Raw genomic sequence first — 64,227 nt, forward strand, 5'->3', positions numbered from 1 at the left:
ACAAGGGATGTTTACATTCCTTGTGACAGCAATATAAGTCATCAAAATTTTTTTTTTTTTTTAACATAATTTATAAATATAAACATTAATAAAATAAATAAGAATTTTTTTTTTTTAAAGCGCCCCCGTCCCCGCGACCTTGCACAGCAAAGAAAACGCATACGGAAGTCGCGCCCGCATATGTAAACGGTGTTCAAATCACACATGTGAGGTATCGCCGCGATCGTCAGAGCGAGAGCAATAATTCTAGCACTAGACCTCCTCTGTAACTCTAACCTGGTAACCGTAAAAAAAATTTAAAGCATCGCCTATGGAAATTCTTAGGTACCGTAGTTTGTCTCCATTCCACAAATGCGTGCAATTATAAAGTGTGACATGTTTGGTATCTATTTACTCGGGGTAACATCATCTTTCACATTATAGAAAAAAATTGGGGTAACTTTACTGTTTGTTTTTTTTTTAAATTCATGAAAGTGTCCCTTTTCCCAAAAATTTGCGTTTAAAACACCGCAGCACAAATACCGTGTGATATAAAATATTGCAACAATCTCCATTTTATAGTCTAGATTCTTTGCTAAAAAAATATACATAATGTTTGGGGGTTCTAAGTAATTTTCTAGCAAAATTTCAAAAATAGGCTTAGTCATGAAAGGGTTAATAATGTAAATGGGTTATTGCGGTGAAATGCAATAAGTACGCCTCGCTGTTTAGTTGAAGCTGAGGCTGTGTAGACCTGTGAGTACATTTTGCTGAAAAATTTAGGAGTGGACCGTGGTGTGAAGTGGGTTTCTTGAAGGCACAAGATATGTGCTTTTCTAGTGGCAAAGGAGTGAAAGGCTTTGGTGCGTTTTTGTGGGATGTTCAGGCCCTGAACATTCAGGGATAGTATATTTAATGGAGCCATAGGGTTATGAATGCATGAGGAAAGATATTATGTTTTCCAAAACATTGTGTAGATAGACCTGCCTCTGGAAGGAGGGGGGGGGGGTAGGGAAGGATAGAAAAGGAAAGGGTAGAGGATTTAATAATAAAACATAAATATTCTTCATTTTGAATAGTAAATAAAACATATAATCTCATAACACTTCCGTTGGGGGGGTAAAAAACTCCCCCCAAGGGTACATTGGCCACTGTCGATTGTTCACTATATTAATGAACTAACCAAGAGTAACAAAAAGGGGGAGCAAGAAACATTCCTGAAAGAACAACAAAGCCTACTAGTAGCAAGTTTCCATAAGTATATAAGTAACGAGAATATTTTAGCACTAGCGGGAACTGGGGGACAAATAATGGAAAAGAAACATGGATATTGAAAATTTATCCATTTTGACCATTAAGCCATTTATCTTGCGCAGCCCTCACTGGCATACCTAAACCTGGCTCACAGGGGTACCATCCGACTCTTTTCAGTCTTCTGGTCAGAGAAAAAAAACAAACGTTTCGCTGTTGGAGAAACACAATCAGTACTGAGGGACAAGGTGTAAGGTGGGGCCTTTAAAACAGCTGTGAACTGATTGTGTTTCCTGTAGCATGGAGCTTTTCATCTCTCATGTGTTGCTGTCCTGGAAGGTGAGGTGAGAAATATCTGTATATAGGTGGTTAGGTCATGGACCACAAACCTGCATATAGAATACTGCTCAGGACCCCTCCCTTTCTCTACTTAGGGGAAAGTGACACATATAGATAGAAATCTAAGAACTCCATATCCTGTCCTGTTTATGTCTCATTTATGTAAGGTTGCAAAATCCACACTTAATAATATCTCAGCACACAGTATCTATGGTGTCTGTTTTTGTCTAATTTTGTGTGGCTAAGTCAAAGCAAGGTAAATACACTCTATGGTCAAAAGTTTGCAGACACTTGGCCACCACATCTTGATAGGCTTGTTGAAAACCACAAGTATTTATATGGAGTTGGACCTCTTTGTGGTTATAATTGCCTCAGCTCTCCTGGGAAGGCTTTCAACAAGATTTTGGAGTGTGTGTGTGTGTGTATGTGCGCATGCTCAAGTACAAATTTGTGCCCATTCAACCAAAGGAGCATTTGTAAGGTCAGGTACTGATTTTGGATGAAAAGACCTGTCTCACAATCAGCATTCCAATTGATCCCAAAGGTTTTCAATAGGGTTGAGTTTAGGGCTCTTTGCAGGCCACTTCCTCCACACCAAACTGGTCTTTAAGGAACTTGCTTGATGCACCCAACTTCAGGAATTTGACCCTTTAATGCCAGTAGGAGCCAGCTCTTTTAATGGACAGAGAGTCACGGAGCTAAGTGAGACACTAGGCGCAGGGACGGCATGACAGTGCTGGACAGCACAGTTGCCGACTTAAGAGGAGAAGATTTCCCTTTTTAGAGAAGGGGAGGGGCTGGCAGAGAAGAGTAAGGAGATGTGTGAGAAGGGGAAGTGACGTCAGTCGAAGGAAGAGATTAGCTGCACACCTCACCGCTCTTCGTTCCCCTTGCTTTTCACACATAATGGCAGCGATGGAGGGCTTTCTGGACCAGCTGAGAGCGGCGGTTGCCGCTAACGGCGCGAACTGGCTCCAACAACAGCTGAGGGCGATGGCGGTCGGCAGAACACCGGTGAGCGCGGGGGCCGGCAACACCTCGTGCGCGGTGGTCACGGCCGCCAGAGAGATACAGCCCTGAGTCAGGGCTGGGAACGTCCCGCTCAGAACAGCGTTTGACGCCTGTGGGAGATGCACAGACACCCAGCACGCAGGGAAGGAAGAGGAGATGTCCGGCGCAAGGTCGGTGTGACTGGGGGAAGGGTGCCCAGCAATACACGCGGCTCTTCCCCCACGGTGTACATGCATGGACGGCCAGAGGGGTCTGCAAGAGAGGGGCGGAGGGGTCGGGACGCACAGGAAAGCACCGCAGCTAGTGATGCAGTGGCACAGGCGACTGAGATGGCCAGTAGTCCACCGCGAGGCGGGAGAGGGTCAGCCAGAGTCACTAGAGCCAGTGGGAGTGGAGGTCCTGGACGGTCAACACGCACCCCGCGAAATAGTAGGGCCAGGAGTCCATCACCAGGGGCATCCAACGGGTCTGGCGGTAATCAAGGGAGAGGTGGTCGTGCACAGCACCGCAGGCCCTCGGCAACCACTGCGACCGCAGCTGGGGTGCAACAGGAGGTCAGCAGGACGGAACACAACGACGATCGGTCAGAAGGAGAGCTGTCTGGGTCTGACAGAGGCGACGACCAAGGACATCAGGCAACGGTGGTTCCAGGAGTGGCGGCTGTTGGGCCCAGTCCTGGGCAGCCTGCTGAGTGCAATATCCTGTTACTATTTTACTGCATAACTTGTTGGGGCGGAACGAGCAGAGGGGACGTTCAGGGTTGGGGGGTGCAGCCAGGTCGGGGGGGCTGAGAACGGGTCGGCTCCACCGCCAGCAGTGGTGCCACAGATTAGGAATGAGGGTTTACAGGAGTTGTTAACAGGTCTTAAGGAGCTAGTAGCACGAGTGGAACCAGGGTCAGGTTGCGGTCCGGCTATGGCATGGACAACAGAGAGGACTCCCCCGCAGACGGGGGCCGCCCCACCAATTGCGGGCGACTTACCAGTTCCGCCTTTGGCGGCTGTTGCAGCGGTTGGGGTGTCCCCCAGTACGTCAGCAGTGGCTACGACTTCGGGGGATCAGGTGAAGACAACGGAAAAAAAGGCAGATTCAGTTAGATTGGCAGACGCGGCGAGGAGGGAGGTATATGTCTGCTTTGAAGGCCCATTGGGGGCTCATTTAAAAGCGGAGATAAAGGAAAAAATATGGAAGGGCGAATACGTGGAAATTTTCACGTTGCTGCCTTTAGAAAAATTTAATCTAGATAGGTTAAAACCGGTCGAAGGAAAAAAGGAGGATGAGGAGAAGCGGAGGTATCGCTTAATTCCGCGCACATTTTCCAATTGGCTGCAAGCGTTTGCCATTTTGGCGAGTGTGGTAGGCGAGAAGGCACCGGAGAATTGTTCAGCGCTGTTCGTGTACCTGGAGGCCATTAGTGAGGCCCATAGGACGTATGGGGGCATGGCGTGGCTGCGCTATGATGAACAATTTTGTCAGAGGATGGCTGTGAGACCGAATCTGCACTGGGATCACAAGGACATCAGCTTATGGATGAGGTTGATAAAGGCAGCGAGGGCCCCTAGTCAGTTTTTTCAGGCAGGGGTCGGAGGTTCAGCAGCTCCAGGACAACCGACCGAGAAGATATGGGGTTAATGCTGGCAATTCAATAAAGGAACCTGCAGATTTGGATCCAACTGTCGCTTCAAGCACTTGTGCTCCGGCTGCGCGGGATCCCATGCATTGGCAAAATGTTTTAAGAAAGGAAAAGGACGTGCCGGAGATACTTCGGGTAAGAGGGAGGACTCCGGTGCGGGTGGAAAGGATGCTGCCTTTCCTCAATAGATACCCCGACCGGGCAGCGGCCACCACGTTGGAAGTAGGCTTTAGGAACGGTTTTCATATCCCTTGTTCGTGCCGCCCCGAGGCCAAGAATCTGCGGTCGGCCTTGCTGCATTCAACGGTTGTTACGGAAAAATTGGGGAAGGAGGTTTCACTGGGACGCATGGCGGGCCCTTTTCAGGAAGTACCACTACAGGGGTTGGTGGTCTCCCCTTTGGGTGTGGTACCCAAAAGAGAGCCAAACAAGTTTAGACTCATACACCACCTCTCTTTTCCAAAGGCAGGGTCGGTGAATGACGCAATTGCACCTGAAGATTGTGCGGTTACGTACACATCTTTTGACGCAGCGGTGGCATGGGTTAGAAAATATGGGCAGGGGTCCTTAATGGCTAAGTCCGATATCGAATCAGCTTTCCGGCTCTTGCCAGTACATCCCGACAGTTTTAGATGGCTAGGCTGTAAATGGGAAGGGGCCTACTACGTAGACCGGTGTCTCCCAATGGGATGCTCTATATCCTGTGCTCTTTTTGAGACGTTCAGCTCCTTCTTGGAATGGGCTGTTCGGGATGTGGCAGGTATCAATTCGGTCATCCATTATTTGGATGACTTCTTATGTGTTGGCCCGGCGGGTTCCAACATATGTGCAGTGCTTTTGGGGACAATATCTATTTGCAATATCTAGCGGAAAGATTTGGGGTGCCGCTAGCCCCGGAAAAAACGGAGGGTCCAGCAGTGACTATCACATTTCTCGGAATTGAGATAGATTAGATGATGCTGGAATGCAGGATTCCGCAGGACAAATTGGTGAAGTTGAAAGAGGAAGTTTGCGGGACTATTGGAGTTAGGAAATTGCAGCTTCGCCAACTCCAATCTCTGCTGGGTAAGTTAAATTTCGCTTGCCAAATTATCCCTATGGGCTGGATTTTTTGCAGGCGGCTTTCGGCCGCTACTGCAGGTGTCCGGGCACCAACACATTTCGTGAGTCTTACTAGAGAGCATAGGGAGGACTTACGGGTGTGGCAGGTATTCTTGGAGTCGTTTAATGGAAGGGCTCTTTGGATGTCTGGGCCCATCAGCAACTGTGATTTGGAATTATTCACGGATGCGGCTGGTTCAACTGGGTTTGGCGCCTTCTTTAAGGGTCAATGGTGCGCTGCCAGGTGGCCTATGGCATGGCAGGAGGCGGGGTTCTTGAAGAACCTGGTACTATTGGAGCTGTTCCCAAATGTCGTGCTCATGGAACTGTGGGGTGAGTCATTCAAGAACCTGAAGGTCCGATTCAATTGTGACAATCTGGGGGTGGTGCATGTGGTTAATCGGCTGACCGCGGCATCCGTGGCGGTGGTCAGGCTTTTGCGTCATCTAGTACTTCGCTGTTTACAAGTGAATGCATTCGTATATGCTGTGCATCTACCAGGGACTGAGAACACCTTGGCTGACGCTTTGTCTCGTTTTCAGTGGGACAGGTTTCGGAAGTTGGCACCAGATGAGGATCAACAAGGGGTCGCCTGTCCCAGCTGGATATGGAACATTGCCTTGGAACCGCAGCAAAATGGATTCAGCAATCCGTGAGTATGGCTACATGGAATGCTTACTCTAAGGTATGGAAGGATTGGTTCGCCCTTTTGAATGACTTGGGCATGGGATCGGATGACCTGGAAGTGGACAAGGCGGTACTGTATTTTATCATTAGGGATTTTGAAAAAGGTATCTCGGCAGCTGCCATCAATCGCGAATTGGCAGGTTTGGCCTTCCTCTTTAAATGGCAGGGGTGTCGGGACCACACAAAGGATTTCTGGTTACGACAGGCAGTCAAGGGGTATAGGAAGACGTACAAACAGAGGGATGGGAGGCGCCCTGTCTCATTTGAAATGCTAAAACAATTGATGCTGAGTTTGCAAAAGGTCTGTAGATCCACTTACGAATGTGTACTATTCAAAGCAGCGTTCGCGCTGGCCTTCTTTTGGGGCGCTGAGGGTAAGTGAGCTGGTCAGCCCTTCTAAAGCAGCTCCGGAAGGGCTTATGCACGGTGAGGTAGAATTATGGGTGGATAGGGTTAGGATATGGATCAGTAGGTCCAAGACTGATCAAGCAGGGAGAGGTAGGTATTTGGACTTTGGTAAGATTGCGGAGTGTAGTATATGCCCGGTTAGGATTGTAGGATCCTTCAAGGAGGTTAGACCGGCATTAACAGGCCCCTTTTTGATACATGAGGATGGTGCGTGTCTTTCCAAATACCAGTTTGTAACGTTTTTTTAAAAATGTGTGGTTATGGTGGGATGTGACCCTTTACAGTTCTCTTCGCATTCTTTCAGGATTGGGGCGGCCACAGAGGCTGCCAGGGCTGGTCTGAGTCAGGAGGTATTAGACGTATTGGTAGATGGGACTCGGATAGATTTAAACTGTATGTCCGCCCGCACATGGTTCAATTGTACTGTCAGGTTTGGTGATGTTTAAGATTATGATTTGGGTATTAAGCAGGGCTGTGTTTTGGCCTAGGCCGACTAGGCCTAGGCCTAGGGCGGCACTTTGCGGGGGGCGGCAAAAAGGGCCGCCCCCCGCGCATGAGAGAAAGTCCCCCCACCCGTCTTGCTGATTCCCGGCTCCCGCTGCCACCTCCCGCACACATGCAGCGCACGGCGGCCGGCTTTCTGTAGCGGCGCCGTGGTGTATGGGCGTGCTTGTCAGAGTAGGGGGGCGTGAGATACACGCCTCCACCCTCTGACAAGCACGCCCATACACCACGGCGCCGCTACAGAAAGTCGGCCGCCGTGCGCTGCATGTGTGCGGGAGGTGGCAGCGGGAGCCGGGAATCAGCAAGACGGGTGGGGGGGGCTTCCTCTCATGCGGGGGGGCGCCGTGTGTCAATCGCGCCCCCATAACCAACAGGTGACAGGTGGAGCCTTAAGCTCCGCCTACCCTCCCCTGCACTGCTTTGCTGCAGTGAATCTTCTCCTCGGCCCTGGGGCTGTGAGGTCAGGAGAGAGAGGAGCATGAGGGAAACCCCCAGGACAGCAGGTACAATGATTTTAAAAAGTATATCAGTGTTATGGGCACTGGCAGCATTTGATGGGCACAGTGGCAGAATTTGATGGGCACAGTGGCAGAATTTGATGGGCACAGTGGCAGAATTTGATGGGCACAGTGGCTGCATTTGATGGCGCGGTGGCTGCGTTTGATGGCGCGGTGGCTGCATTTGATGGCGCGGTGGCTGCGTTTGATGGGCACAGTGGCTGCGTTTGAGGGCACAGTGGCTGCGTTTGAGGGCACAGTGGCTGTGTTTGATGGGCACAGTGGCTGCGTTTGATGGGCACAGTGGCTGCGTTTGAGGGCACAGTGGCTGCGTTTGAGGGCACAGTGGCTGCGTTTGAGGGCACAGTGGCTGCAATTGATGGGGCACAGTGGCTGCAATTGATGGGGCACAGTGGCTGCAATTGATGGGCACAGTGGCTACGTTTGATGGGCACAGTGGCTGCAATTGATGGGCACAGTGGCTACGTTTGATGGGCACAGTGGCTACGTTTGATGGGGCACAGTGGCTGCGTTTGATGGGCACAGTGGCTGCAATTGATGGGCACAGTGGCTGCAATTGATGGGCACAGTGGCTGCGATTGATGGGCACAGTGGCAGCATTTGATGGCGCGGTGGCTGCATTTGATGGGCGCGGTGGCTGCATTTGATGGGCACGGTGGCTGCATTTGATGGGCACAGTGGCTACGTTTGATGGCACAATGGCTACGTTTGATGGGGCACAGTGGCTGCGTTTGATGGGGCACAGTGGCTGCGTTTGATGGGGCACAGTGGCTGCGTTTGATGGGGCACAGTGGCTGCGTTTGATGGGGCACAGTGGCTGCAATTGATGGGCACAGTGGCTGCGTTTGATGGCACAGTGGCTACGTTTGATAGCACAGTGGCAGCATTTGATGGGCACAGTGGCTGCGTTTGATGGGTACAGTGGCTGCGTTTGATGGGCACAGTAGCTGCATTTGATAGCACAGTGGCAGCATTTGATGGGCACAGTGGCTGCGTTTGATAGCACAGTGGCAGCGTTTGATGGGTACAGTGGCTGCATTTGATGGGCACAGTGGCTGCATTTGATGGGCACAGTGACTGCGTTTGATGGGCACAGTGAGACCCCCCCCCCCCCCGTGATAGCATTAAAACTCAGCAGCTAAAAATACTGTAGCTACTGACTTTTAATATTAGGACACTTACCTGTCCAGGGATTCAGCGATGTCGACACCTCAGCCGATTTTCGGATTGGCTCTCGTTTTTTGCCACTATCATTCATGGTAAGGGAAACCGACCGGTTCCCTACTGCACATGTGCGAAGCGCGTTGCACTTTCTGAATGGCCCAGTGGAGGAAGGAGGAGGGGGGGCAAACTTCAGAGGGGACAGCGCAGTTTTCCAGAAGTGGGGAAGGGTACCTGTCAGAAACAGGTACCCGTTCCCCCCTGAAAGGTGTGAAATGAGCCTAAAGAGGAAGGGGTGTTGTTTACAGATGATAAGGTGGGTCTTAAACAGGAAGGGGTGTGGCCTCGGCAGGATGGGGTGGGTCGTATTTAAATTAGGGGGGTGCATGCGTTTAGTCAGGCCTAGGGCAGCACAAAACCTAAATACACCACTGGTATTAAGTGTTTATGTGGTTTTTTGTATTGTTTCTTTCGACAACAGGTCAAGAAGTGGGTCTTGTATGGATACTCGGGCACTTCTATGTGTTTTGGGGGGCCAAGAGAGCTGACGTTCGGCCGAATGGCAGGCAGCTAAGGATTCCCAGACAAGAGGCGCTCATCAGGTGGATTGGGGTCCGGGGCATGCAGTGGAATAGGGTGCTGGGGGGAATTCATAGATTCTCTCGCCTTGACAGGTCCCCTGATGTCTTGTTATTACATTGTTATGGAAATGATTAAGAGCTCCAATCGAGCCCAAGGTTATCTGCTGCTGTCTCTAATTTGAAAGTGTTGATATGCATGCATATAAAAGTAAACACTCTGAGACACGCTCAGCTCCGTTACTTCTTACACTTCTAATTTATTCAAGGCGGTGCTAATGTTTTATACACACAAATACGTCATTGCTATGTTAGTCTAATAGGTACATCTCATTGGTTAAGATAGAAAAAGAAAATGGAGAATCTTCATAACGAGGTCTGGCTGATCTTGGTTTTATCTTCAGTTCCGCGTTCTTCTGATGTGTGGGATGTAGGGGGTACCCGCCATCTTGAGAAAATATAGGAACAGGGCAAACCTGTATACTTATATAATGAGTAAGGAGAAAAATATGTATGCACATAAGAAAATAGACATTTTCAGATTACTATTATTATTATTTACATCACATTCCTTCACAATCCCCCCTAAAATGACTATTTTCTCTTTTCTGTCCCTAATACTAAAGGTCCCACTTTGGCCTGGCCCTTCTCCTCAGCAACTCTTTTAGGCTGTATATAGAATTTGGCAGCAACTGTTCACTTCCCTCCTCGATACAGCTGGAGAGGTGCAGTCAGGCGCTATCTATCCCTATAACCCTATAGGATTGTGAGGTTATGGACAGGGAGTGACTCTAGAGGAGTGAAGGGTTTGTCATCTTCCATCATAAGGGGGTCCTCTTCTTCTTGGTGGAGAAATGTAGGTGTGCTATTGTCTACAGCCTTGTTCATTAACTTTTTTACAAAAGGTAGAATACAGCATACAATCAGGGCTAAAAGAACCAGGATTATTAATACCGTTACCCGTATCTGGGCGAGCACCTTCTGCCACCCACTCATCCAGCTAAAGTATTGGTCCCATGGGTCTGTGATACCTGAGTCCTTCTTCAACTCCAGTGACAGATCTTCTAATTTCTTTATAGCTAAAGTAACCTTACCATTTGGGCCAGTATTATCAGGAATGTATGTACAACAGGTTCCCGTTTTTTCCTATGATTTTACAAAACACCTCCTTTCCCAGCTAGTACCATGTCTAAGGCCATCAGGTCCTGGAATGTCATGTAGGAAGTGGGGGCTAACTGGTCAGCAATTCGCTGGAGGGCATCTTTAGAGTAATTTACAAATCTCTGTTGGTTATAATATGTGTAGTGTCAGGTCACCTAGAGGCTGGGTGACAGATGCACACCGTTGGGATCAGGAGTGCACCGCAAGGTAGTGGACCCTACGGCTGACTGCTGCTGATTGAACCCTGGGAGGTTCAGGAAGCAGGTCTACTGGATCACTGACACAGATCCCACTGGGAGCTAGAGCATAGATTCCCCAGGGCGCGGAGTCTAAGAGCCAGCAGGTGTTCACCAGAGCCTTTAATGGTAAGGATGGACTGCGCTGCAGTCTGGCTCCAGGTCGCGGCCCCCAGGGTCTCACAGCTCACGCTCACGGTAGACTACAGGAGAAGAGGAAGGAGGCAGCAGGCTGGAACAACAAGGAAAGTAAGGTACAAGCCAAGGTCGGTAACAGGAATCAGATGTAGGAAACACAGCAAGTACACACAGAGGCTAACACACAGTGGTTGATCAGCACTGCTGGCTTGCAGTGCACAGGTTAATATAGGGTTCCCTGATAGGGCCTGGGGTGGGGCCATGCTTAGAGGAGAGGTTACAAAAGCAGTCAGGTGAGGGTCAGCTGGTCTCTAGAGATGAACACATGGAGACAGGTATGTTGATCGACAAACTCTATTGCATAACCATGACATGTAGTTAATCCAATCTACATTCTTGCTGACAATTGTTATGGGGATCAAAGACTCAAAACCAGCTTTTACCTGGTCCCTGGCTTTAAATTCATCAGGTACCCCCCTTGGGACCCCTATGGCATCTATGTATACATGAGGGTCAAAGCTTCCGGAGAGAGCTGCTCGCTTCCTCCTCTGACTGTGTGCTGGGTCAGTGTATGTATCAGGGGTATCTTTGGTTAGGATATGGGGGCTTTCTATTTTCATCTTTTTTGTCTAATGCACTCTGTGGTCGCCCAGTCTGGCCCTGTGTTCCAACCCACTGGCCCCCACAGAAACCACAACTCTGTCCCCAGTAACTGTCTGTGTGGCATACATATATGTCCTTACCGTCAGGGATATCACTGTACCAATGGCATCACCATGAAGGGTCAAACGGACAAGGTACTATGTCACAGTAATCTAAGGTAAAGGTGGTCACATGTGTACCTGAAGAGTTACACTAAAACGTAATTATGTTATCATTTTTGTGATGGCCACCTCCTGGGCCCCTCCCCCCTAGATCAAACAGATCCTGCAGTGATAAGCGTGCATTCAGGTGTTCTTCCTGGTCAACTTGACTGAGGTGGCTGTGGTCAGCAAAACTTGGAATGGACCATCATATCTTGGCTCAAGGATCTCCAGACAGTAGTTGGTGTGTTCCTGTATCTAATTCAGGATCTGGAATAGAAGAAAACACCTGGACATGCATTCAGGTTAATTCTCGTGATAATGTGGTTACATAATTAGTCAACACATCAGACTGCAACTGTAATGCCGCGTACACACGGTCGGACTTTTCATCTACAAAAGTCCAACGGACGCCGACGGACTAAAGCTGGCTGGTAATCCGATCGTGTGTGGGCTTCTCCGGACTTTCAGCAGACTTTTTCAGCCTCAAATCCGACGGACTTTAGATTTGAAACATGCTTCAAATCTTTACGTCGTAACTACGACGGACCCCGAAATCCGCTCGTCTGTGTGCTAGTCCGACGGACAAAAACCCATGCTAGGGCAGCTATTGGCTACTGGCTATGAACTTCCTTATTTTAGTCCGGTGTACGTCATCACGTACGAATCCGTCGGACTTTTGTGTGGTCGTGTGTAGGCAAGTCCGTTCGTTAGAAAGTCTGCTGCAAGTCCGCCGAAAGTCCGCCGGAAGTCCGCCGGAAGTCTGTCGGACAGGCTGTCGGACTTTTGTAGACGAAAAGTCCGACCGTGTGTACGCGGCATAACTGTTGTGGAAAGTAACAACCAAGTCTGGGAGCTGAACCAAACAAAATTTCATAAGGGGATAGGGCATGTTTCCCCTGGGGGTGTGTCTGACACTGAACAGGGCAATGGGCTAACTGTCTGGCCAACTCATGTTAGTCTCTTGGGCCATCTTTAACATCCTGTTTTTAGTGTCCCATTCATCCTTTCTACCTTCCCGCTACTTTGAGGGTGGTATGGGGTGTGTAGTGCCAACTGAACCCCCAGTGCTGCCCAAATCTCTTTTGTAAGGGTTGCTGTTAGGGCTGGTCCCTGATCTCTCAATATCACCTAGGGGACCCCAAATCTACATACTATCTCACTTAGTAGTTTCTTAGCTGTGGTCCTGGTAGTCGTGACCACTTCCACTAGGGCGTTTTCGAATCTGCCACTTCTTGGCACTTGAGAATGATCAATTTGCATCCTCTGGAATGGGGTATAGGGCTTTTGCCAGGTGCTTCTTCTGTGTTTTTTCTGTGCGTCCTGGGTTACATTTGGTGCAGATAATGCATTATCTGCAGAAGTTGTCGGTCAGTGGAGTAACTCTTGGTGCAACACTTGTTCATAAGAGAGTTCATAAAAGTCTTTGTCAAGTGGGCAGTTCCATGTGCCCATTGCACCACGGCTGGGAACATACTCCTGGGTAGACAAGGCTTCCTGTTGCACTCGAATAGTCCATTTCTGAGAGTTGCTCCTCTCCGTTTCCAGCTTTCCTTCTTATCCGGACTTGTTGTTTCCTGTAGTTCTTTTAGATAAACTCTGTCCACTGGGAAAGTCTGTAAGGTAAGCACAGGGTGGTCTTCTTCTACCACCCTGCTGTCCACTTCCCGTGGACCACCAGCTGTCTGTTTGGCAGCTGAATTGGCTAGATGATTGCCTCAAGCTTTCTTTGAGTTCATTTTGTCGTGTGCTTTACTCAGAATAGTCACTTGGGTTGGGAGAAGCAAGGCATCAATTTTTCACAGGTGTTCCTGCAGCCGTCAGGAATCCTCTGTCCTAGATAACACCATTATCATGGGCAATGCTGAAAGCATATCTTGAGTCCATATGAATGTTAGCTCTTTTTCCCTCTGCCCATTTACATGCTGTAGTAAGTGCTTACAGCTCTGCCTCCTGTGCAGACATCACCGGTGGTAAGGCTTCAGCTTGTAGAACAGTGTTTTCAGTGGTGACCGCGTGTCCTGTGTGGTCATGGGGTGACAAGTCAAGACTCTACTCCTCCTCCTCCTTCCCCCCCCTCGAGAAGTGGAAGAAGGGTGGTAGGGTTCAGTGTTTGACAACTTAATAGAGTAAAGCTGTCCAGTAGGAGGGAACACAGGAGTCTCAAGTGTCTGGTAGTGGACAAGTGTTTCGGCTGGATCTTGGTTGAATATGGCAACAACGTCATGGGGGGCAAGCACAACGAGGCAGTGTCCGAGGACCAAGTTCAAAGTTTTGTCAAGCAAGGCTTGTGTAGCAAATCCAGCTCGCAGACACAATAGGCCTCCTCTTGCTACCGCATCCAGCCGACAGGAATAATATCCTATGGGGCGTAGGCTGATGCCGTGTGATTGGGGGAGTACACCTGCAGCATGTCCCAGACGTTCGGATACAAAGAACTTGAGCGTTTTGTCGTAGGCTGGGAGCCCTAGCGCCGGGGGTAGCACACTTAAAGGCTTCAAACTTTAGATATTTCTTCAGGAGACATCTGGAAGGGGTCTGATTGCAGAGCATCAGTAGGAAGGCTTCTGGAATCCATGCTCTGCACTAGGAAATTAGTCCAAAGAAAATGACAGGTGTTGAGCACCACTGCAATTTGGGCTTTGAGGCTCTGCAGCCCTGCTTGGCAAGATAGCACAACAGGCTTTCTGAGGTGACTTCAACAGGGGGTAAGCCAGCTGCACAAAGGAGAAGGTCATCAACATGTTGGAAGAGAATCACTTCCGGGTGTTCCTCCTGTCATGTGTCAAGGATGATAGCCATAGCTTTTGCAAACTGGCTTGGAAAGTTCTGTGCCCCTTGTGGCACAACTATTTAGGTATGTTGCCGTTTCTTTCTGTGGATGAATGCAAAAAGGTACCAGCAGGAGGGGTGAGGGTGGACACTGAAGAAAACGTTTGTAAGGTCCACCTCTGTGAGGTACTTTGCAGTCAAAGGCATCCACAGCAGGTACCTGGTTCTCCTTTAGGATTCTCTTCTTGGGGTTATTGTGGTTTCCGGGGCAATGAAGCGCCCTCTTTTAGCTTGACTGAAACTGGTGGCACCTTTAAGTGACCGTTGTTTTCCGGTCCTGTGGACCATAGGCACGCAAGGATTCTGTCAAGTACTTCCTGCAGTATTGACCTTGAAGTTTTTGCTTCATTAAGTGTCATCAGGAGAGGCAGAGAACACAAAGCAGATGAGTCTTCTAAAGATAGGGGAGTATGTAACTTCATCCCCCCTTCAGGCGTGTCCTGATTGAGGCCTGTAGTCTGGACAACACATCAGCTCCTAGTAGATTCAAGGGACATGTAGAGGACACCACATATCTGGCAAGCAAATCAGGAAATGTCCCCACTTGGAGTGGCTCTACAAATGGACTGGAGCGGAGCACCCCATCCACTCCCACGCAGGAAACGTGTGTCTCTTTTCATAGAGGGAGAAACTCAGATCATCAAAGGCCTGTACGAGTTTAGTATGATACTTCTTCAGACTCCCCTTTATCTTGGGTAATATCTTGGATTGTGGTCTTCTGATCCGTTAACTTCTCCTTTTGCCCAGTCGTGGAGTTGTGCACAGAACTCCACGCCTGAGGTGTAGGAAGTGGCACTTGTCAGGCTGGCATCATTGAAGGCCGTCTGCATGACCAGCCGAAAGACATGTCCTGCTTTGATTCGGCATAGGCTGATCAAGTCTCTCCAGGCAGCTGAGTAAGTTTCTTGTATCTGCACTATCCTGTGGTAGAAGGGAATTGGCTGCTTCTCTGGGTTAGGCAGACTTGTCACTAAGGCCTCTGCTTGTGATGGAGTAAAAGCGACATACATCACTGGTGCCCCTTCTGGTAACCGAGACTGTTGTTGGGGCGGGGGCTGGCAAGAGGCACTGTTCCTTACGGTTGCCAGCATGTGTTTGAGATCCTCTCGGAACTGAGAGTCTGGAGCCGGATTGGGGGTTAAATCAGTGAGTGGTTTTGCTGCCTGCTGTTGGGCTTCCCACTCAGATGCTTCTTCATCATTAACATATCCAGCCTGGGAATGTGATACTCCCGTATTGGGGAAGACAGGTGTGTGGTATGAACCATCTTGGTTTAAAACAGGGAGGGCTGGGTACAGGCTGTTTAAGCTTACTGGGTGTACCAAGATGGCCGCCGGCAGGCAGTGCACTGGACTGGGTAGAAAGTGAAGGCATGGGTGCACTAAGATGGCCGCCGGGCTTAGTTGTCACAGTGGGTTGTGCTTGGGTGGTGAGAAAGGAGTGGTTGTTAGACGGAGGGCAGTGCCGTCCCTCCCCTCCTTTTGTTTCAAATTCCAACATAGCGTGGTAATTTCACATACTGTATCATCAACTCTGTGATACACATACATAATACAATCGCCATCTTTCTTAACTTCCTTTATCCAATTTTCTTTTTCACACAGGATTTTTCTCCCTGTTTCTTTAGCAACATAACTTTCGCCACTTCTTTCAACTTTGTTAACTATTTCAACATCTTCTTCTCTCCTTCTTTACAATATCACTTTCTTTACAATCTCACTTTCTTTACAATATCACTTTCTGTTTCTCGGCTAACGGCTTGAGAGGAGAATACATACAACCAAGGGGTTAATATTTTTCTCAGCGTTCTTTATCAACAAATTCCTTCGGTGGGGGCTCATACTGCGCTCCAAGTTGCTACTGTCTGCTATAACCCTGTAATGTACGGTTAATCTCAGAACAAGAACAAACACGTCAGGGGTAGTGAGGAGCAACGGCCCGCGACCCAACAGATCCCCCGGGCAGCCCCCCCTCCGACCTTAACCAGTCCCCAACCCCTCTCGTGTATAGCAAACAGTAAACCACAAATACACTCAGGACAGGACATTACACCTGCCACTCTCTGAACCGTAAAGCCTCAGCAGGCTAAGAAAACCACAAGGGCAGACCACCCTGCAAAAATAAACCCGTTTATAGACTTTTTTTTTTTTTTTCCAGCTCTACACCAAGAGGCCGACAACTCGTCTTGGGGTGAGACTTCTGTAACACTGTCAGACTGCAAAGCCAGCAGCTGAGATAACCCTCAAAGGTTCGTCGAACCCAGAGTAACCCGTCTATAAACGTTTGCTACAAGGGAAACAATCTCATGTTTCCTCCAGAGGCCGAAAGCTCATCTGGAGATGAGACTACCCATTCACACATGTAGCACTTTTAGACTGCTGAGTTTCGCAGTCCAAAGAATGGCAGACAGTGAACAAAAAATACAGTCAGCAGAAACCCATTGGCAGGTTCGTTAAAACAACCTCAGGCGAGGAAATACCTGCCTCTAAGACAGTCTCAGCATACCGACAGAATCCAGCCGTCAACCGAAAGATAAGAAAGTCGTACAGTGGTAAGAATATAAATCAAACTTACCGGTACTGTTAGGGCTGCGCAAACCCCACTCTCATCAATCAATTAACGCCCGAATGCTTGTCGCGGTATAGCTTCGACTGTAGCCTGAGGTCCCGGGTTTCGGCACCATCTGTTATGGAAATGATTAAGAGCTCCAATCGAGCCCAAAGTTATCTGCTGCTGTCTCTAATTTGAAAGTGTTGATATGCATGCATATAAAAGTAAACACTCTGAGACACGCTCAGCTCCGTTACTTCTTACACTTCTAATTTATTCAAGGCGGTGCTAATGTTTTATACACACAAATACGTCATTGCTATGTTAGTCTAATAGGTACATCTCATTGGTTAAGATAGAAAAAGAAAATGGAGAATCTTCATAACGAGGTCTTGCTGATCTTGGTTTTATCTTCAGTTCCGCGTTCTTCTGATGTGTGGGATGTAGGGGGTACCCGCCATCTTGAGAAAATATAGGAACAGAGCAAACCTGTATACTTATATAATGAGTAAGGAGAAAAATATGTATGCACATAAGAAAATAGACATTTTCAGATTACTATTATTATTATTTACATCACATTCCTTCACAACATGTGGGTGGAAATGACATGGGAGCTAGATCCATGAGGGACCTTATTAGAGATATCAAGTGTGACTTTTTGCGTCTAAGAGCGGCTTATCCCAAGATGGTTTTTTTTTTAAATCAAAAAAGGTTTTATTGCTCATAAGAAAAAAAACACACATTACAGATATATATGAACCATAATCAGCATTTCTTTTTCCACGTATTAATATAGCTATCAATTAAGTGTTATAGTTTACATCTTAGAACTGCAGCATTCGGACTATATGTCCCATCTGATTAAACCGTCAATATATTCTCCATTATCCACACACCTTCCTCCTCCATTCTCCAATACACACTCTTGGCCTCTACATGTCATATCTTTAAACACTTCTTAGCAGCCTCATCTGTACCAATTCCATGGGACTTATTCCTGGCACATCCAACCACGGGTCCCACAATCTGTCAAATTTTCCAGGACTACCCCTGTGCTGGTATATATATTTTTCCATTATAAGCGTTTTTCCCATATTTAGTATCCATGTTTTGCTACTAGGTGGCGTAGCAGACTTCCATCCCATCAGTATTACCTTCCTAGCCTGGAACAGCGCATGTGCAAAAGCAACCCTCGTCACCTCCTCCGTGATCACCCCCTCCAGAACTCCCAGTAAACAACACAATGGATCTAGGGGGACATTGGCCTGGAACACCTGATTTAGTGTAGCCAGGACCTCTGTCCAATACCTATGGAGTTTGGGGCAACGCCAAAGGAGGTGAATCAGGTCCCCAGACGCTGCCCTGCATCTGCCACATAATGAGTCTGGAGCTTTGCCCATTCTATGTAACTTTACAGGGGTATAATGTACTCTCAATAGGATATATAGTTGGGAGACCCTCTGTGCCACGTTCAGTGAGCAGGTGTTAATCGCTTGCAAAGCTTCTTCCCACACCTCCCCCGACAAGGGACCCACATCCGCCTCCCATTGAGCAGCCGCCTTTGTGGGGTACCCCTCTAACAATGACGCTAATAACATGTTATAGCATTGTGAAATTATACCTTTAGACTCTGACACCTCCTGCATTGTATGAAAAACTGGTGTGGGGGATTGGGACCAATCTGTCGCAACCCCCTGTGCCTTAATTGCATGCTGTAATTGTAGATAGTAAAACAACATACTGGTAGGTAGAGAATATTTATCTTGTAAATCCTTAAACGATAACAGTGTTCCATTACTGTAAATCTGGTACATATGTGTGATACCCCTGCAGCGCCATCTGTGCCCTTGTTGGAGCTTGGCAAGTTCAACATATGTTTTATTTTCCCATATCGGGCTATACTTAGTGCAGCCCGAAACGTTTTGTAGTTGTTTAGCTTTGTTCCATACCTTCTGCAAAAGTGTGTATGTGGGCATTTGTTTATTGGGTCTTTGGAAAAGGTGAGCCTCCAATCCCTCAGGTATTGACTCCGCCCCTGTGCCCACCAGCATAAGCTTAGCAGACAAGCCCAGTGGCAGAGGAGCCATGGCACCTATCAGATGCTGCAGTTGTGCCGCCAGGTAGTATATCCAAGGGTTGGGTAGGGCAAGGCCCCCCCCCTCTTTTGAGCGCTGCAGCTGTTCTAACTTAATTCTGGGGGGTTTGGTATGCCACAACAACAGCCGAAATAAAGAGTTAACCACTCTGAATATCTTCAGCGTAATAACTACCGGCGTGTTAAGTAGCATATATAGAAATTGTGGCATCAGAATCATTTTTATGAGATTCACTTTTCCCGCCAGGGACATCTTAAGTTTTTTCCAAACATTTATTTTATCTCTAAACCGCGACATCAGAGGGTAGATATTTAAGCTACAAAAGTCTGTAAGTTTAGGTGAGATGTTTATACCTAAATATTTAAAGGTAGACACTACAGGTATCTGAGTCGGGGGTCTCACATTAGTCATCGGGGAACCCCAAGATGGTTTTAGTGTGGTCTGATATGGTAGGGAGGTTGTCATGGCATTGGGCTTGGTCTGATAAAAAAGTGGACAGGGCCAGGATAAAGGTCAATAAAGAGGTGAGCAGGTTCTTTATAAAGAACGGTGGTTTAGCCATTCGTCATAGGGAGTTAGAGGTTGACACCTGGCGGTATCTACGCAGCGATGGTGTGCATCTTAATGAGGTGGGGACGGACTTATGGTCATTAGGCCTACAAGAAGGGATATAGAGAGGTCTGAGGGTGTGGAGGTGCTCGCAAGGGTAAGGGGTTACCCCTTTCGTGCGGTGGCAGTTTTTGGTTTCCTTGAATAGGATAAGTTATGTTACAAGTTGTAACATGTGTTACCCATCCAGGGGATGGGGGGTTGCTTGATGGTACCCATCCATAGAATGGGGGGTTTTGCTGGTACCCATACATGGAAGGATGGGGATTGAAGTTGGTACCTTCAGGCCATAAGGGTTAACCTGGAGGAGTTTAAAAGGTTAGGTCACTGGGTAGGTTGTGATAATGCCTCCGAGTCAGGGGTTGCCGACTGGTAGGTTTAAAATAAAGAAGTTGTTCCCAGTGACTAGGGTTATAGTTGTTGTTCTTACAGTAAATTTACCCTCATAATTTATTTAAGAAAGTTTACAGTTATTTATGATATTTATGTTGTTATTTTATACGTTTTTAATAAATAGGCCTTAAAGCCATTTTACTCCAAGAACTAGTCTGAGTCATCCATGATGTTTTTGGAGGGAGGGTATGTGTGGAAAGGATGGTATTAGGTATCTGGGCTTAAGTCCTACAATGTCATGTAACGCCTAAGGTGAGTAGATGGGGCTTATTTTGCACACCTGTAGTTGATCGATAAAGCGACTGCAACACAATCAGCCTGCCCATAGTTGGAACAAAATTCAGCCAGGTCCTGCTGAATCAGCCACATTTTGATCCGCCTAAGGCTGGCTTAAACTCCAACTAATTGACAATGAGATAACCAGCAAGACCTTTAGATAAAAGAGGAAGTGGCGATCACCTTTCATATTAGAATGCCAAGCTGGGACCATGAAGGGTTTTAATGTTATTTAAGAAGACCTACTAAGAGCAATTGTGATGTGCAACATTCAGTGACTCACAACAATCAAACAAACTCATAAAGTCTTTATTTAAAAAAGTAGGTACATAAAATAATATATGTGTTTTGAAAATAGCAGCACCAATAATTGTATTAATATATACAGTATATCACATTAGAAAGGTATGTGCAATATCAATATTATTTATGTTTCAATTCACTTTCCAGCATCTTATAGGTCTTGAGGATTCTATTGAGAGGTGAGATACAGTATCTGTGTGTCTTTAAAATAGTGAGCAGCTCAGCTATACTTTCGGTCTTAGACTCCATACACACGATTAGATTTTCTGCAGATTTTTGTCTTCAGATTTACCAAAACCATGTAGTGCAAGGGCCTGCCTGATTGCATACAAATGGAAACTCTTATGCCGCGTACACACGACCGGTCTTTCCCTCGGACCGAAGTCTGACGGTCTTTCTGACGGACTTCCGCTGAAATGGACTTGCCTACACACGATCACACCAAAGTCTGTTCGTTTAGACAACAACGTCACTAGAAAAAGGAAGTTCAATAGCCAGTAGCCAATAGCTGCCCTTGCGTCGTTCTTGGTCCGTCGGAATAGCATACAGACGAGCGGTTTTCCCGATAGGAACTGAGTCCGTCGGAAAGATTTGAAACTTGTTCTATTTCTAGGTTCGTCTGAATTTTTTGGAAAAAAGGTTAGATGAATCCCACACACGATCGGATTGTCCGATGGAATGGTTCCGTCTGACCTTTTCCGGCCGGAAAGTCCAGTCGTGTGTACGCGGCATTAAGGTTTGACCTCAAATTATATGGTTTTGGTAAATCTGAAGACAGAAACCTGCAGAAAATCTAATAGTGTGTATGGGGTCTTAGGAATCAATCTTAAAGGGGACGTAGGGTCAAAGCTCATTTGGCTTTCTGTAGGTCACAGGAGTGCACTTCATTTTGCACTCTTGTAACCCATATTCAGCCGACCACGGGCTAAAGTCCTCCATCATCACCCAGCTGGTCCATACTCTGGTGAGATCCTGACATTAATGTCTGGATCTACCCAGATGTCTGACCAGCAGCTGGCTTAGCTTCTGCCTCTGAGAGCCTGAGCCAACTGCTGCCACCCGCACCCCAACAGCCTGGCGCTCCAGTGAGTGCTGAAGGGGCAGAGCAGAGACTGATCGTCACCAGCTCTCTGCTCAATAAAGACAGAGAACTGACCGATCAGTGGCATTTAAGCGCTCAGTTCCCGGTGTAGGGGCATCAGATCAATGCTACATCCACATAGGTTTGCCACCTCATCCCTTTAAACCTGGACACATATTAATTACACAGGTTCTGAGGCTAATTTATTGCAGATAAGGCACCAAGTGAGTTTAATTACCACCTTAATCAGTCACAGAACCTGTGTAATTAATATGCGTTCAGTTTTAAAGGGATGAGTTGGCAACCCTACATCCACATAGGTGAGCATGAATGTTTTTTTTTTTTTTTCTTAAACCCCACACTTCTCTTTTAGGCACTGACCGACTAGGCTTTTTCTGACATTTATGGTTTACAAGTTTAAATCAGTATTTTTTATTGGAAAATTACTTAAAACCTCCAAATATTATAATTGTTTTTTAGCAGAGACTCTATGGCAATGGTTCTCAACTCCAGTCCTCAGGACCCACTAACAGGCCAGATTTTAAGTATTACCTTGGGGAGATGCAGACTAGAATATTGCAATCACTGAGCAGCAAATTATATCTCCTGTGATGTATTTCAGTTATCTTGCAAACCTGGCCTGTTAGTGGGCCCTGAGGACAGGGTTGATGACCACTGCTCTAGTGAATAAAATGGTGATCGTTGCAATTTTTTATGTCGCACTGTATTTGCACAGCAGTTTTGCAAACACAATTTTTTGGGAAAAGTAAACTTTAACCACTTCAGCCCCAGAAGGACTTACCCCCTTAATGACCAGGCCAATTATAAACAAAAAAAGCCCGACAATTTTGAAAAAAAAAAAAAAAACAATATTTTTTACTTTTTGCTATAAAACATATCCAAAAAAAAAAAATGTCTTCATCAGTTTAGGCCAATATGTATTCTGCTACATATTTTTAGAAAAAAAAATTGCAATAAGCTTATATTGATTGGTTTGCGCAAAAGTTATAGCCTGTACAAAATAGGGGGTAGATTTATGGCATTTTTTTTACTAGTAATGGCGGTGATCAGCGATTTTTAGCCGGACTGCGACATTGCGGTAGACAGATCGGGCACTTTTGACACTTTTTTGTGTCCATTGACATTTATACAGCGATCAAGGGGTTAAATGTAGGGGGCGATCAAGGGGTTATATGTGTTCCCTGGGAGGTGCTACTGACTGTGGGGGGACTGGACTGACTGGGAGTACATAGTTACATAGTAGGTGAGGTTGAAAAAAGACACAAGTCCATCAAGTCCAACCTATGTGTGTGTGATTATATGTCAGTATTACATTGTATATCCCGGTATGTTGTGGTCGCTCAGGTGCTTATCTAATAGTTGCTCCCCACTGAGACCACTGCCTGTGGAAGGGAATTCCACATCTGGCCGCTCTTACAGTAAAGAACCCTCTACGTAGTTTAAGGTTAAACCTCTTTTCTTCTAATTTTAATGAGTGGCCGCGAGTCTTGTTAAACTCTCTTCTGCGAAAAAGTTTTATCCCTATTGTGGGGTCACCAGTACGGTATTTGTAAATTGAAATCATATCCCCTCTCAAGCGTCTCTTCTCCAGGGAGAATAAGTTCAGTGCTCACAACCTTTCCTCATAACTAATATCCTCCAGACCCTTTATTAGCTTTGTTGCCCTTCTTTGTACTCGCTCCATTTCCAGTACATCCTTCCTGAGGCCCAGAACTGGACAGCATACTCCAGGTGCGGCCGGACCAGAGTCTTGTAGAGCGGGAGAATTATCGTTTTATCTCTGGAATTAATCCCCTTTTTAATGCATGCCAATATTCTGTTTGCTTTGTTAGCAACAGCTTGGCATTGCATGCCATTGCTGAGCCTATCATCTACTAGGACCCCCAGGTCCATTTCCATCCTAGATTCCCCAGAGGTTCTCCCCCCAGTGTATAGATTGCATTCATATTTTTGCTACCCAGATGCATTATTTTACATTAAACCTCATTTGGCATGTAGTCGCCCACCCCATTAATTTGTTCAGATCTTCTTGCAAGATTTCCACATCCTGTGGAGAAGTTATTGCCCTGCTTAGCTTAGTATCGTCCGCAAATACAGAAACAGAATTACTAGGAACAGACAATCTCACTGTACTCCCCTGACAGAACAGGGATCTGCTTTGTTTACACTGGCAGATCCCCATTCTGCTCGCGGGTGGCTGGCAGACATTGAAGCCGTGCGCATCGGCTTCGGCGCCGTGCATGCGCCCACTGTATCTATTACAGGTACAACGTTTTGTGCAATAGAACCGCCCAGCCGCAGTATAAGTGGTTATATTGGTACATATACTGCGGCAGGTCAGCTCTATTGCGTGAAATGATGTACCAGTACATCATTCCATGCAATAGGCAGTGGGGGCCGCGCGCTGATTGCCCACAGGGGGAACCATTCAGCGGGTACACCTTGACCCGTGATCGCTCCCCAAAGAGACAGGACGGCGGTCTGCCGTAAACAAGATGGATTGCCGTCCTGTCAGGTATGAACAGAGAGATCTAGTGTTCCTGCTAAGCAGGCACATGGATCTCTCTGTTCAGCCAGTCAGTCCATCCCCCGCACAGTAAGCAAACCTCCTAGGAACACACTTAACCCTTTGATTGCCCCTGATGTTAACCCCTTCCCTGTCAGTGTCATTAGTATAGTAAGAGTGTTATTTTTAGCACTGATCACTGTAATAAGGTCACTCATCCCCAAAAAAGTGTAAAAAGTCTGTTAGTTGTCCAGTCTGTCTGCCGCAATGTCGCAGTCCCACTAAAATTCGCTGCTCTGCGCCATTACTAGTTAAAAATAAATAAAAATGTCATAAAATATACCATAGTTTGTAAATTATATAACCTTTGAGCAAACCAATCAATATACACTTATTGGGATTTTTTTACCAAAAATAGGTAGCAGAATACATATTGACCTAAATTGATGAAGAAATGTGTTTATTTACATTTTTTTTGGGTATGTTTCATAGCAAAAAGTAAAAAATATTGTTTTTTTTTCAAAATGTTCAGTCTTTTTTTGTTTATAGCGCAAAAAATAAAAACCCCAGAGGTGATCAAATACCACCAAAAGAAAGCTCTATTTGTGGGAATAAAGGACATCAATTTTATTTGGGTACAACGTCGCATGACCGTGCAATTGCCAGTTAAAGTAAAGCAGTGCTGTATCTCAAAAAATGCCATTAAGGGTCATTAAGGGGGTAAAACCTTCTGGGGTTGAAGTGGTTAATGAATTTAAAAAAACAATATTTACCCCAACTTTTACCCTTTACATACTGTATGTGTGAACGACTTACATATGTGTTTGCTTCTGCGTGCAAAGAGGCACAGGGGTGCTTTAAAAAAATATGTCTTATTTATTTTACTTGCTATTTTTACACTGTCCCTTTTCATTTGCTTTTTTTTAAGCACTTTTATTCCTATTACAAGGAATGTAAATATCCCTTGTAATAGAAAAGGATGACCGGTCCTCTTTATGAAGAGATCTGTGGTCAAAAAGACCCCAAATCTCTTCTTTAACATTAGGCTGGGTTCTCATATATGGGAAGTGGATGCGGGTTTCCCCGCATCCAATTTGCATGACAGGTGAGTGTGACCGGCTCTCAATGGAGTCGGTTGACACAGGTCCGGGACGACTGCGGTCCACATTCAGAAAGGGTCCTGTGCATCTTTGGCTCCAATCCAGGGGTGAATTCAGGCGAAAACTCTGAACTGATTCACACCTGAAGCAATGAACAGACACCCACCTGACCCCTGGCACGAACTCGCGGCCGCATATATGTGAACCCAGCCTTAAAAGCAAAAGATCAAAAAAATATTAAAAAATTTGCTTCCAGACTGGATCGGAAGTGACATGACGTTGCTCCGGTCCTCTAAGGCCATAGAGTTGATCAAAGAGTATCTACTCTTTGATCGCCTATAGGAGCAGCCAGCTACACCATCAAATTGTTTCTCGGGTGAACCGGTAGAAACTGTAAGCCTGAAAAACACCAACTAGTGGCAGGAGGGGGAGCTGCTTGGAAAGGTTTCATGAGAAAGCCAGCTGCCGGCTTCAAAAAACGATACCGGGGCTAGGGCTGATATCGTCAGCCAAAATCCCTGTAAACCACTTGCAAACCACAACATATATATATACATATTGCGATCGACAAATGGTTAAAGATTAATTTTCAGCTTTGGCTGCAGTGTATTTTTTAACAACCTTACAACTGCGCTATTTTGAAAAAAAAAAACAAAACAAAAAAAAACAGAGGATAGTTGGGCGATTGGCAGAGTAGATCACAAGCAAACTAAAAAGAGCCAATCAGAGTGGCTCTATGTGTTGTGACTTCGGTAAACAGACATCACAATTGTAAACAGTGTCAACAATACCTCCCCTGCCTCTGCTGCCAATCTTGCAATGTTACTAGCACTGCTCCCACTGGATGCCAACGAAAGGGGGGCACGTTGTTCAGCATGGGTATACACCGAGCAGCAATGGGGCATATTGATCATAAAGGGGACACGCTATCCACCAATGTCATGGGCGGGGGAGCACCACCGACCACCAACAGTGGACTCACCACTGATTGTCAACATTTAATGGAGCATATACCATTGACTATACCTCCCAGCTTTCTTAGGTGGCAAAAAGGGGCAACTTTTAGAGGAAGGTATGGAGGCGAAGAACATACCCCTGCTACATCCCCAATTGCACAGCTCATAGACAAAAAATACACAAAAAATTAGGTAAAACAACGAGACCTTTTTATCACTAATTCTCCTTCATACCAGCTGCTCAAAGCAACAAATGTACGCATTCAGAGGGTGGATAAAAGGTTTAGCATAATAGAATAGGTTTGACTATTAAGGCAGAACTAACCTACAGTATATCTGAGCACCACAAACTAAAACACAATTTAATTGAATTCATTTGTAATATATAAAACAAACTCGCCCATTTATCAATGTTTTATTTTGTTGAGAAATCACTTTAAAAAAAAACCTCCCCTAGCATTTCTAGCCACGCCACAGCCATCTTAAGTAAGGGCAGATTATTAATGTGACATTTACTTCCTGTAATCCATCTGCCCTCCTCAGGCATGCAGACAGGAGGGTGTGCTTAGCTGAGAAAGCCCCTGCTCCAAATTAAAAGAAAAATGCCCATGAAGAATCCTGGGATGTATGGCATAATTTTGGCCTAGACCAAAAAACCAGGAAGCAACCGAAGAAATGTAAAAACAAAAAAAAAATATTAAAACAAATAAATATGATATACTTCCCTATCTGTTTAGTAATGATAGCAGCATATGGTTTAAAAATAGTCCGTTTTGATCGACAGAGTGTAGTTCTGCTTTAACAAGGTCAATACCTCTAGGGCAAGAAGAGGGACAAATGACTATGACAGAAGGACTTTTTTTGAAATGAAGGCCAGTCCCTTGAAATGTAGTTATTGATTGAGCAGCTTATGATGCAATAATAATACTGTTTGTTTTTTTATTTGTGGGGGGGGGCTGGGAAAATTGGCCTTTGTTTTGTCAATGCTGTCTTCCAAAAATTTTTTTTTTTTATCTAAAAGACAAAAAGACATAATTAAATGAACAAAAAAATCTAGCCAATAATCCTTTTAGAACAAAAGTGTTTTTAAAAGACTTTTTTTAGGGAAAAGCTGGGAAAATATGCCTTCGTTTTGCCACTGCTGTCTTCCAAAAAATGATTACGGTAATTTTTTTTTTTTTATCTAAAAGACAAAAAGACATAATTAAATTAACAAAAAATCTAGCCAGTAATCCTTATAAAACAAAGATGTTTTTTAAAATACTTTTTTTAGGGAAAGGTTTAAAAGCCCTTTTCAAAAATGAGAGGAATTGCCTTCATACAGTTGTCAGGTATTTTAGCGACAATCATCACCAGGACAAATAGAGGGTAAATCTCCACAGCGCACAGACAAAGGGTCTAACCTTTCAGCATCCTATCTAGAACTAAAAAAAATGCAAAAGTATTCCTATTAATACACACATAAAAGTAGTATTTTAAAAGAGCTACAAAAATACAGTTTTTACAGTGTTGTAGAAAAAATATAAAGTAATAAAGTATAAATACAAAAAAAAGAGAAGCTTTTTAGTCTTAACTCCACTAAAAGTGGAATGCAAATGAAAACCACATTCAATAGTGCTTGTGATGCCACGTACACACGACCGGACTTTACGGCATACTTTGCCCGGCGGACTTTTCGACGGACTTTACGACGGACTTTCCAAATGAACGGACTTGCCTACACACAATCCACCAAAGTCCGTCGAATTCGTACGTGATGACGTACGACCGGACTAAAACAAGGAAGTTCATAGCCAGTAGACAATAGCTGCCCTAGCGTCGGTTTTTGTCCGTCGGACTAGCATACATGCGAGCGGACTTTTCGACCGAACTCGAGTCCGTCGGATAGATTTGAAACATGTTTCAAATCTAAGTCCGTCAAACTTTTGAGAAAACAAAGTCCGCTGGAGCCCACACACGATCGAATTGTCCGACGAAATCCGGTACGCCGGACTAAGTATGCCGTAAAGTCCGATTGTGTGTACGCTGCATGACAAATACTCAGTGAAATAGTCATTTCATACATACCCGTATTTATCGGTGTTAATACACACCCTACTTTTAAGAGGGAAGTTTTAGGAAAAAAACATATATTTTTTTAAATTAACAACTTTCAAGTAAATTAAGGGTCAGTGCACTTCAATGTTCATCTGCAAACTGATTAATGCCCATCTGCAGACTGATCAATGTCCTCAATGCAGCCTGATCAATGTCCATCTGCAGCCCGTCAATGCATCAGTGCAGCCTGATTAATGCCGTTTTTGTTAGCCTAATTTGCAGCCTCACCATCTGTCATCAAAGCAGCCTGAACATCAGGAAATCACCGAGCCGTCATCTCCTCTCCACTTGGCTTTCACGTCACACACACACAGTCCTGCCTCCGCCATCGGCATTGGACCAGCTCCTGTTATAGAAAGAACACTAGTCCAATGCCGGTGGCGGAGGCGGGACTGTGTGTGTGACATGAGAGCCGAGTGAGAGCCGAGTGGAGAGGAGATGACGGCTTGGTGAATTCTGGCAGTGCTTGTCCCCCTCCTTCCCCTCTGTGGTACACTATCGGCGTTTAACACGCACCCCTGATTTGCACCCTATTTTTTAGTGAAAAAAAGTGCGTGTTATTTGCCATAATTACAGAATGTGGCACTAATAGAGTGTTCCAGTCAAAATTGAATACGTTGTTGCAGGTTTGGCCTGTGAGCGAACCCTGGAATAATAAAGCTATGAGAAAACTGATGTCTTTGGAGTGTGGCCAACTTGTTTGTTTATTCCATGTGGTGAGCATTGATGACCTCCACTGGCAGGCATCTGAAACCACAGAGATGGGTGGATTAAAGAATTGGAGTGCCAGTTCCCTTTGGTAATACGTCCAGTTTCACTTTGAGGATTGAAGGCCTTGAGTGCTAGTTCTCTTGGTACTATGTCCAGTTTCAGTTTAAGGATTGAAGGTCTTGAGTGCTAGTTCTCTTGGTACTATGTCCAGTTTCAGTTTGAGGATTGAAGGCCTTGAGTGCCAGTTCTCTTGGTACTATGTCCAGTTCCAATTTGACAAGTTCATCAGGAGTCAGGCCACTTGGACATCATCTTGAACCTAGTTTTTAAGAAGGCAATTTAAACTTAGCTGTTCCGCCTTTATAATCCAAGCAGGACTTCCAGTCATAGTTTTGAAAGTTAACATTCCTATATTATTTAAGACTCTTCCTGAAGAGGGAACGTGGAAGGAAGTTCACCATCATCAAATGCCATCTTGTCATCCTGCTTTGCACAGAGAAAAGTAATAATAATTCTAAGTCATGTTTAAGTCTAATAATAAAAAAGCAAAATTCTTAGTGAGATGCCGAAATTGTGAATTGTAGTTAATTTTATATAATGCCCCATATAATTAATAATAAATTTACTGTAAACCTTAAAAAACAGAGCATCCTTTAAGCCCAAAATAATCTGCATGTCTACCTTCTATATCAAACTAAAAAAAAAAAAAAAAGTTATTCCTCATTTAAAGTGTTACTAAACCCAGTAATATGTAAATAGTTCACCCCCCGCAGTGCTTCATTTTACATTAAAATACTGCCACTATATACCTTTTTGACTGATCTGTATACCACGGTCATGTGATAAACTGCAGGGTCCGCCAGAGTGCTGAGTGTTCAGGTAGGGGGAAATTTCCACTACAGCATGCTGTTATGAATTCATTCATTCATGAATCAAGATGTGACATCCCACCCACGTGTTCTTTTTTAGTTACTGGGCATGCAAGAGGAGGGAGGGACTGGGCTGTCATTTAGGATCTTTATACACACCCAAATGTGTGATGTCAATATCATGTGACCTGAACAGCTCAACTCAACAAGGAAATGTTCTCTCCAGCAATAGAGCCCAAACTGAGCTTGTGCAGGAGGACTACTTTGATTGCGTCTTATCCCCTTCGCTGTTTGTTCTGGTGATAACAGTCATTGTGGCAAATGGGGCAAATCTCTCCAATGGCTACTCAGACAGTGGTAGAAATGTGGCAATGGTTCAAATTCCCTACTATGACCAAAAGTAGAAAAAAGTTTTAACTAGAAGTCAACTTAAAAGAAAGGGAAGTTGTAGAGGGCAAAGCTCACATAAGCACTAGTTTGGTAGATTTTTGAAATTTCAACCAGCTATTTGCTTGGGCTCAATGGTCCAACGCTAAGATCCTGCTCACATTTTGCAGGTTTGGAATTACGGGGCCATTATTCTTAATGGCACCCCAAACCTTATGTGATTCTGTCGCAACTGCCACACATTTCTGTCACACAACAGTCGCGGCAGAATAGCACATTTAAAAATCGCGCTAAGCTGCTCACCCAAAAAAAGAGCAGCAGCTTCTTTTGAAGTGAATGGGCTGCCCTATGCGCAATACGCAAAATCACATAAAAATCACGCAACAAAAACTGCGAGCGGGAATACTCCCCCTCATATGTTAACAGGGCCTAATATAGAAGAACAGTGGGGCAGACATGCAAAAAGACACTTTATACTGCATATCATTTTAATCTGTACAAAATGGACATAACCACAAGTACAAAATTCTGTGATTATGGATTTCCACCTCACCATTCCCACCAAACTATTACCGTTATTAGTTTCCACTCAAACTATTACCGAAAGCACTTAACCTAACATTGTGTATGTTACTGCTAATCCTACCATGGCTGCAATTTCTCTTTACCATATGACAATTTTACAAAAATTTGAAGTATACCAGCTTACCTCTTTTTCCTTATGGATTGAGGAAAACTCTTAATACTCTTCTTGAGGGTCTATATCGACGTAAGTAAGGAAGAAAATGTTATTACATTCTCATGACACTATAGTACTAATAGAAGAAAGCTCAACATTTATATGACAATAGCAGAAGAATTGGTACACATGCAGTCACTGTAGTCAGAGAAGAAGGTGAAGAGAGGAGGCACAAAGGGAAGCTGATGATGTACCCTTCATCATCAAAGAGCAGGTTTCTCTAAAGCCCAACTCTGGTAAATCAGAAAAACCCCCTTGCAGTGGGGCTGTGCCTGCACTGCATAGGATAATTGCTTGTTTAGGCCGGTGGGAGAGTACAAGCATTTTACTTACCCGAGCCTCCTCTACCCTGGTAGACAACACTTCCCAATGTCCTGTCATTGGACTGTCCTTCGGCATCATCACTTCCAATGCAGGGCTGCACTGGTCTTAATGACATCAGCACCTAAGACCGCTACAGCATGGGGAAGAAGAAGACATTCTGTGGACCGGCCTAGCAGCATGGAGGAGCAGAGCATTGGGTAAGTAACATTTATTTTCCACGCCCTCAGACTTTAATAAGCAACCCACCGGCAAGGAGCAGTTTTTATGTTTACCAGAGCTTGGCTTTAAAAAAAGATGTCACACTACAATTGTTGAAGTCCGGTATAAATGTGTTTTAAATTTAAGTTCCTTTGTTTACATTTTTGGACAAATGTTTAATGCCAAATAAGACCCCTTTTATCCACTGATCCCCACTGAGCAGGCAGATGGTTGGTCCATGTCCATGTCCATGCAGAGCAGACACAGACACAGCCCACTCCATTCTATGGGTGGTTCGATTTAAAGCGGAGTTCCACCCTGAAATTTTTTTTTTCAGAATCGGACTCCTCTAAACCTATAAAAAAACATTTGGAGGAAAATTTTTTATATACTTACCAGAATCACCCTGTTGCTATGTAGTCCTCCTAATCTGCCGCCTCCTGATTCGCGAAGCTCCTCGTTACTTCCTCCCTCGCCTGTGCTCCTGGGAAATGATAGTTTCCCAGAAGTCTGTGGGCAGTATGAGTCACCCCTCATGTCTGCCCCCTACCCACCTCTGAGCACCGGTCTTTGGTTCCACCCCTTACCCACCTCCCATTACCAACACTTTTAGAGAATACAGAATCATTTTGTGATGCCAAGCCCACGTTCACATAGGGACAATTTGGCATGTGATTTGACATGTGAAATCGGCAGCTATTGCCAGCAATGGCACCGCCTGAATCGGTGCGACGCCAACGTTACGGCACCGCACTGGTTCCCAAAAGTAGTTCCTGTACTACTTTTGGTGACTTCGGGGGCAATTTGAATAGACATTTATGCATGAACCCACACAGATGTCTGTCAAATCGCCCCCGAAGGGAGGAAGAAATCACCGCTCTAAGAAGGTCAATCAGAAACCTCTCCTTCAGACTGGAAGCCTAAGGTGCCGGAAATGCTTGTAACGATAAACATGAAAAAAGTCCTGGACAGCCGCACTCAAATAGAAATCGCCTTTATTCAGTAAAAACAATAAAAGTACATATATGCCACAGCAAGAAGAGGGAAGCTGACATGTTTCACACTGCAGTCAGTGCTTAATCATAGCTGCAGTATGAAACGCGTCAGATTCCCTCTTCTTGCTGTGGCATATATGTACTTTTATTGTTTTTACTGAATAAAGGCGATTTCTATTTGAGTGCGGCTGTCCAGGACTTTTCTCATGTTTATCGTTACAAGCATTTCTCATGTGAATCGTCCCTGAAGTCGGATCTGCATTGTCAGTTTGAAATCGTGGGAGTTCCGCATCAGCGTGAACGTGGACTTAGTAATTTGTATGCAATTTGTTAATGATAACAAGTGGAGAAGGAAAACAGGTTCCCTACAGCCAGCAACAATAGACTGCCCCCAACAACAATAGACTCCCCCCAACAACAATAGACTTCCCCAACAACAATAAACCCCCTTCCCCCAGGCAACAACAGACCCCCTGCAATATAAAAAACCCCAGAGCAACACTAGATCTCTAAGCAGCCAAAATCAACAGACATTTCAACAACCAGAAATAATAGACCCCCTACCTCAATATTAGATCCCACCCAGCCACAGATGACTCCCCCAGTATCAATAGATCCCTCACCATATGCCAGCACCCCTTGCCATTACATGCTGGAGGTGCTGGAACTGTGTTCCCCCATGTTCCCGCTGAAAAAAGCCCTGAATACAAACTTAACAATTTAATGTGTAACTTTGGTTGACTAACATCAGACTAGTGACAGCAGATCAGTGAAAAAAGTCTTTTTATATTGATGGCATCAAACTCATGTACAATGGTGGTGCTGCACCATGCATAACCCTGGCAGAATGGGAGGGATAGGACATTCTACTAGACTTGTGCTGTCTGTGTCGTTCCAAATTAAAATTAAGACAAATTTTACGGTATTCAGAAATTCAGATGTATCTGAATTTCCGAATTACAACAGTAACAAATTTAAGATAAGGAAACAACATTTCAAAACACAATTTGAATGGTTTTTGAATCAAATTTTAATTTCCGTAGAGGATTAAAAAATAGGATAAAAAAATAAAGAAATAGAATAGGAAAGAATATAATAAATTGAAAAGAATAGAATAGAAAATAAAAAGAATAGAAAAAAAATGGAATAGAAAAGGAATAGAATAGAAAATAAAAATAGAATAGAGTAAAACAGAACAAAATGAAATAGAATATAAAAGAACAAAAATAAAATAGAATTGAATAGAGTAAAACAGAAAAAAATAGAAAAGAAATGAACAAAATAAAATAGAATAGAAGATAAAGGAAATGAATAGAATACATTAAAAAAAGAGAGAAAAAAAATAGAAAGAACATAACCATCTTCTGAAATTTGAATTTCAAATAGAATAAATTAGAAAAGAATAAAAAAAGAAGAATAAAATAAAATAGAAAGAATATAAACTTCTTCCAAAATTTGAATAGCATCAATTCAAATTTAAATAGAATAAAAAAGAATAGAATAGAAAATAAAAGAATAGAATTAAAAAAAAGAATAAAATATAATATAACCATTTCCCCAATTTTTTATTCAAATAGACTAAAAAAGGATTAGAATAGAAAATAAAATAATAGAATAGACTAGAATAAAAAAAAAAACAATAGAATAGAAAGAATATAACAATCTTCCAAAATTCAAATAGAATAAATTAGAATTGTAATAGATTAGAAAATAAAATAATAGGATAGAAACGAATAGAATAGTACAAACAACTGTACAGACTGTACAAAGCAGTCAGTGCACAGAGCATTACTCATGCTTCCCCCAATTCCTCCCACCTCCCCATAATCACACATGTATCTCTGTTGGATGTTTCCAAATGTATTCTAGATTAGGAAGGAAGGGGGGGGGGGTTAGGCTATTAATCAATTGTGAGCAGAAAACCACTGACTGTTTCCTGGACACACAGAAAGACAGTGAATAGTTCAGTCAGACAGAACTGATAGAGCAATTTTAATAAATTGGCCCAGTGTACTTACCCTTTTTTTGTCGTGGTATGACAATATGACCATCTGTTTCCTGAACACTTTTTTTAAGTTGTGTTTTAAAATGTATTAAATGTATTATACATGCAACACCAACAACAAACAACACCGCACCGACTACAGGCCAGTGGTGCCGAGTATGATGACTTTCTGTAACTAAACAAATAGAGAAAATATAAATCATATTGTTAAAAAAAGTATGTTCAGCATACAACTATCACCGATGTTAAAGTGATTGTAAGGGTTTGTTTTTTTTTTAAAGTAACAAACATATCATACTTACCTCCACTGTGCAGCTCATTTTGCACAGAGTGGCCCCGAACCTGCTCTTCTGGGGTCCCCCAGCGGCTCTCGTGGCTCCTCCCCACATCAGATGACCCCCTAGGAGAAGCGCTCTCCCGAGGGGGGTTACCTTGCGGGCGCGCTCCCGAGTCCAGCATTCGCGTCCATAGCTGCCGAATGTATGACTCGGCCCGGCTCCCCAGAGCCCGCGGCATTGGATTTGATTGACAGAAGCGGGAGCTAATGGCTGCGCTGCTATGAATCTATCCAATCAAGAGCTGGGACCCAGTGGAGAGAGGGACAGCGAGTCCCCGCCAAAGAGACGAAGGGGCTCAGGTAAGTTTTTTCACCTTAATGCATGGGATGTATTAAGGTGAAAAAACACGAGGGTTTACAACCCCTTTAACCGCTTCCCGACCAGCCGCCGCAGATATACTGCGGCAGGTTGGCTCCCCTGCGCGAGCCGTCGTAGCTATACGTCGGCTTGCGGGGTCGGGATAGCAGGCGTGCCCGCGCGCGCTGCACAGCGGGGGTGCCCATGCTCGTGGCCGACGGTCGCGATGACTGCCGGCCACAAGCGATTGCGAGCACCAGACAGAAATCCGTGTTTTGCTCTGAGAGGAGTGACAAATCGCGTGTTTCTATTAGCTAGGAACCACGATCCGTCACTTCCTCCAGTCAGTCCCCTCCCCCTTCAGTTAGAATCACCTCCCAGGGAACACAGTTAACCCTTTGATCGCCCCCTAGTGTTAACCCCTTCCCTGCCAGTGACATTTTTACAGTAATCAATGCCTTTTAATAGCATTGGTCGCTGTATTAATGCCAATGGTCCCAAAAATGTGTCAGAATTGGTCGTTGTGTCCGCCAAAATGTCGCCGTCACGATAAAAATCGCAGATCGCCACCATTACTAGTAAAAAAAAAAAAAAATAATAAAAATGCTAAAAAATCTATCCCCTATTTTGTAGACACTATAACTTTTGCGCAAACCAATCAATAAACGCTTATTGCAATTTTTTTTGCGATTTTTTTTTTTTTACCAAAAATATGTAGAAGAATACATATGCACCTAAACTGAGAAAAAAAATCGCTTTTTTAAAACAAAATGGGGGTATTTATTATAGCAAAAAGTACTAAATATTGTGTTCATTTCAAAATTGTCTTTTTTTTTTGTTTACAGCGCAAAAAATAAAAACCGCAGAGGTGATCAAATACCACCAAAAGAAAGCTCTATTTGTGGGAAAAAAAGGACATAAATTTTGTTTGTGTAAAACGTTGCACGACCGCGCAATTGTCAGTTAAAGCGACGCAGTGCCGAATCGCAAAAAGTGCTCTGGTCAGGAAGGGGGTAAATCCTTCCGGGGCTGAAGTGGTTAAAGTAGTTGTAAACCCACAGGGCATGCAATATAAAAACAAAGGCACCACAGTAATTTGCCCACATCTCAAAATTGAATCTATGTATTTTTACCTTCCAATTCTTTTCTCCTGCGCCTGTATGAGCCCTGTCAACATAGGATATGGCCGCGCGGATCTCAATGACGGCGCTCGGGAGGTGGAGGCGTGACGTCACTGCACTCCCCTCCCACATGCACGGACATAGGAAAGGGCGCACACAGCCATGCACCCTTACAAGTACCAGCCAATCGGGACTTGGGGAAGGCACCATATGACTTCAGCACGGCCAATAATGCTGAGGCGGGGAGCAGCCAATCCTGGGAGAGCTTGGGGAGGTAGGGGGAGCGATCTGATGCTGGAAAGCTGGACACACTTCCCCTGTTCTCATTCCCGTGCTTGATAGGTCATATGTCAGTCACAGCAGCGGGGGGGGGGGGGGGGGGGGGTGGCAACACAAATTTTACGCGTGTCGACTTTTAACGCTGGATTAACTGTTTGTGGAAAGACTGGGCACAGATGACCAGGAATCCTTTACAGCAGTGGTCATCAACCCTGTCCTCAGGTCCCGCTAACAGGCCAGGTTTTAAGTATTATCTTGGGGAGATGCAGACTAGAATACTGCAATCACTGAGCAACAAATGATATCACCTGTGATGTGTTTCAGTTATCTCGCAGACCTGGCCTGTTAGTGGGTCCTGAGGACTGGGTTGATGACCACTGCTTTACAGTATTGTCCCAGGTAGAAAGCTAAGTTTATTTTTTTTTTTTAGCTTTACAACCACTTTAATCAAGAAACACGTTTGGATGTCCTTTGAGAAAGCCATGCTGTATGGGAGCAATTTTGTTTGAAATTGCCCTTCATCTGAGTGCACATATATGTTTGAAACTTCCCAACATCTCTTTAAATATGTTGTTCTGATGATCAATCATGAATCAATGCTAATTTCCAGTTGGGTGGCACACAGTACAAGTATCCACCTGGGGTAGAGGAACCTGGTCATTCACATTGGGGTTGTAATCCCAAGACGTTGTTGCTTCTACTAATCTTATTCAAGTTAAAAATAATGTGTTTTTCTGATGAAATTGTAGTTTCCCATGTGCCCTTCTGCATGCCTTGTGTGTCCCAAGACACCCTTACAAATACAACCATACCAATACTGTCATTAGTGTAATAAATCTCACCTTTTTGCTGACATGGTTTTAATGGAACAGAGACATTCTTCCAGTCAGCAGGGTTGTGTACAGTGCATTGAACTTCCATAGGTTCTGGCTGACGGGTCACCTGGACTGTGCCAACAGTACTTTCATACCGCTGGTATTCAGAGCCATTTTTGTATTCCCAGATATAAGACACAGATGTATTTGCTGTAACATCACAATGAAGAGTGACATTACACGTGTTATTGGTTCCATCCTCATAGTCGATTCTTATAGTTGGAAAAGGAACAGGTTCTGAAAATAGAAATAAAACAGCAATTCTAGGAATGAAAGTGAATTTATCCAGTAAACTCAAAGCTAGTAAAAAACAAAAACAAGAAAAAAAACGACAACCACCCAAATTCAAAAGTCTTTTAGCTTATTGTAAAAGGAAGGTATTACCATATTCCTGCTTTTTGGACACACCGTACATTGTGAAACACCATCTTAAAGGCATATCTAAACCCCAAAACAACATTTTAATATACTGCAGATTAGCAGTCCTTAGATTCGGTGGCTACATTTCAGACAACACACCCAAAACAATGCACTCCATGTATAACTAACATATAATCTCAACAGTAATTAACCACTTGCTTACTGGGCACCTAAACCCCCCTCCTGCCCAGACCAAGTTTCAGATTTTAGCGCTGTCACACTTTGAATGACAATTGTGCAGTCATACAACACTGTACACAAATGACATTTTTATCATTTTTTTCCACAAATAGAGCTTTCTTTTGGTAGTATTTGATCACCTCTGGGTTTTTCATTTTTTGTTAAAAAATTAAAAAAAAAACAAATAAAAAAAAAAAAACATACAAAACCGTTTTATATTTTGTTAATAAATTTTGCAAACAGGTAATTTTTCTCCTTCATTGATGTACACTGATGAGGCTGCACTGATGGGCACCGATAGGCTGTACTGATGGGCACCGATAGGCTGCATTGATGGGCACTGATAAGGCGACACTGATGGGCACTGATAAGGCAGCACTGATGGGCACTAATAGGCGGCACTGGTGGGCACTGATAAGGTGGCACTGATAGATGGCATTGGGCACTAAGAGGTGGCACTGATGGGTGGCACTGATGGGCGGCACTGAAGGGGATTGATAGGTGGCACTGAAGGGCACTAATAGGTGGCACTGATAGGTTGCACTGATAGGTTGCACTGATAGCTGTCACTGATGGGCACTGATGGGTGGCAGTGATAGGCACTGATTTGTGGCAGTGATGGGCACCGATCGGCACTGGTAGGTGGCACTGACAGGCAGCACTGCTAGGTGGCAGTGATGAGGCACTGATTGGCACCACTGGTGGGCATTGATAGGTGGCACTTGTGGGCACTGATAGGTGGCACTGATTGCTGGCACTTATGTACTGTGGGCACTGATTTGTGGCACTGTGGGCACTGATTCGTGGCACTGGCAGGTGGTATTGGCAGGCGGTACTGGTGGGCACATATGAGGTGGCTTCGCCTCTTCCTCTTCGGGACCGATGTCCCTTTAACAGAAGCCGTTGATCAGCTTTTTTTCTCCTCATGCTGTCAGCGTGAGAAGAAAAAAAAATTGATTACCGATCTTCTGTTTACATTACGTGATCAGCTGTCATTGGCCCTGCGGTATATACACTGCTCCTAAAGTGCCCCTGCCCATTGGGCTCTAAGCAATTAAGTAAATTTGTCTGTAAAATGTTTTAAAAATCCTTTATCTTTTAACTAATAATGTACCACTGTACTGTCTTAAAGTAATTGTAAAGTCTCGTTTTTTTTCCTATAAAAATAACAAACATGTTATACCTACCTCCTCTGTTGCAGTGGATTTGCACAGAGCAGCCCAGATCCTCCTCTTCTTGGGTCCCTCTTCTGTGATCCTGGCCCCTCCCTCCTGTTCAGTGCCCCTACAGCAAGCAGCTTGCTATGGGGGGCACCAAAGTTGAGTCACAACTCCCTGTGTCCATTCAGACACGGAGACCTGGCCCGGCCCTGACCCCTCTCTTACCTGATTGGCTAACTGACTTTGATTGACAGCAATCAGCCAATTAGGAAGGAGAATCTGGACGGCTGAGACACTCGTGGACATTGCTGGAGAGAGAGGGAGCTCAGGAAAGTGTTAGGGGGGCTGCTGCACACAGAAGGCTTTTTATCTTAATGCATAAAATGCAATAAGATAAAAAACCTTCTGCCTTTACAATCACTTTAAGGTTTTATACACCTACCTAAAAAAAGCACTGCTGTAAAGAAGAGGGTTTGTGCAAGTTTGTCAATAAATTATGTGCACTGAATTCCACAACAGCATTCTTTCAGATTAGGTTTTACCCAAGCCCAAGTACCTTTTGTAATCTATTTCAGCAGCATTTTAATACTGCTTTGAGTTCCACAATTTACCAGCATAAAAATGTATACTTTATCATAATATATTTTTGTAGGCCCCAATGTTGGTTTAAATACTGTCATTTCAAATTGGTTGATCAAGGGCCTGTATAATAATAACTGCAATAATAACTGCACAGTTTCAAAGCATCTATCATTAGGTGTACATAAAACATTGGGAGTGTCAGGGTTCCCCCTTACAGCACAGAAACATGTGGCTGTCAAGAAGGAACATCTTAATTTCCAGTAAATGCCCTTTACTTTTGACTGTCTGACCCTTGGTATAGGATAGTGATTCCCAAACTCAGCCCTCAAGTACTACCAACAGGCCATGTTTTTGGAATTTTGAAATGCAAAAATAGCTCTCATAAATACTAAGCCGTTGACATGGATATAAAGCTGAGGGTACTTGAGGACTGAGGTTTGGGAACCACTGATATAAGGCATGGCATGTAGTAAATTATGCATGCCACTCATGCAGCACATCTAAGAGATCGAAAAGTGGATATGTTGAAGGTATGGACATGATTCAGCACTGATCCTTTGAGGGACTGAAACCAATTTACTTAGGGGAGAAGACACTAGGGCTTGCAGTAAACTCAACAGTGAACTTACTCCACAACCTAGACATTCTATTAGCTCCAGCTTTAGAAGACTCCAAAAACCTCAGATTCTACTCAAAAACTTTGAGGTTGCTCCACTTGCCACAGCTGCAACTTCATAAACAGCTCTCCCTATTTTGGTTATGATGTTCATGTACTTCAACAACATTCTGTGTAGAGAATACTGATGAAACCTTTCTATGAATAGGACAAACTTGTTTAGCTTTAAAAGCAGATACTCTTTACATATTATTTACATAAGACCCCCTGGGACCATGAGTAAAATGTGCTCTGTTTGGGGTGCCTTGATACTAATGAAGGACCATCAGACCTTAAAAGAGAAGTATGGACTTCTCTTTTTATAACATTTATATGCACCTAGGTGGATGGAGAATCGATCCAATGCTGTATCTGTCCCTCGCCAGCTCTGCAATGAGAACTGAGCAATTAAACACTGCTGAGCACTCAATTCTCACCTCCGCTCTGATGAGAGAGCTATTACTGTCATTCACCAGCTCTCTCCTCTACCCCTCCAGCACTCACTGGAGCACTGGGTTGTGGAGGGGGCGGGAACGGCTGGCTTTGGCTCTCGACAGGTGGCTGAGAGGCTGAGCCAGGTGCCTGTCTGGGCATCTTGGTGGATTTAAACCATATGGTTGGGATTTTTTCCCAAGCCTGGACCGGCTGAGTGACGTCTGCAGAAGGTGGACTTTAGCCATTGTCAGCTGAAACCGGGTCACAAGAGTACAGAACCAACTGCACTCCTCTGTCCTACAGGTGAAGTATCGCCAAAATAGCTTTGACCATACCTCTCCTATAAAACAATGGTGCCATGGTCTGGGGTCAGGCTCAGAGACCAGTAGCTATAGCAGTAGGGGGACTCACACCACCTGGCAGGATTGGCATACAAGCAGGTCACCCTGGCAAATAATGCAGGATCACGTGGGGTGCGTAGTACTAACTGGTAACCACCAGAGCTCATGATGGTGGAGATGTGTTTAGCTGCATGTTAGTACCAGGTCATGGTCCTAAGGATCACCCCACCAGAAGGTGAGCACACCGGGGTCCAGTAGCAGATAAAGCAGGTAAGGACCAAACAGAAGCATAGTCAGAAAACAACCCAAAGGTTGGTAACAAGTAGTTGCAGGCTGGGATCAAGCTAAAGCATGGTTGAGGAACAAGCCAAGGGTCAGTAAAGAGTGGTAGGAAAGATATGGATGGCAGGAAAGACAAAAGTGAGATACTGGCTGGAGAGAGCACAATAATCTGGAAAACAGGAAGTGAAGAGACATGGCCTAAATCAGGAAGTTCATGGGAAGAGCACAGAGTTCAAGACAAACAAAGTTCAAGGCAGGATCAATCAAGGAATTGTCCAGGGAACTATCCAGCATTCCAGGTGGCTTAGCAAGAAGAAACTTTGTTTGACACAGCAGAGGTTCTGGGTTCAAATTCAGGCTGTGACAAAGGGTTGGGTTTATTCAAAAAAAAAGGTTATACCTACATTACACTTACAAATAAGGAGGGGAAAGGTGACAGGGAAGGAGGGGGTCCTTTTCTAGGCTAACGCACTCTCTTTCTCACTGAGGTGTCCCACACACCAGGGCCTTTGTCGCATCTTGGGATACACCCTCAGTTGGGTCTCTGTGAATCGCAGACTTGATCCACCATTGCAGACAGCTTGTACCAGAGGATTATTCCCGTCCTAAGCTCAAAGTTTTTGAGCACATATTTACTTAAGATATCCATATGAACCTTCCCCTAGGAAATGTGCTGCAATACTGGCAGTAAATGCCCTCAGGATTCCTACTTGTAAGGGGACCTGGATTGGACATCAATTGGCCCCAATTCCCACCCTGCTTATTCTTCGATAGAAACCCAAAATACCTCTCTTTGAATCCACCATTTTAGATACATTCTTCTAGCTACAGTCCTGTTCACGACATCCCCAGCCATAGGCCTTATTCAGAATAATGGAATATGCACATTTAGATGCATTTCAACACTTGACTGCAATTATTTTGATATGTATCTCCAATACAGCATGATCTTCACAGAGTCACTGACAGAGTCTTTAATGCAGAACATCAGTAATATTAAGCAACATCCTGACAATGTATTTACATCCGTGCAGAACACTATTTATCAGGTTAGGCATCTTCCCTTACAAGCTGTTCTCATTCACTAGGAGTAGGGACGAGCTTCGTGTTCGAGTCGAACCCATGTTTGACTCGAACATCGTCTGTTCGCCCGTTCACCGAATTGCGAACGATATGAGCCGTTCGCGCCAAATTCGTGTGGCGCGTCACGGCCCATAATTCACTGCGGCATCGCAGTGCATTGCTGGATGATGATTGGCCAAGCATGCACCCGCATGCTTGGCCAATCACAGCGCCGTCTGAACAGAGAGCCGTAATTGGCCAAAGCCAAGGAGGCTTTGGCCAATTATGGCTCAGGGGATTTAGTACACGCCCCACACTATATAAGGCCGCCTGCACGGCGGCCCTGTGTAGTGTGTGTTCCGGCGCTGAAAGAGATAGACAGACAGACAGTGTCATTTGATTTGAGTTAGATAGATTAGGCAGAACAGTCAGTGAGTTAGCTGCACTTACAGTGTATTGTGTATATATATGCATCCCAGGTGTTGCATATATATATATATATATATATATATATATATATATATATATATATATATATACACACTGTATTCAGTTTAGCTAGATCCGTTCCTGTTATCTTCCGACTGAGTGGGGTGCGTCCTGCTCACAGTGTCCAGCTAAACCTACAAGTTAGTGGGGTGCGTCCTGCTCACAGTGTTCAGCTAAACCTACAAGTTAGTGCGGTGCGTCCTGCTCACAGTGTTCAGCTAGATCCGTTCCTGTTATCTTCTTACTGACAGGCAGGCTTGTCTTGTTACAGTATTTACACCTACCTGAAGAAAATTGCTGGTGTTCTTTTGATCCTATTAGTAGCACAGTCAGGCAGCTAGACTATTTACAGTTAGCGCAGTGCGTCCTGCTAACAGTGTTCAGCTAAAACTACAAGTTAGTGGGGTGCGTCCTGTTCACAGTGTTCAGCTAAAACTACAAGTTAGTGTGGTGCGTCCACCTCACAGTGTTCAGCTAAACCTACAAGTTAGTGCGGTGCGTCCTGCTCACAGTGTTCAGCTAAACCTACAAGTTAGTGTAGTGAGACCTCTGCACAGTGTTCATCTAAAGCTACAAATTAGTGCAGTGCGTCTTGCTCACAGTGTTCAGCTAAAACTACAAGTTAGTGCTGTGCGTCCTGCTCACAGTGTTCAGCTAATTACTATTGTGATTAGCTGTGATCTGTACATGTGATCACTGTGATCAAAGAGCTCATTACAATACACAACAAGCAAACAAAGAAATTAATTGTGTACAATTGTCATGTGATCTGCTGTAATTGGCCACAACAGTCACATGGTACTGGCAGCAGGCCGGTACAGTGATCGGATATTGGCTGTGTCCAGAGGACGCAGCGGGTGACAGATCACACCGGAGCGCGGCCCGTAGAGCGTGCGCGAGTTGCGATCCTGGGAGAACGTCATATGACATCTCCCCAGGACAACAGGGCTCCCACTAAGCTGACATTTGACAATAGGCAAGGGGGTTAAGAACCTCAATTCTCAGTTTTCCCTCTCCTCTCAGTGCACTCCATAACATACCTCTGTAACAAAACGTCCCACACTCTGCTTGAGTGCTTTCATCATATACCGCTTCCTCACAGTCAGAATATAGATATCAGATATTCCAACCGCTAACAACCACAAAACAAGACAATACTCATTTGGTTGCTGAACATGGACTGTTTATTGAAAACACAGGTAATACTCTGGACAACCCCCCCCCTTTGCATTCTGGGCGGGGTAGACTGTCAAATCAGCAGTGAGAGCTGTTGGAGGAATTCGCCCCCACCAATCTCACAGCTAATCAACATACAAAGCCCATAATATCCAAGACAGACAGACACAATAGAACATTGGAATACAGCCACACCCTAAACGACCCAGCAAGGAGTACACAACAAAATGAGCCTATATATATATATATATATAGATATATATATATATATATATCTATATATATATATATATATATATATATAATATATACACACACACACATTCCAATGTGGCTGTACAGTGAGTCCGATTAGTACAGATCAGACTGGATTTCTCGGTCACCCTGTGCCCCTATTAAAGACACCAGGTAACTTAGACATAGGAGGTGCATGGGGAGCTGAAACAAGATTTTCCCAACCACCCCAAGGGATTCTGGGTTCCACGGGGCCCCCCGCCAAAAGTGACTCTGTCACAACCTCCAAAACACCCTCATCCTTCTCTGACTTGCCCCCTTTCTTCCTTAAAGTTACAAATCTTTGTGAGGACACTTGTGATGGGAACTGTAGCCAGTACCTATCTATGCAAGCATAAAGTACCAAAGATGGATAGCAGGAAGGGTTTCCCAATCAAAAAGCAGTTAGAAATCATAACACAATTACAACAATTCAGGAGTATAAAAGATGTCCCAGACTTCATTTGGACTTGAATCCATTCTGTTCATTAACATAAATCCTTGAATCAATGTTCTACTAATGCCGCGTACACACGAGCGGACTTTCTATCCTACTTGGTCCGGCACACTTTCCGACGGACTTTGTCCGCCAGGTGCGCCGGACTTTAAAACGGACGGACTTGCCCACACACGCCGGGACTTTCCGGCGGGCTAAGTCCGCCCGTCTTTCCGACGGACTTTCGCCGGAGTTCCGGCGGACTTTCAGAATGAACGGACTTGCCCACACACGGACAAGTCCGTTCATTTTGAACGTGACTCAGGTGCGACGGGACTAGAGAAGGATGTCAATCTTGCCGCTTTTATCGGCGAGATTGACACCTTGCTAGCCCCGTCGCGGGGCATACCAGGCCCTTAAGTCTGGTATGGATTATAAAGGGGAACCCCGCTACGCCGAAAAAACGGCGTGGGGTCCCCCTAAAATCCATACCAGACCCCGATCCGAGCACGCAGCCTGGCCGGTCAGGAAAGGGGGTGGGGACGAGCGAGCGCCCCCCCCCTCCTGAACCGTACCAGGCCGCATGCCCTCAACATGGGGGGTGGGTGCTTTGGGGGAGGGGGGCGCCCTGCGCCCCCCCCCCCAAAGCACCTTGTCCCCATGTTGATGAGGACAAGGGCCTCTTCCCGACAACCCTGGCCGTTGGTTGTCGGGGTCTGCGGGCGGGGGCTTATCGGAATCTGGGAGCCCCCTTTAATAAGGGGGCCCCCAGATCCCGGCCCTCCACCCTATGTAAATGAGTATGGGGTACATGGTACCCCTACCCATTTACCTAGGAAAAAAGTGTAAGTAATAAAACACACTACACAGGTTTTTAAAATATTTTATTAAACAGCTCCGGGGGGGGGGATCTTCCTCCGGCTTCGGGGGTCTTCTTCCGGCTTCGGGGGTCCCTCCGCTTCATCTTCTCCCGGCGTCCGGTTGGTTCTTCTCCGCTCTCCGGCCTCTTCTCCCGGTGTCGCAGGTCTTCGGCCGGCCCCTCCGCTCTCTTCATGTAGCTCTATTGCGAGCGGAGGTCCGGACTTCTGGGCTTCTTGGCTTCTTGGCTTCTCTTCTCTTCTCTTCCCCCAGATGTTGACACGACGCTCTCTCCGGCTGGACTGGTCTCTGAGGGCTGCGTTGTGACTTATATAGGCGGAGACCCCGCCCCCATATGATGTCACAGTCCTTGGGCATGCTGGGACTGTGACGTTTTAGGGGGCGTGGTCGACCACGCCCCCTAAAACGTCACAGTCCCAGCATGCCCAAGGACTGTGACATCATATGGGGGCGGGGTCTCCGCCTATATAAGTCACAACGCAGCCCTCAGAGACCAGTCCAGCCGGAGAGAGCGTCGTGTCAACATCTGGGGGAAGAGAAGAGAAGAGAAGCCAAGAAGCCAAGAAGCCCAGAAGTCCGGACCTCCGCTCGCAATAGAGCTACATGAAGAGAGCGGAGGGGCCGGCCGAAGACCTGCGACACCGGGAGAAGAGGCCGGAGAGCGGAGAAGAACCAACCGGACGCCGGGAGAAGATGAAGCGGAGGGACCCCCGAAGCCGGAAGAAGACCCCCGAAGCCGGAGGAAGATCCCCCCCCCGGAGCTGTTTAATAAAATATTTTAAAAACCTGTGTAGTGTGTTTTATTACTTACACTTTTTTCCTAGGTAAATGGGTAGGGGTACCATGTACCCCATACTCATTTACATAGGGTGGGGGGCCGGGATCTGGGGGCCCCCTTATTAAAGGGGGCTCCCAGATTCCGATAAGCCCCCGCCCGCAGACCCCGACAACCAACGGCCAGGGTTGTCGGGAAGAGGCCCTTGTCCTCATCAACATGGGGACAAGGTGCTTTGGGGGGGGGGGCGCAGGGCGCCCCCCTCCCCCAAAGCACCCACCCCCCATGTTGAGGGCATGCGGCCTGGTACGGTTCAGGAGGGGGGGGGCGCTCGCTCGTCCCCACCCCCTTTCCTGACCGGCCAGGCTGCGTGCTCGGATCGGGGTCTGGTATGGATTTTAGGGGGACCCCACGCCGTTTTTTCGGCGTAGCGGGGTTCCCCTTTATAATCCATACCAGACCTAAGGGCCTGGTATGCCCCGCGCTCGCCGCAATAGGAAGATTTGTTTTTCCTATTGCAGCGAGCGCGAGATGCAATACCATCCCCTCGTGTCGTATTTGGTCTGTCGGACCAGCCTACACACGAGCGGGCTTTCCGTCGGACCAGCACACACACGAGCGGACCTTCCGCCCGAAACTGAGTCCGACGGAAAGATTTCAAACATGTTTAAAATCTAGGTCCGGCGGGCTTTTGGGAAGAAGTCCGCCGGAAAAGTCCGCCGCCGCCCACACACGGGCGGATTGTCCGGCACACTCTGGTCCGCCGGACCAAGTATGCCGGAAAGTCCGACCGTGTGTACGCGGCATAAGTATTTATAAAAATGTAAAAAGTTTCCTTTTAAACAAAATTCCCTGATTTGCAGGATGATATTTTTTATGTGTCCTGCTACCTCACGCTCTGTTCTGAGGTTGATAAAAGAAAGCCCCCGTCATCCCATGTTCCTGAATCTAACTGGTCGGTCTGGTTCCAAGATCTGGATAAGGTTTTTCATCATCCATATTTACAAATATTCTCCGAATCAAAATGAAACATTGTTTTGTAAATTTGAATGCTTACCATAGAGACTGACAATGAATGAAACATCTTCTATTACATTGTTTTTAAGAGTAATCTTGGCAGTGTAGTTCCCAATATTGTCAAACGTTGCATTTTTAATTCGTAATCCCATTCCATCTCTGAACATTTGAATTTGGGGATGTTCAGTCCTTAAATTATTGTCCTTGAACTCTGCTATTTTGAAAGTCTGAGATCCCCTCTTCAATTTCCAGACCACCTCTGTAGCATTATCTGAAAATGTCTGCTTGATTACCAATTCAATAGTCCCACCAATAACGCCATTCACTTTGTGAGGATAATCTCCACCTATAGGAAAACAGAAAATTTTGAATGCATTCAGTCACGTTGATGTTAATAAAACTTTTTAGCTTTTTTTCAATGCTATATTTAGATACACATTTAAGCCGTTCAATGACACCGATGTAAGGCATAAGTCGGCAGCAGTGTGGGGGGGGGATTACATACACTGTGTAAATCTGACAAGCCGGCTGCCAGGTGGAAACATTGGGTGGCTGCACAGCTGCCTGATTGCTTCCACCTACCCCTGTTTATGCGCCCCCCCCCCCCATGCCATGCTTCCCGGGTTCCACTGTCCCACCTGTAGACCGTGGACCAGCATGGTGGGTGTTGTGGAGTATAAGGGATAGAAAGGAGATAGAAAAGTGAACATCCGTTTGCTAATATCCCCTAACTGATAAGACCCTAAAACAGAGAAGCAATGTGTATTACATTACTTTCAGGTTTCGGATGTCACTTTCCCTGGTCTTTGCAGCCAGGAAAGAAGCTAATGGAGCGTGATCTGCACTCCATTAGCCCAAATGGAGGGCAGGTGGGATATCAGGGGTCTAATAGAACCATGATCTCTCATTAACGAAAACTTGTCTCAACAAAATAGTATAACATAGGGGACTTGATTCCATATATCAATGGTCTCCAAACTGTGGCCCTTTGCTTGCCTCTATCTGGCCCTTGGGACACTATTCCTCCAACTGATAGTAATGAGGAGGTACCATCCCTCCCTCTGACACAATTAGTGGGGCACTATTCCTCCCACTGACACCAATAATGGAACACTATTCCTCCCACTGACACCATCGATGGGGCACTATTTCTCCTGCTAAGATCAATGATTGGGCACTATTCCTCCCATTGATACAAACCATGGGGCACAATACACCCTGTTAAAACCAATAATGGGACAATGTTTACTCCCACTGGTGCCAGGACATTTTCTACTCACACTGGCCACCGTGTGGCCCCCCTAAAGCCTGAAGGACAGTAAACTGGCTATTTGTTTAAAAAGCTTGGAGATCACTGCCCTACATGATAAAAATAAAGTTACACTTAAGCCTCTCCTCAAAAATGTTAACTAGAATTTAAAATATAAACACATGTGAAAATGTTGATTGTGCCAAATGCCAAATGCAAAACAATAATTCTAAGCCCATTGTTAACGGTTAACTCTAAAATGATGACCTTTGAATGCATTGCCTATGGATAATTTAGGGTATCAAAATTTGGTACCCACAAGTTTAAGGCTTTGCATGTTGGTTATCTATTTACTCGACGCAACCTCATCTTTTGTGTTTTACCCCCAAAAAAGGGTTATATGTTGTACATGCTTGCACTTAGATTAACCACTTCAGCCCCGGAAGATTTGGCTGTAGAATGACCAGGCCATTTTTTGCGACTCGGCACTACGTCGCTTTAACTGACAATTGCGCGGTCGTGCGATATTGCACCGAAATAAAATTGACGTCCTTTTTTCCCACAAATAGAGCTTTCTTTTGGTGGTATTTGATCGCCTCTGCAGTTTTTAGTTTTTGCGCTATAAACAAAAAAAAGCGACAATTTTGAAAAAAAAAAAACAACTATATTTTGTACTTTTTGCTATAATAAATATCCCCTTTTTTTGTTTTTTTTTTTAAACTTTTTTCTCAGTTTAGGCCGATATGTATTCTTCTACATATTTTTGGTAAAAAAAATCACAATAAGCGTATATTGATTGGTTTGTGCAAAAGTTATAGCGGCTACAAAATAGGGGATAGATTTATAGCATTTTTATTATTTTTTTTTACTAGTAATGGTGGCAATCTGCGATTTTTATTGTGACTGCGACATTATGGCGGACACATTGGACAATTTTGACACATTTTTGGGACCATTGGCATTTATACAGCGATCAGTGCTATAAAAATGCATTGATTACTGTAAAAATGTCACTGGCAGTGAAGGGGTTAATACTAGGGGGCGATCGAGGGGTTAACTATGTTCCCTGGGTGGTGATTCTAACTAAAGGGGGAGTGAAATGGCTAGAGAAAATGACAGATCATGGTTCCTAGCTAATAGGAACACACAATCTGTCATTCCTCTCGGAACAAAACACGAATTTGTTTGTTTACACACACACACTTCCGTGTTCTTTCCCTCATGCTCGCGATAGCTCGTGGGCGGCGGCCATCGCGACCGTCGGCCACGAGCATCGGCACCCCTGCTATCCCGATCCCGCGAGCCGACGTACAGCTTTGACGGTTTGTGGGATCGTGCCGACCTGCCGCAGTATAGTGATGGCAGCTGGTTGGCAAGCGGTTAAAGGGGTTGTAAAGGTAAATTTAAAAAAAAAAAAAAAATAACAAACATGTTATACTTACCTTCACTGTGCAGCTCGTTCTGCACAGAGTGGCCCCGAACCTGCTCTTCTGGGGTCCCTCGGCGGCTGTCTCAGCTCCTCCCCGCAATAACTAACCACCTTAATGCGAGCTCCCTCGCATGGTGGTTAGTTATTACGGGCGCGCTCCCGTGATACAGCCGGCGGCTATAGCCGCTCGCTGTATCACTCGGCCCAGCCCCCGGCGCGCCGCGTCATTGGATGTGATTGACAGCAGCGTGAGCCAATGGCTGCGCTGCTTTCAATCCATCCACTATAGCCAATCAGCGACCAGGCTGATCGGCTGAATGGAGGTCGGGAGCGAGCGGCCGAGTTTGGAGGTGTCAGGTAAGTAAAACCGGGGGGCTGGGGGCGGCGGTATTATCAAAAGTTTTTTCACCTTAATGCATAGAATGCATTAAGGTGAAAAAACTTATACCTTTACAACCCCTTTAACTTTAGTGTATTGTTTACTGAAATTTTGTAATTGATAAACCGACAATATTGTATAACAAAAGTCATTTTCAAGCTTATTTTTTTTTTCTTTTATATATTATCATCCATATTTGTATGCAAAAAAACCCCTAGAAATCGATTTGGCAGCTAAAGAGTTAAAAGAGATCAGCTTGCTGTATAAAAATGGAGCCATGATATAAGGCATTTGGAAGTGCAGACACAATTGCCCTCCAGGCACTACATTGCCAAAGCCACCTTGCCTTTGCTTACAAGTGTATCTCCCCCCAGCCCCAAGAGACATGGTTGCACCTTCAGAGACAGGGGTGGGAAGAATTCTACCCAAGGGCTGAGTCCAGGGCTAGAGATAAAACACTGGTCTCTTTCTTTTAGAAGTTTTATTGGACAACATGCAAGGAGGTGACGGTTAGGGGTCCCAGACACCCAAGCAGATTACCTACAGATTTATCATGTCCAGCTTAACAGTGTTAGTACCTTTATGCCGACCTGGCAACACTTTGGACAGTATCCTTTTCCAAGAATTTTAAGTTTTAACACAAAACTATGGTAAAGACTATCACTGATGTGAAATCAATTAAAGGGTACATTGTAGCTGTGAAAGGAATTCAAAGAACATGACAGGGAACATGAAGCGCCAAGGGGAGAAGGAAATACATTAATGCAAGAAAATGACAGCGATCACATAAACACATAAATATTGTAATTTCAAAGCAATATACCAATCGTAGAAAGTAGGATTAGGTAAGTAATGGAAACAAGCTCCTGATCCGAGTATAAAGAGTTACAATAACTCAGGTTAATTTGTTATCGGTAGTGTGCTATATTACGGCATTCCTGTAAATTTTATTCTCTGAATGATGAGGGCCAATGTATAACAGTATGTATGAAGAAGAAGGGTATTATAAGGTTGAGGAGCCCAATGGGGGGATAAAAGGGAGATGGGGTGGTGGGGTGGTAAGAGAAGAAATTTGAGAATGGGGGGGTAGGTTAAAGAAGGATGTTGTAAACATCGGAAGATAAAGGGGAAGTGGGGCAATAGGAGGGGGATGGAGCAAGGATGCTATTTATGAGCATCGATAATCTAAGATATATTGGTCTGGTGACACTTAGTGCAGGGAAGGTGATATCAGGTATATTTGTTGGGGTTAGGGACATTTGATAGAAGAATGAGTTTAGAGGATCTCCATCTCACAGGTATCAGGATGTCAGGGCTGGGCTCAGCCCTTAATTCTCAAAGCTGGCCGCTCAGCTGTCGGCTAATTGCCAGCTCCTATCTCTCCACAGTGACTCACCTGTTGATATCTTGCTCGTCAGTCCTGCCTACTTAAGAAGTCCAGTCCAGATGATCTCTGCCTTTCGCCTTGGTCACATTTCTAGAGACGCTCTCCTGTGTTCCTGTTGAAGACTTGCTTGGTTGACATTCCTTCTGGCTCCAGATCCTGCTTGCTGTTCTACTACACTCATCTCTGGCTCCCTGACGTTTTGGCTTGTCTGACTATCCGTTCCTTTTCCTGAACTCTGGCTATGTTTTGACTATGTTTACCTTTTTTTATTATTATTAAACAAGTGTGATTTAACTGTACTTCTGTCTCAGTCTGATTGATGGTTTCTGACACAGGATCAGAAGAAAATAATAGTCAATTAAGATCTGGCGGTAAGGTTATGGTTGTAGGGTTGAGGATTCTTGAAAGTTGTACCAACAGGCCCAGGTTCAGGTGAATTTGGAAGGGTTGTCTTTTGCTAAGCCTCTCAGTTCCCCATGTCTGCCGTTTTGCGTATGTAACAGTATCAGTCTGAGTGTTGGTGGTGTAGAGGTCCTCCATTTTGTGGGGATGCATTTACAAGGTGTAGGGCTAAAGACTTATGATATGTAGCTTTTGGAAAGGATGAGTGGTACAGTAGATATTGTGCAGGGGTTAAGTCAAATGTGTATGTAATTTTTGTAAATGTTTCCGAACTTCCTTCTAAAACGGTTGCAATTTGGAGCAAAACCACCAAATGTGTAGCAACGATCCAGGATCTGAACCGCATCTCTAGCATAGGTGTGAATTTGTAGGTGAGAATTTGTGAAGTTGGGTGGGTGTCCGGTACCATTCTATTAGTATTTTGTAGCCTGTTTCTTGTGTTGTAACATTAATTGAGCCTTTATGAATGTTTGTCATTACTCTTTTCCAATCCTTCTCATTAAGGGAGATGTCTAAGCATTTTTGCCCATTTTTAACCTAGTTTACTGGTCCCCCTTTTCTTAGTTAGAGAAAAGAAGGGTGTACATAAATGATATCGTATAGCGTTGTGGAGTTCTCCTAGAGCAAAAAGCTTCAAAAGGAGTAAAGTAACAAGACCAGTTTGAAGGCGTTTTCAGTTATCAGAAAAAGTTACTTAGCTGTACTTAAGTCCAGTAGGGGAAGTATGAGTTGAGTGTTTTAGTTTGGATATCTTCATAAGAAAGATTGCTTCTATGGAAGAAGTGTTCTGCTTGTACTTGCTCGTGCGGCCATACTTCCTTAAGAAAGTGGGTTGAAAGGCCAGGGGTGAAGTCAGGGTTGTGTCTCAGGGGCGTAAGAGGTCTCAGAAAGGAAGATAAGCTTAGATTTCTACATGTAATGTAATAGCAGTGGAGGGATGGTCCTACAATAGGGTGGTCTTTGAGTCTTCTGGATGTGTGTCTTGCTGGGAGCCAGGGGAGCACTTCGAGTGAGATTGGTGAATCTTTCAGTGTGACCCAGGCTTTAGTTTTTTATGTAAGACCCAGTCCGCTATTCTCGACAGGTAACATGCTAGGTAATATTTGCATATTGAGGCGATTCAGTTCGCATTTGCTGCGCTTTACAAATCATTCATTCATTCATTCATTCATTCGTTCATATATCAGGAAGACCTATACCGCCTTTTATTTTAGGTAATGTTAATAAGTCATAACTGGTTCTGGGTCCCCATATAAAGCTAGTACAGGCTCTTTTGTAGGTTGAGAATAACGTATCCTAGCTGGTACACAGACTTCTCTCTCGGACCTAGGGATAGAACACCTTTGGGTTGAATTAGAGCGGAGACTAAAAGACAGGCCTTTTCGTTCAACATCAGTGCCTGACCTCACAAATGCGCTTCTGGAAGAATGGTCAAACATTCCCATAGACACACTCCTAAACCTTGTGGACAGCCTTCCCAGAAGAGTTGAAGCTGTTATAGCTGCAAAGGGTGGGCCAACTCAATATTGAACCCTACGGCCTAAGACTAGAAAGCCATTAAAGATCATGTGCGTGTAAGGCGTCCCAATACTTTTGACAATATAGTGTAGTTAGGAATACACTGAATTTCTGGCAGATGAGCAGCATTGTAAAGGCACATGGGGACATGTGTAATGTATTGCTAATATGTAGTGATTGTCTTTTGCATGCATTTTAAATCCTAACATTTTATGCATACTAACATGACTGCTGGCCATGTTACTTTGTGGTGTTTGGAGGGCAGTAAAACCACAGCTCAATTTAAGTGCATGCTGTGGGCATTCAAGAGGTGACATATCACCTTTGAGCCACCTGTCAGATGCCTCTGAAAAGTTATGCACTGTTGATTGCTTGTTGGAGGGGTGATAAACACAACCAATGTCAACAAGGCCCAGACATCTCAAGTCTCCCGCGACTCGCGGGATACTCCCGCATTTGACGGCAGGCTCACGGATACCTGCGAGTGCGGCACGATCTCTCGGCTGAGCCTGCACTGCCACTCAGCCTGGAGTAATAACAAACAGCTGGTGTCTCCCGCTGTGTCATGCAGCTGCAGCCTTAACTGTTCGGCAGCAGTCCACTATAACAAAGCCCCGCCTCCTCATCCATGATAGACAGAACACTGATTCAATTTCCCAGCATTGTATCAGTGTTCAGTTGACCGTCTATCATGGATGAGGAGGCGGGGCTTTGTTACAGTGGACTGCTGCCGAACAGTTAAGGCTGCAGCTGCATGACACAGCGAGAGACACCTGCTGTGTGTAATCAAGGTACTGGCGAGATTGCAGATGGGCACTGATGAGGATACAGATGGGCACAGTGAGGCTGCATTGTAGGCACAGTGAGGCTGCAGATGGGCACAGTGAGGCTGCAGATAGGCACTGATGAGGATACAGATGGGCACAGTTATGCTGCATTGTAGGCACAGTGAGGCTGCAGATGGGCACAGTGAGGCTGCAGATGGGGCTCACTGGGCACAGTGAGGCTGCAGATGGGCACTGATGAGGATACAGATAGGCACAGTGAGGCTGCAGATGGGCACTGATGAGGATACAGGTGGGCACAATGAGGCTGCAGATAGGCACTGATGAGGATACAGATGGGCTGCATTGTAGGCACAGTGAGGCTGCAGATGGGCACAGTGAGGCTGCATATGGGCACTGATGAGGATACAGATGGGCACTGATGAGGATACAGATGGGCACAGTGATGCTGTAGATGGGCACTGATGAGGATACAGATGGGTACAATGAGGCTGCAGATGGGCACAGTGAGGCTGCAGATGGGCACAGTGAGGATATAGATGGGCACAGTGAGGCTGCATTGTAGGCATAGTGAGGCTGCAGATGGGCACAGTGAGGCTGCAGATGGACACTGATGAGGATAAGGATGGGCACTGATGAGGATATAGATGGGCACAGTGAGGCTGCAGATGGGCACAACGAGGCTGCAGATGGGCACCGATGAGGATACAGGTGGGCACAGTGAGGCTGCATTGTTGGCAGAGTGAGGCTGCATTGTTGACACTAATGAGGCTGCAGATGGGCACAGTGAGGCTGCATTGATGGCTCAGTGAGGCTGCATTGATGGGCACTGCCGAGGCTGCAGATGGGCACTGATGAGGCTGCAGATGGGAACTGTCAAGGCTGCAGATGGGCATTGTGAGGCTGCAGATTGGCACAGTGAGGCTGCATTGTTGGCACTGATGAGGCTGTAAATGGGCACAGTAAGGGTGCATTTTTGGTGAGTGTGACACCACATTATCTTTTAAAGTATTATTTTATTATGGCATTATATTATTATTATCTTTCAAGTATTATTTTATTATAGTATTTTATTATGAATGGGGGGGGGGGGGGGGGGGGTTGCCGGCACGGAGCGTGACCTCTCTGAAATGAGCTTGCCACCTTCCTGAAATTAGTTTTTGCAGTTTGGGATGTCTGAAGGCCTTAATCAGTATTTGGCTACTTCTGCACCGTGTTATTGGGGCTGTGTGCTGTCAGAAGTAGTGAGACGTGGAGAATGCAGAACTAAAGGAAAAAAAACAGGAAAATCCTGCTCTATATTGTACATATGGAACAAATGTAAACTTCTGGTGTGCTGCTAAGTTAAGGCCTGCGATCAGAATAACATTTATGTTCTGTAAATTGTTAACTGAACACGTTGAGGCCTATGCAACACACAAGCCAAACGCTATGGAAGTAAGTATACTGACCGATTGACATGTTTGAAAGAATGATCCACGCCACAAGACATGTTTGGAGATTTCTTCCCATAGTAATCGAGACCGTCTTAACGGCATGAGAGCTATAAACCGATCGAACGGTCCTCTTCATGCATTAGAGGTATATACTGATCGAGCGGTCCTCTTCCACTGCATTATTACTTCCTGATTATGTCATTATAGCCAAACCTTCGACGTGCCCCCACGTCAAGGAGGAGCTTAGATTAACCCTTTTGTTGTCAAAGCTATTTTGGTACATACAGTGCCTTGAAAAAGTATTCAAAAACGTAAATGTATTTTATTGGGATTTTATGTGATAGACCAACACGAAGTGGCACATAATTGTGAAGTGGAAGGAAAATTATAAATTGTTTCCAAAATGTTTTACAAATAAATATGTGAAAAATGTGGCGTGTATTTGTATTCAGCCCCCCTGAGTCAATACTTTGTAGAACCACCTTTTGCTGCAATTACAGCTGCAAGTCTTTTTGGGGATGTCTCTACCAGCTTAGCACATCTAGAGAGTGACATTTTTGACATTCCTCTTTGCAAAATAGTTCAAGCTCTGTCAGATTGGATGGAGAGCGTCTGTGAACAGCAATTTTCAAGTCTTGCCACAATTTCTCAATTGGATTTAGGTCTGGAATTTGACTGGGCCATTCTAACACATAAATAAACTTTGATCTAAACCATTCCATTGTAGCTTTGGCTCTATGTTTAGGGTTGTTGTCCTGCTGGAAGGTGAATCCCCCCCCAGTCTCAAGTCTGTAATGCTGCGTACACACGTTCGGACTTTTTGACCGGACTGGTCCAACAGACTTTCCAGCGTACTTTCTACGGACTTTTGACGGACTTCTTGACGGGATATTTTTTTATAACCTAACCCTGCTTTAAACTTCTCCACAACTTTATCCCTGACCTGTCTGGTGTGTTCCTTGGACTTTATGATGCTGTTTGTTCACTAAGGTTTCTAACAAACCTCCGAGGGCTTCACAGAACAGCTGTATTTATACTGAGATTAAATTACACACGGGTGGACTCTATTTACTAATTAGGTGACTTCTGAAGGCAATTGATTCCACTAGATTTTAGTTAGGGGTATCAGAGTAAAGGGGGCTGAATACAAATGCCCGCCACACTTTTCACATATTTATTTGTAAAAAAATTTGAAAACCATTTATCATTTTCTTTCCACTTCACAAGTAAGTGCTACTTTATGTTGGTCTATCACATAAAATCCCAATAAAATACATTACGTTTTTGGTTGTAACATGACAAAAATATCAAGGGGTATGAATACTTTTTCAAGGCACCGTACACTATATTACCAAAAGTATTGGGACACCTGCCTTTACACGCACATGAACTTGAATGGCATCCCAGTCTTAGTCCATAGGGTTCAATATTGAGTTGGCCCACCCTTTGCAGCTATAACAGCTTCAATTCTTCTGGGAAGGCTGTCCACAAGGTTTAGGAGTGTGTCTATGAGAATGTTTGACCATTCTTCCAGAAGCGCATTTGTGAGGTCAGGCACTGATGTGGACGAGAAGTCCTGGCCCACAGTTTGCGCTCTAATTCATCCCAAAGGTGTTCTATCAGGTTGAGGTCAGGACTGTGCAGGCCAGTCAAGTTCCTCCACCCCAAACTCACTCATCCATGTCTTTATGGACCTTGCTTTGTGCACTGGTGCCCAGTCATGTTGGAACAGGAAAGGCGAACCCCAAACTGTTCCCACAAAGTTGGGGAGCATGAAATTGTCCAAAATGTCTTGGTATGATGACGCCTTAAGAGTTCCCTTCACTGGAACTAAGGGGCCAAGCCCAACCCCTGAAAAACAATCCCACACCATAATCCCCCCTGGGGTGGAGGAACTTGACTGTCCTGCACAGAGTCCTGGCCTCAACCTGATAGAACACCTTTGAGATGAATTAGAGAAGAGACTGCAAGCCAGGCCTTCTCGTCCAACATCAGTGCCTGACCTCACAAATGCGCTTCTGGAAGAATGGTCAAACATTCCCATAGACACACTCCTAAACCTTGTGGACAGCCTTCCCAGAAGAGTTGAAGCTGTTATAGCTGCAAAGGGTGGGCCAACTCAATATTGAACCCTACGGACTAATGCCCTGTACACACGGTCGGGTTTTCTGATGGAAAATGTGTGATAGGACCTTGTTGTCGGAAATTCCGACCATGTGTAGGCTCCATCACACATTTTCCATAGGATTTTCCGACACACAAAGTTTGAGAGCAGGCTATAAAATTTTCCGACAACAAAATCAGTTGTCGGAAATTCCGATCGTGCGTACACAAATCCGACTCACAAAGTGCCACACATGCTCAGAATAAATAAAGAGATGAAAGCTATTGGCCACTGCCCCGTTTATAGTCCCGACGTACGTGTTTTAGGTCACCGCGTTCAGAATGATCGGATTTTCCAACAACTTTGTGTGACCGTGTGTATGCAAGACAAGTTTGAGCCAACATCCGTCGGAAAAAATCCTAGGATTTTGTTGTCAGAATGTCCGATCAATGTCCGACCGTGTGTACGGGGCATTAGACTGGGATACCAATAAAGTTCATGTGTGTGTAAAGACAGGCGTCCCAATACTTTTGGTAATATAGTGTATGTTAAAATGCACATTTTAGGTCTTAGGTGTTTAGGTCACTTAAAACCCTCCAAAGCACTACATATTTTTTTGAAAGCAAAGACCCTGAAGAATAAAATGGCGGTAGTTGCAATTTATGTCACATTTGCGCAATCAATGGTTTGTCAAATCCATATTTTTTGTAAAAAATACAATAACTACATTTAGTTTTGCTGCAAACACACATTATATTACCAAATTTTCTGGTAAAATAAAAAGAAAGGGGTTTGCACTGAGTAAATAGATAGTCAGGCCTTATAACTGCAGGCACCAGGCAAAAATGTACAGTACCCCAAACGGTCCATAGGGGATGCTTTATAGTGGAACTTTAGCTTAAAAAAAATAATAATAATAGGCAAACAGGCAGGGTTTTGATTGCAGAAGAGATATGTTTGTTACTTTGTTAAAGTTACTTACCTTTTAAATTATAGCGAAGGGGAAAAATCTGGCTAGTTGTAACAAGACTACTATGCAGCAGCTAGCAGAACATCTGGATACCAAATATTTTGAACCTATTCACAAATAGTGCAAATCAATAAAAAACACTTAGGCCCCTTTCACACTTGTGCAACTTGACCTGCGACTTGGGACTGTAAAGTCACATGACAAGCCGTTCCCCATGATTTCCAATGAGTACCGTCTATATTTGTGCAGCTTCAAGTCGCAGCGACTTCAAAGTAGCCCCTGCACTACTTTGGTCTGACTTTTCCATAGACCTCAAGATTACACAGGCATTGCTTCAAAACGCATCAAAGTCGCACAACTTTCAGGTAGTACAAGTATGAAAGGTGCCTTATATGCAATATTTGTAGTATATCCTGTGCTAACATAAATATGTGAACATAAAAAAAAAGAAGAAAAAAAAAAACAATCCTTTTTGCATGCAAATGCAAAGCCAGATATTACCTTTTCAAAGTATCACATAAAAAAAAATCAACATAATTGAAAAAGTGAAAATAAACATATGTAAAAAAGTTCATACAGAAGTCCCAGATCCAAGTGTTTGAAAAAAATACCAGCTCCAATATTCTTCTCAAATGTCACCAATAAGTGATGTTAAAGAGTAACTCCACTTCAGTTGAGAAAACAAAAAACATTCACCATCTGGGTGATCTATGTACATTGCAGGGATTTTAACAAACTTTGTTGCAGATTCCTACCTTTTGTTATTCTGAAGAAATAACTGTGTGTTTGTCTGTGTCCATGTTCTCAGTGAATCTAATGGGAGTGGTTTCATAATTATCAATCAGCTGTGCACTTGCAGGGTTCTAATGAGGAAAGTGGCAGGGTCTGCACCCCTTTAGAGTCTCTCACCAAAAATGACGTTTTTGTTGCAGGGGATGCCAAAAATCTGACTTGTATCTTAGTGGAAAAATCAGTAAGCCAATAACACAAGCAGGAAATTACTTTTTCAGGGGGTGTTCCGTGCACCCAGAGCCGCCATCAGGGGGGTACAGCCCACACACTTGTAAGGGGCCCGAGCAGACCCAGACTGGCCAGAGGGCAAACCGGGCATTTGCCCGGTGGGCCGCCCGCTCCGTGGCCTGTGTTCAGGCTGATGATCAGACCGCACAGCGGGAGGTAAGCGGCGCCTGTGGCCTGGACAGGGTTAACACAGATTGCGGCCGCCGCTTACCTACCGTTATGCGGCCATACCTGTGTCATCTCTGGTGTTGTTCTCACAACTACAAATGATGTTAGCGGCTGATTGGCTGAGCTGTGTGTCTCTCTCACATGCAGCTCAGCCTCAGAGCGACCACTGACACTTTCGATCTCTCCTCGGACACTGCTCATCCTCCTCCCACCTCTTTACTCCTGTCTGCCCCGCCCACGCCCCTGTGTCTTCCCCGCCCACACCCCCTGTGTATGCCCCACCCACACGCCCTGTGTCTGCTCGGCCCACACGCCCTGTGTCTGCCCCACCCGTGCCCCTATGTCTGCCACACCCACACCCCCTGTGTTTGCCCCGCTCACACATCCCCAGGCACATGTGAGGGAAGATTGACCACAAGATAAATGTTGCAGGCAGCCTGCTCCTGAGCCTGCATCCTGGGGTGAGAAAACCCCCCTCTCTCTCCTGCCTCCCAGTGTATATATATAAAACAAATTTAAGGGGTGCTCTGTGGACTTTGATGCAAGAGGGGGGCTTTGGTGGGCAGAGACCCCTTACATCAGAGTTCCCCTTTACATTAGAGTCCACAGCACTCCTCCTTAAATCAGGGTTCTCAGTGGGGTAAGTGGAAATTCTGCAGACTCTAAGAGGGATCTGTGCGGACTCTGATGTAAGGGGGGTCTGTGCGGACTCTGATGTAAGGGGGGTCTGTGCGGACTCTGATGTAAGGGAGGTCTGTGCAGACTCTGATGTAAGGGAGGTCTGTGCGGACTCTGATGTAAGGGGGGTCTGTGCGGACTCTGATGTAATGGGGGTCTCTGTGGACTCTGATGTAAGGGGGGTCTGTGCAGACTCTCATGTAAGGGGGGTCTGTGCGGACTCTGATGTAAGGGGGCTCTGTGCGGACTCTGATGTAAGGGGAGTCTGTGCGGACTCTGATGTAATGGGGGTCTCTGTGGACTCTGATGTAAGGGGGGTCTCTGTGGACTCTGATGTAAGGGGGGTCTCTGTGGACTCTGATGTAAGGGGGGTCTGTGCGGACTCTGATGTAAGGGAGGTCTCTGTGGACTCTGATGTAAGGGGGGTCTGTGCGGACTCTGATGCAAGGGGGGTCTCTGTGCACTCTGATGTAAGGGGGGGTGTCTGTGGACTCTGATGTAAGGGGGGGTGTCTGTGGACTCTGATGTAAGGGGGGTCTGTGCGGACTCTGATATAAGGGGGGTCTGTGCAGACTCTGATGTAAGGGAGGTCTGTGCGGACTCTGATGTAAGGGGGGTCTGTGCGGACTCTGATGTAATGGGGGTCTCTGTGGACTCTGATGTAAGGGGGGTCTGTGCGGACTCTGATGTAAGGGGGCTCTGTGCGGACTCTGATGTAAGGGGAGTCTGTGCGGACTCTGATGTAATGGGGGTCTCTGTGGACTCTGATGTAAGGGGGGTCTCTGTGGACTCTGATGTAAGGGGGGTCTGTGCGGACTCTGATGTAAGGGAGGTCTGTGCGGACTCTGATGTAAGGGGGGTCTGTGCGGACTCTGATGTAATGGGGGTCTCTGTGGACTCTGATGTAAGGGGGGTCTGTGCGGACTCTGATGTAAGGGGGCTCTGTGCGGACTCTGATGTAAGGGGAGTCTGTGCGGACTCTGATGTAATGGGGGTCTCTGTGGACTCTGATGTAAGGGGGGTCTCTGTGGACTCTGATGTAAGGGGGGTCTGTGCGGACTCTGATGTAAGGGAGGTCTGTGCGGACTCTGATGTAAGGGGGGTCTGTGCGGACTCTGATGTAATGGGGGTCTCTGTGGACTCTGATGTAAGGGGGGTCTGTGCGGACTCTGATGTAAGGGGGGTCTGTGCGGACTCTGATGTAAGGGGGCTCTGTGCGGACTCTGATGTAAGGGGGGTCTGTGCGGACTCTGATGTAAGGGAGGTCTGTGCGGACTCTGATGTAAGGGGGGTCTGTGCGGACTCTGATGTAAGGGAGGTCTGTGCGGACTCTGATGTAAGGGAGGTCTGTGCGGACTCTGATGTAAGGGGGGTCTGTGCGGACTCTGATGTAATGGGGGTCTCTGTGGACTCTGATGTAAGGTGGGGTCTCTGTGGACTCTGATGTAAGGGGGGTCTCTGTGGACTCTGATGTAAGGGGGGTCTCTGTGGACTCTGATGTAAGGGGGGTCTGTGCGGACTCTGATGTAAGGGGGGTCTGTGCGGACTCTGATGCAAGGGGGGTCTCTGTGCACTCTGATGTAAGGGGGGGTGTCTGTGGACTCTGATGTAAGGGGATTTGTGCGGACTCTGATGTAAGGGGGGTCTGTGCGGTCTCTGATGTAAGGGGGGTCTGTGCGGACTCTGATGTAATGGGGGTCTCTGTGGACTCTGATGTAATGGGGGTCTCTGTGGACTCTGATGTAAGGGGGGTCTGTGCGGACTCTGATGTAAGGGGGGTCTGTGCGGACTCTGATGTAAGGGGGCTCTGTGCGGACTCTGATGTAAGGGGGGGCTGTGCGGACTCTGATGTAATGGGGGTCTCTGTGGACTCTGATGTAAGGGGGATCTCTGTGGACTCTGATGTAAGGGGGGTCTGTGCGGACTCTGATGTAAGGGAGGTCTCTGTGGACTCTGATGTAAGGGGGGTCTGTGCGGACTCTGATGCAAGGGGGGTCTCTGTGCACTCTGATGTAAGGGGGGGTGTCTGTGGACTCTGATGTAAGGGGATTTTTGCGGACTCTGATGTAAGGGGGGTCTGTGCGGTCTCTGATGTAAGGGGGTCTGTGCGGACTCTGATGTAATGGGGGTCTCTGTGGACTCTGATGTAAGGGGGGTCTCTGTGAACTCTGATGTAAGGGGGGTCTCTGTGAACTCTGATGTAAGAGGGGTCTCTGTGAACTCTGATGTAAGGGGGGTCTCTGTGAACTCTGATGTAAGGGGGGTCTCTGTGAACTCTGATGTAAGGGGGGTCTGTGCGGACTCTGATGTAAGGGGGTCTGTGCGGACTCTGATGTAATGGGGGTCTCTGTGGACTCTGATGTAAGGGAGGTCTCTGTGGACTCTGATGTAAGGGGGGTCTGTGCGGACTCTGATGTAAGGGGGGTCTGTGCGGACTCTGATGTAAGGGGGGTCTCTGTGGACTCTGATGTAAGGGGGGTCTCTATGGACTCTGATGTAAGGGGGTGTCTCTGTGGACTCTGATGTAAGGGGGGTTTCTGTGGACTCTGATGTAAGGGGGGTCTGTGCGGACTCTGATGTAAGGGGGGTCTGTGCGGACTCTTATGTAAGGGGGGTCTCTGTGGACTCTGATGTAAGGGAGGTCTCTGTGGACTCTGATGTAAGGGGGGTCTGTGCGGACTCTGATGTAAGGGGGGTCTGTGCGGACTCTGATGTAAGGGGGGTCTCTGTGGACTCTGATGTAAGGGGGGGTCTCTGTGGACTCTGATGTAAGGGGGGGTCTCTGTGGACTCTGATGTAAGGGGGGTCTGTGCGGACTCTGATGTAAGGGGGGTCTGTGCGGTCTCTGATGTAAGGGGGGTCTGTGCGGACTCTGATGCAAGGGGGGTCTCTGTGCACTCTGATGTAAGGGGGGGGTGTCTGTTGACTCTGATGTAAGGGGATTTGTGCGGACTCTGATGTAAGGGGGGTCTGTGCGGTCTCTGATGTAAGGGGGGTCTGTGCGGTCTCTGATGTAATGGGGGTCTCTGTGGACTCTGATGTAAGGGAGGTCTCTGTGGACTCTGATGTAA

At 45.6% G+C, this 64,227-nt stretch overlaps 1 protein-coding gene across 2 annotated transcripts; it reads right to left on the reverse strand.

The window, feature by feature from the left end:
* Positions 1-20,558: 20,558 nt before the first annotated feature.
* On the reverse strand, positions 20,559-56,430 carry LOC141117223 (CD48 antigen-like). Of its 2 annotated transcripts, none has more exons than XM_073609949.1 (6): positions 56,232-56,430; positions 47,672-47,977; positions 37,437-37,706; positions 34,573-34,734; positions 31,008-31,057; positions 20,559-29,525 (listed from the first exon to the last, which is right to left on the reverse strand). In XM_073609949.1, exons 1-5 carry the CDS (start codon positions 56,350-56,352, stop codon positions 31,038-31,040), a joined length of 879 nt encoding a protein of 292 aa, XP_073466050.1. In that variant the 5' UTR covers positions 56,353-56,430; the 3' UTR covers positions 20,559-29,525; positions 31,008-31,037. The 2 variants fall into 2 exon arrangements, with proteins under 2 accessions (XP_073466050.1, XP_073466051.1); XM_073609950.1 differs by having other exon boundaries at positions 20,559-29,528.
* Between the last annotated feature and the right edge of the window lie 7,797 nt (positions 56,431-64,227).

Source organism: Aquarana catesbeiana, linkage group LG13 (assembly GCF_042186555.1).
Source record: "Aquarana catesbeiana isolate 2022-GZ linkage group LG13, ASM4218655v1, whole genome shotgun sequence".
In the NCBI taxonomy this organism is placed as follows: Eukaryota; Metazoa; Chordata; class Amphibia; order Anura; family Ranidae; genus Aquarana; species Aquarana catesbeiana.

What these genes read in the sequence shown, in the direction of transcription:
- LOC141117223 (XM_073609949.1), bottom strand. Translation starts at nt 56,352, where the DNA reads ATGAAGAGGACCGTTCGATCGGTTTATAGCTCTCATGCCGTTAAGACG. An exon ending in AAAACCATGTCAGCAAAAAG is followed by an intron (nt 34,735 to 37,436) that starts GTGAGATTTATT and finishes CTATTTGTTTAG; the next exon opens with TTACAGAAAGTCATCATACT. An exon ending in CATACCACGACAAAAAAAGG is followed by an intron (nt 31,058 to 34,572) that starts GTAAGTACACTG and finishes ACGTCGATATAG; the next exon opens with ACCCTCAAGAAGAGTATTAA.